Raw genomic sequence first — 72089 nt, 5'->3', positions numbered from 1 at the left:
TGCTACCGTTTTTTGGTGTAACTGTGGAGTACTTATGGCCTGATGCGATCGATAGTAATCGGCCACTTTGACCTCCAATAACTCATGCTCTATTAAAGTTACATGCCTGTAATTTATACAAATTTAGGTTTACACTAATAGCTTTGTAAAGGCACGTCGATCGACAAAATCGGATGAAGCGTTTAGATTTTGGAAATTCGTTGCTGGGTGTTACTTGTATAATTTACTGTCAGATAGTAAACTAATAAAGATATTGAAAATCTGATTACACCATCAGAGTCGTCCTGCAGATAATAGTGATGTACATGTTTCTTTTTGAGGTATAATGATTCATCTGGCTACTATTAATTTCTATACAAACTGTGAAATGCCTGCCACGATGGTTTCACAAAGTCCGCCATCTTTGGCACTCTCAGCATACCAGTCTCTTTCATCGACACAGCGTCACCCTGGAATGCCCAGCCACGTGATCGAGCTGGACCCCTCTCGCTTCGGCCAACGTCCGGCGCCACGTGGTCGGCCTGCCGGGCGGTCCGCGCGGCCACACCAACTCCGAACTTAGAATATTTTCAGGGCGACACAATTCGCTCGTTACCTCACAACTTGACCGTCGGCCTCTCCCAGGAGCAATTCCCAAACTGCCAGTTAGTTCGAACTTCCGAATCACGTTCTTCAACCGACGTGCGAAAATAGGATGTCAGCGTATTCCTTTAATGCGCAATACTCACAAAGACCAGGAATACCATTGCTATTGCTTTGATAAAATGGCTTTACGGATAAAGCCCTGCTCACATCGTCCAGACCCAAGCAAACTGTCTGCATAGATTTTTGGACAACATGGCTGTGGAGATGAAGCAGCAATTAGTATGATTTATCAATCATTCAAAAACAGTCTTAATCACAGTCATTATTATTATTATTATTATTATACCGCCAGCCGGTTTCAACCCGACGTAGGGGTCATCTTATGGGCGTTTACACTGTGAAATTATAGATATCCGTCAGAAAGACTCCATTATACAACAGCTAAAATTACGTAAATTTAAAATATGTTACCCATTGGTCGACTGCTGGTGGTGTCACTCCTGTCTAGATAACGGCAGGAAACTATGCGAGTCTAACCCTTCGTATGGGCTTAAAGATCTTGCTCAGATCACGTAAATAGATGGCAAGGCCCCCAGCGGCGATCAGCGGCATTTAATACAGTTTATTATATGTAATTACTAGTCACCTTGGTTTAACATAAATTTAAGTGACAATAAATAACAGAAAACGGAACCATTCCATTTAAAAAGAGTTGCAATTATAGCGTTAACTATAAAATAATAACAAATGTTCCGTAATCAACTCGTAAAATTCGTAAAAGTATATTACATTATGTGCCATAATATAAAGTACAACAATTTGTGACACACAACCTCAAATAAGTGACAACATCTCTGTGGATGAACAGCCATGACATACCGCTACGACGGCAACGGACGCCGTGGCGTGGGCAAAGATAACTCCATACGAACACACCAGCTGCTACCATGACGACGGCGTCCTCGCTACACAGACTTTATAACCCATGGGAACAGCGTCCTCACCACAAGGAGTAGAGGGATCTGTAGTCCTTCCATATTAGCCGTTTTAGTAAATTAACTCAAATGTTTTCTACGTAAATGTACGAATAGATATATTATAACACAAGACGACACCAGTTTTTGTGTGTCACAAATTGTTTTACTTTATATTATGGCACATAATGTAATACACTTTTACGAGTTGACTACGGAACAGTTGTTATCATTTTATAATTAACACTATAACTGTAACTCTTTTTAACCGAAATGGTTCCGTTTTATGTTATTTACTGTCACTTAAATTTATCTTAAACCAAGGTGACTAGTTGTTGTTGTTGTGGTCTTCAGTCCTGAGACTGGTTTGATGCAGCTCTCCATGCTACTCTATCCTCTGCAAGCTTCTTCATCTCCCAGTACCTACTGCAACCTACATCCTTCTGAATCTGCTTAGTGTATTCATCTCTAGGTCTCCCTCTATGATTTTTACTCTCCACGCTGCCCTCCAATACTAAATTGGTGATCCCTCGATCTCTCAGAACATGTCCTACCAACCGATCCCTTCTTCTAGTCAAGTTGTGCCACAAGCTCCTCTTCTCCCCAATTCTATTCAAAACCTCCTCATTAATTATGTGATCTACCCTTCTAATAAACTGTATTAAATGCCTCTGGGGGTGTTGCCGTCTATTCACGTGATCTCAGCACGCTATTTAAGCCCACACGAAGGGTTAGTCTCGCATAGTTTCCTGCCGTTATGTAGACAGGAGTGACACCACCAGCAGTCGACCAATGGGTAACATATTTTAAATTTACGTAATTTTAGCTGTTGTATAATGGAATCTTTCTGACGGATGTCTATAATTTCACAGTGTAAACGCGCAGAAGACGACCCCTATGTCGGGTTGAAACTGGTTGGCGGTATAATAATAATAATAAATGTGATTAAGACTGTTTTTGAATAATTGAAAGTGTCAGCAACTGTGATACTTGTTTTTAAACTTACGTTGCCCAACTACACTCCTGGAAATTGAAATAAGAACACCGTGAATTCATTGTCCCAGGAAAGGGAAACTTTATTGACACATTCCTGGGGTCAGATACATCACATGATCACACTGACAGAACCACAGGCACATAGACACAGGCAACAGAGCATGCACAATGTCGGCACTAGTACAGTGTATATCCACCTTTCGCAGCAATGCACGCTGCTATTCTCCCATGGAGACGATCGTAGAGATGCTGGATGTAGTCCTGTGGAACGGCTTGCCATGCCATTTCCACCTGGCGCCTCAGTTGGACCAGCGCTCGTGCTGGACGTGCAGACCGCGCGAGACGACGCTTCATCCAGTCCCAAGCATTCTCAATGGGGGACAGATCCGGAGATCTTGCTGGCCAGGGTAGTTGACTTACACCTTCTAGAGCACGTTGGGTGGCACGGGATACATGCGGACGTGCATTGTCCTGTTGGAACAGCAAGTTCCCTTGCCGGTCTAGGAATGGTAGAACGATGGGTTCGATGACGGTTTGGATGTACCGTGCACTATTCAGTGTCCCCTCGACGATCACCAGTGGTGTACGGCCAGTGTAGGAGATCGCTCCCCACACCATGATGCCGGGTGTTGGCCCTGTGTGCCTCGGTCGTATGCAGTCCTGATTGTGGCGCTCACCTGCACGGCGCCAAACACGCATACGACCATCATTGGCACCAAGGCAGAAGCGACTCTCATCGCTGAAGACGACACGTCTCCATTCGTCCCTCCATTCACGCCTGTCGCGACACCACTGGAGGCGGGCTGCACGATGTTGGGGCGTGAGCGGAAGACGGCCTAACGGTGTGCGGAACCGTAGCCCAGCTTCATGGAGACGGTTGCGAATGGTCCTCGCCGATACCCCAGGAGCAACAGTGTCCCTAATTTGCTGGGAAGTGGCGGTGCGGTCCCCTACGGCACTGCGTAGGATCCTACGGTCTTGGCGTGCATCCGTGCGTCGCTGCGGTCCGGTCCCAGGTCGACGGGCACGTGCACCTTCCGCCGACCACTGGCGACAACATCGATGTACTGTGGAGACCTCACGCCCCACGTGTTGAGCAATTCGGCGGTACGTCCACCCGGCCTCCCGCATGCCCACTATATGCCCTCGCTCAAAGTCCGTCAACTGCACATACGGTTCACGTCCACGCTGTCGCGGCATGCTACCAGTGTTAAAGACTGCGATGGAGCTCCGTATGCCACGGCAAACTGGCTGACACTGACGGCGGCGGTGCACAAATGCTGCGCAGCTAGCGCCATTCGACGGCCAACACCGCGGTTCCTGGTGTGTCCGCTGTGCCGTGCGTGTGATCATTGCTTGTACAGCCCTCTCGCAGTGTCCGGAGCAAGTATGGTGGGTCTGACACACCGGTGTCAATGTGTTCTTTTTTCGATTTCCATAAGTGTAGAATAGTACCTGTGGCTACCGGTAAGTCGTGATACTAAGACTAGTAACAACGCAAATCCTGAAGCGCACACTCTGAACATTGTTTTCTGTCCACATTGTCACTAGTCGCGAAAGTTTAATTACAACCACCCTGCAAATTATAACGGTGCGTGCCCCTCGTGTTTATTGCAACATCCATACTCTACGCCGATGATTACCGAAAACTTTGCCAATTGGTAAGTAGATCAGACCCATGGAAAAACATTTAGACATAAACTGAAATGAAATTTTATACTGCAAAATATTTTCAGTGTCAGAATTTGACCTGTCCATAATGAACTGTAATAAACCTATATGAAGTGCAAAAACTTAGGAAATTAAGGCGATGGGGCCTGGATAAATTTAAATCATTACTGCTTGTGCAGAGTTTAAAACGAGCATTAGGAAACGATTGACTGAAAGAGCAGAATGAAATACAATAGATAATGAAAAATACTTGGATAACATACGAGATATTGAATTCATTTGACGAAAGGAAGGAAATATAAAAATGTGGGAAATAAAGCAAGCAAAAGGGAATACAGACGTCTAAAAATGATGTTGACAGAAAACGCAAAATAGCGTAGCAGGAATGCACAGATGATAAATGTAGAACTGAAGTAGCTTGCCTGGCCATGGTAAAGATAGATGCCGTGTACAGGAAAATTAAAGTAACTTTGAAGGAACAACTGTATGAATTTCAAGAGCGTAGATGGCAAATCAGTTCTAACTAAAGAAGGAAAGGTGAAAGATGGGACAAGAGCTATACAAAGGACAATATCATGGAAGGGGAGCGGAAGTGGATGTGTATGAGATGGGAGATAATATCGCTGCCATAAGAATGTGACAGACTGCGGACTGAGGGACTTAAGTCAAAACACGGCACCTAGAGTAGACAATATTCTCTTGGAATTATTGAGACCGTTGGCAGAGTTCATACTATGGCAATATAGTCCACGCAACGGACAAAACAAAACTGCTTCAAAAATATTCGTGAGACTGACACGGAATTTACCCCTGTCCATCACAGAGAAGGCGTGATGTTGGTACGGCAATTAGTTGCTGCCACACATCTGCGCATGGGGTTGTTTCTCATTTTCTGTCCCGAGTAATTGGCTGTGTCATTATGTTTGAGTGAGTGACAGGAGCAAACGTGTTTAGTGACCAGTCGAATGCAACACAAAATGGTGGTCAAGATATAACAGGGAATGTTCATTGTCTTGTATTCAGCGATTCATAATCCGTGGAGAACGTGTGGAGAACTCTTTCTGCAAGAGTTTAAGGGGTAGCTCTCTTTGAACGTATAAAAAATAGTTAACATTCGCGATTTTTTAAGCAAAACAAAAAATAATTATAAATCTGACGATATAGTTTTATTCCTTACACTTTTGTCTTTAATAAATCATTTTTTTGTCCACATCAGGCGCCACCTGTAACTGCTGCACCGGGTGGAAGGACTGTTGCAGCCGGAACATTGGTCGTCGGCGGGAATTCCCGAAGCCCTGCTAATGGACCTGTAAGAAAATAAATTTTCTATGTGTGATTTTCAATACATTTTCTGTCAGCATACATAGAATAAATTATTTCTGAAAATATTTCTGGGGGAAGTCAGCGATCATAATGTAAAATTTGAAATTAATTATAAAACAGTCTATATCACAAACGTATGTTTATGGAAATATGGGCCGGCCGGAGTGGTCGAGCGGTTCTAGGCGCTACAGTCTGGAACCGCGCGACCACTACGGTCGCAGGTTCAAATCCTACCTCAGGCATGGCTGTGTGTGATGTCCTTAGGTTAGTTAGGTTTAAGTAGTTCTAAGTTCTAGGGGACTGATGACCTCAGAAGTTAAGTCCCATAGTGCTCAGAGCCCTTTGAACCATTTTTGGAAATATGACCGATTTGGAGGACGATAGTCAATTGCTCTCTGTATAGCCATTGTCCGTTAGTGTTTTGAAGATCTGAAGATATCATGTACTGATCGAAACCAGTCATCTTTTAATACACATACTTTTGCAATCTATAATGTTTTATAATTAATTTCAAATACATACGGTAATTGAAAAATATCAGCTACTAATAAAATGGTAATGTGCTGAAACAAATGAACTTGTAACAATATTATTTCCTATAAGTGATTTTCAACTTATTTTCTATCAGTATACATAGAACAGATTATTTTTTTAAAACCTAAGTGGAGATAGTCAGCGATCACAATGTAAAATTCGAAATTAATTATAAAACAATCTAGATCGCAAAGACAGGTTTATTGAAAAGTGGCCTATTCCGATGACAATAGTCAACTGCTCATTCACCGATTCATTCTCCATGCACAGCCGGTATCAGTCAGTATGGCTGAAGGTCTGAAGATGATCATGTGGTGATCGAAATTAGTCGCCTTTAAATAAACGCACCTTTAAAATCCAGATTATTTTATAATTAATTTCAAATGCATAGGGCAACTGAAAAAATCAAGTCCCAATAAAATGGTGACGACCTAAACAAATGTCATTTTCTTCGTCCAAAATATCGAAAACTTGACCGAAAATAGACTCTTCAAGATATCGCGAAATGCCTATTACGCTGATCGAGAATTCAATTTAAAATGCCGGCATCAAATTCCGACCAAAATAGCGTGCACCGTTCTCAAGTTCCGTTTTCCATCAATTTGAAAAACACGGTTCTGGGCTACATTTTTGTTGCTAGGTTAAACATACCTCTAGTCAACTATCCTTTGAGCTCACAACAAATCTTCCAGATTCAAAAGGAGGTCCGCCTTCATGCTCTTCGTGGCCGTGGTGGTCCTGTGGGCCTCTTCGGCAGCTTCTGTGATCCACTGCTCTGCTCGCGCGATACGCTCTTCGTCCACTTTTGGGCAGAAGCTGTAACAGCCTGGTCCGACCTCAAGTTCGACCACTTTCACAATTTCCATAATGCCTCTTAGACTGTCGTTGAAATTATTTGCTGTCACTCTGGCTGAGATGTCGACTATTTTCTACTGCCCTGGATGGTTTTCGGAGACACTTTTCCACAAACCGCTTCTAACTCCATAAACGAGCGTCTGGAGAACTTGGGATGAACACTATGGTAAAATAGGCATCGCAGAGAAATTTTAAGCAAAATTGTTTTTTCATTTATGGACATTTACAAGACTGCAAGTGCTTTGCTAAAACTTCCATCAAAGAGTGCAATGCGAGAGTTAGTGGCAAAATAACCCGAAATGGACTGTGTAGCGGACTTGGGCTGCAGAAAACATTGCATCTGGTCCAATTTGACTCGAAATTACGTTGCCAACGCAGTACATGAGACAGGCGAAGAAACGTCAGACTTCAATTAACTATTTCAATACTTTCATAAGTTGTAACGCCGGAAATGCATATCCTCCTATTTCCATCTATTGTACTATAAATTTTTTCCTTATTTTGTTACCTGAATATATGACATTTCTGTGCCTTTATATATTGTAATTGTTTTACTATTTGTATATATATTTATGCATCTATGTCGATGTATAATTGGTTTGTTTTGTAAATATTATTTGTATTTTACGCTGGGTCTTGCCTAGCGAAAACTATGCTGTCGAACGAATACATCGATAGGTCGTGTGGAGAACGAAGGTGTTTAGGATCTTTGGTATAGTGTTAACTCTGTCGCGTGGAGCGCGGGCAGAGGGAGTCTGGCTGGGGTGGTGCAGTGGAGCAGGTGTGTTGTGTGACGCTCCCGCGAGTTGCCGCGCTTTCGGGGTTTGGCAGCATGTAATTGCGCTCGACTTGCTATGATAGTTTCTGACTCGGTGTCGCGGACGGGAAGCATTAGCTGGCGCACATCAAGAGCCCGTTTCGCCTGGTGACCGTGTCGAGAAGAAGGCGCGCCAACATCCAGCTTCTGCAACAGCGACGGCCGACAATGAGTGACTGTCGCCACCTCCTCGATCGACGACTTCAAACCTTCAATCAACCAACAAGGAAGACTGGTAGCACGTAAAGTTTTAGAACTGTATGGCAGACCTCAGCTTTTCAAACTGTTAAATTTTTCTCACTAAATTACAGCAACTTAGCACGAACCTTTGTAGCTCATTGTCCCAATTACATTACCAAGCCGGGTCCCTTCCTTTTCCGAAATGAACCCGAGTGTCGTTGAAATTCAAACGCCAGCATTAAAGTAATATCATTCGATTTCACTGCTTTAATTTCAAAGTTCAGTTAAGGTATTCATAGCTGGCTACAATATTTAGATTACACAAGCACAAATTAAGAGTGCGAGTTTTGTTACTGTATTTTAGCTTACCTGTGACTGCAGCTCAGCTTCGTACATACTAAATTTTACTATTGTTAATTGTTCAGAATCATTTAATTCAAGTTCGAAGTTAAATCTCTTATTTCTAAATTGCGTAGATTCAAGTAGCTTTTGAAATGATTGGTGAGATAGCCCAAGACTAACCGTATTTTACTGAATTTCGATGTGCTTCAGAAACAAACCTCACTATTAATTTCAGTCACTAAATTAACTTTCAATTTTCCGGTTTTATTAATTCTTTTGCTAAATTAAGTCAGAGTGTATGGAAATTTATTACTTCTGACAAACTTTCAGTTTTCACACTACACGTGTCAACCTTCAGTTGCCACGCTTCTAGTGCTAATTATATGTGTAATAACCTTTCTTTTTCAGTTACTATAGTAATTGTCCATAGGACAGGCGACCGTAATTTCCCCCAAATCTCAAATATCTAATTACCGCTAGTTAATTGTTAACGTAACGGCCGCACATTTACTTTCTTTATTAACTTTACCCCTTTTCAAAATTAATTTCCACGAGTTTCATTTGCGTTTTTCCTTTCATTTAGATGTAACCCTTTCCTCTCTCTTTACCGACAGAGCCGGCCGCGGTGGTCTCGCGGTTCTAGGCGCTCAGTCCGGAGCCGCGCGACTGCTACGGTCGCAGGTTCGAATCCTGCCTCGGGCATGGATGTGTGTGATGTCCTTAGGTTAGTTAGGTTTAAGTAGTTCTAAGTTCTAGGGGACTGACGACCACAGATGTTAAGTCCCATAGTGCTCAGAGCCATTTGAACCATTTTACCGACAGATTAACTTCGGTGACGATTGCTTTTCCCAAATTTCCATTAGGTACCCGCGGTTTAATTTTTCACTGTCATTAAGGTCGATAAGTGAGGGGGAGGTTACAAAGTTATGATTATACACACATCAAAAAAGTTTTGCATCACCTCGGTTCCGAGAGTTCCAGAACCTGTACAGAAAACTGGAAAAGAGGTCAACATCATTTCCGTCCTTTTTATTGCTCATGAAAGCGACACATTGCATGTTGTACCACCATTCAGCGAGACCTTCAGAGGTGGTGGTCCACATTGCTGTACACACCGGTACCTCTCATATCCAGAAGCATGTCCTCTTGCATTGATGCATGCCTGTATTCGTCGTGGCATACAATCGACAAGTTCATCAAGGCACTGTCGGTTCAGATTCTCCCACTCCTCAATGGCGATTTGGCGAAGATCCGTCATAGTGGTTGGTAGGTCACATCGTCCATAAACAGCCCTTTACAATCTATCCCAGGTATGTCGGATAGAGGTCATGTCTGGAGAACATGCAGGCCGCTCTAGTCGAGCGATGTCGTTATCCTGAAACAGTCAGTCACAAGAAGTGCGCGATGGGGGCGCGAATTGTCGCCCATGAAGACGAATGCCTCGCCAATATACTGGCGATATGATTACACTATCGGTCGGAGGATGGGATTCACGTATCGTACAGCCGTTACGGCGCCTTCCATGACCACCAGTGGCTTATGTCGGCCCCACATAATGCTACCCCAAAACAGCAGGGAACCTTCACCTTGCTGCACCTCGCTGGACAGTGTGTATAAGGCGTTCAGCCTGACCAGGTTGCCCCTACACACATCTCTTGACAATTGTCTGGTTGAAGGCATATGTGACACTCACCGGTGAAGAGAACGTGATGCCAATCGGTCCATTCGTCATGTTGTTGGGCCCATCTGTACCGCGCTACATGGTGTCGTGGTTGCATAGATGGACGTCGGGAGTGAAGTTGCGCATCAAGCAGCCTATTGCGCACAGGTTGAGTCGCAACACGACGTCCTGTGGCTGCACGAAAAGCATTATTCAACATGGTGGCGTTGCTGTCAGGGTTCCTCCGAGACATACTCCGTAGGTAGCGGTCTTCCACTGCAGTAGTAGCCCTCGGGCTGCCTGAGCCAGACACGTCATCGACAGTTCCTGTCTCTGTATCTCCTCCATGTCTGAACAACATCGCTTTGCTTCACTCCTAGATGCCTGGACACTTCCCTTGTTGAGAGCCCTTCCTGGCACAAAGTAACAATCGAACGTGATCGAACTGTGGTATTGACCGTCTACGCATGGGTGAACTACAGACAACACGAGCCGTGTGTCTCCTTCCTGGTGGAATGACTGGAACTGATCGGCTGTCGGACCCCTCCGTCTAATAGGCGCTGCTCATACATGGTTGTTTACATCTTTGGGCGCGCTTAGTGACATCTCTAAACAGTCAAATGGACTGTGTCTGTGATACAATATCCACAGACAATGTCTATCTTCAGGAGTTCTGGGAACCTTGACGATGCCAAATTGCCGGCCGAAGTGGCCGTGCGGTTAAAGGCGCTGCAGTCTGGAACCGCGAGACCGCTACGGTCGCAGGTTCGAGTCCTGCCTCGGGCATGGATGTTTGTGGTGTCCTTGGGTTAGTTAGGTTTAACTAGTTCTAAGTTCTAGGGGACTAATGACCTCAGCAGTTGAGTCCCATAGTGCTCAGAGCCATTTGATGCCAAATTTTTTTGATGTGTGTAAGATACTGTCGTGAATTATGCTGCACAAAAGAACTGAAGGGTCACTTCTTTTAAAGTGTGGCTCTCCCTCTGTAACGGTGCGACAGCCTGGCGCCCTGTGACGCTGTCCTCGGGCTTGGCGAAGCTTCAAACAGCAGTGTGGCGACACATGCGGAAAGGACGCCAGATCTCAGAGGTTCACGTGACGCGTAAAGTGCGTTAATGACGTCACACTGGCACCAAACTTCTTCCACCATGGACCTTTCTCTCATCGCATCGGCGATGGACGTCAGAACCGCGACCCCCAGCGTCGAAATCACGCGGTTTTCTTATGGTTGGCCAAGGAAACCGTTTCAGACGCACCGCCGTCCAGTATCGACACGAAAAGTTTTCAGGAGGTGCCAAAAAGAGCATCAATAAAACCACCCTTTTCATTGGGGAGGCTCATTCACACACATTTCACGGTCTAGATCGACAGTTTGCAGTGCTGTGCTCAACAGAACCAAGTTTTTGGCTACCTTGACATTGCTGACTTGGTCTGGGCGATGCAACCCATCTGTAACAACACTGTGAGGCTGCAATACCATTGAACACGATCTGACGCCCTTGAAATGATTACTCTGGTATACACGATCGAGCCATTAGAAACCGTTCGTAGGCATCTGGCTAAATTTCAATGTGATCTGAAGCAGCAAAGAGTGTTTATGCTTTTCCAGCCCACCTGTTTCGTGATCACGAGGGGTGGGAAGGTGCGATATTGACAGACGCACGAATAAATTGCCAAAGGGTCAGTCTGAAACCCCTAGTTCGCCAACAAGCTCAGCGCCACTTGATAAGGTAAATCAAGTAAATAAAATTACCTTCATTAAACCAATTACACAAGATAGAGTTAAGCTACCCCCCTTTATAGAACATGTTAAAATGTACCTGTACAGAGGCAACTCTTGAATGACTCCTAGGGGTCTGGGGGCGTGAAAGCCCTTCGACACCCCTCAGTTCAGCATGCTCTTATATAGGCGCTGGAGCAGTGGTGTAACGTCACTCAGCTAGAGAGTCTCGAAGGGGTTGCCTGCCGGCTGGCACCTAGCTATCGGTCAAGGTCAATCTCTGTACAGGTACATTTTCAAAGCGCTCAACAAAGGGGTGCAGGCGGCACCGAAGGTGTTGCCAAACTGGACGGTCTTAGTGGGACACTCCACTGTTCTATTCCTGCATGTGTCAGTGTCGCAGTTCCCCCCCCCCCTTCCCCTCCCACTCCCCAAAATCAGGCCACAGCACAGCAGGAGATGGCAGGGCTGAAAAAGCATTAATCAGCTTTGCTGCTTCGTATCAAGTTAAAATTTCGTCTAATGGTTTTGAACGGTCGCTAATGGTTGCTCACTGTATAACAAAGCAAAGATTGTGATGACGGTGTCCTCCAGAGGGGTCAGATCGCGTTCAGTGGAGTTGCAGCGCCACAGAGATGGGGTTAGTCATTCGGGTGATGTCGTGATGTCGTCATTGTCAAAAGTCGTGAAGAACCTCATTCTGTTCACATCGCACTGCAAGCTGTCGTTTTCGACGGCGAAATGTGCGTAAACGAACCCAACAGGAAAAAAAAAGATTTCATTGACCCCCTTTATGCCACCTCCTGAGGCCCTTTCCTGAAGATACTGAGCGTCGATGTGTGTGAAATGGTTTCCTAGGCCACCCGTAAGTAAACCTCGTGATTTCAGCGATGAGTGTCGCAGTTCTGACTTCCATCGCAGAGGCGACAAGAGAAGGGTTTAGATCTTTTTTTTTTTCTTTGTTTTTTTGGAGGGGGTGTGGGGAAGTGACGATCTGACCGTCGCGTGACGGAAGTCACGGTGGCGTTGTGCAGAATGTGATGAAGGTTGGTGCCAACGCGACGTCATTAACGCACTTCACACATCACGTGATCCTCTGAGCTCTGACCTTCTTTTCGCGAGTGTCGACGCTTTTCTGTTTCAAGCGCCACCGACCTGGACGGTGCAGTCGCAGGGCGCCACGCTTTTCTACCATTACACAGGCACCTCCGAGATAAATTTCAGATTTCTGCGTCGCAGTGGGGGAGGGGCGGGGGAATGAAATGATTTGAAAAAAAAGTGTTCTTTTAATTCTTTTGCGCAGTGTACTTACAGAAGGATGGTAGAAGCCGACTCAGGGAAGATCAGTTTGGGTTATGGACAAATGAAGGAAGACACTAGGTAATACTGACCTTACGAGTTATCTCAGAAGACTGACTGAAGAGAGGTAACCCTACATTTACAGTATTCGTAGATTTGGAGAAAGCTTTCGACAATGCTGAGTGGACTACAGTCTTCGCACTGTTCCCACTGTTGAAGAGCGATTCGGGGATGCCGACTGCATCTTTCAGCACGATCTAGTACCTGTTCGTAATGCACGGCCTGTGGCGGAGTGGTTACACGACAATAACATCCTTGTAATGGACTGGCCTGCACGAAGTCCTGACCTGAATCCTATAGAACACCTTTGGGGTGTTTTGGAACGCCGACTTCGTGCCAGGCCTCACCGACCGACATCGATACCTCTCCTCACTGCAGCACTCAGTGAAGAATGGGCTGCCATTCCCCGAGAAAAGTTCCAGCACCTGATTGAACGTATGCCTGCGAGAGAGGAAGCTGTCATCAAGGCTAAGGGTGGGCCAACACCATATTGAATTATAGCATCACCGATGGAGAACGCCACGAACTTGTAAGTCATTTTCAGCCGGGTGTCCGGGTACTTTGGATCACATAATGTATATACTATTAGGCTCAGCCAAGACGTGGGTAAACAGCACGCATGCCTTGACTACAGACCGCTGGGTGCTACAACTTGGAGCTCAAGATCATGAAGCCAAGTCCTAGCAGACTCAGATGGTTCCATGACGCAATCATTTGGAAGGCCTAAAACCTAACTAACCAACCGCAAGCTTATCAATGGGCGCTTTACAGATTTCAATGAATTAATTTTCCAGATTCTTAACTATTATATAAAAATCGCATTTGATTTTTGTGTGAACTAACACGAATTAGTATCAAATACCTTGCCACACGCTTCCTAAAACAAGTGATAATTCGTATTTTGTATTGCGGTAACAAGGGTCGAGAGTCCTAAGCCACAAAAAATGGAAAGGAAAGCCTGAATGTTCAGAGTTTAATGTCCCGTCAACATCAAAGCCATGGAGTACTAGGCAATTTGGACAAGTATCAACAATAAACTGATCTCAAAGTATTGAAGGGAATCACGGAAAACCTAAGTCGGAGTGACGGCGAAGGATCCTGAATACGGGTCCGGTGTCTTACCGAGGAACCATCTCGCCAGGTAGCAAAAGCAACTTTGACTGTGCTGAGAGTAGAACTTGGATACTCCGCATGGTCTTGACACACGCTATAGATGCGAACCGAATTTATAGAGGTCAAAACAAACATAAGCAATTACAACTGTGAACGGTAATGCATGAAACTAAGAGAGTATCTCTTACTGTTAGTGGAACATTCTGTTAGTCACCAGACAGTATGCTGCTGCGGCCGCTATTGCGATCGCACTTAGGTCTTTATAGCCAACGTTATTCGCGGTACTCAGCAGACTTAAGCGCACCTAGCGCAGTGCTTATAAAACTTTTTCATCGGCGACTCCTTTCGAACAGGAGCATAACTTACTGTTATAAATTAGTACTAGCAGCGTCCACAAACAACCAATATACTGTTTTATATGCGTGTGATAGAGCATAGCTGGCTATCGAGGAGATAGTACACGTAAGGGTAACTATTTCAGTGCACATAATCTGCTGTAAAACATACAGTTTGGTTTTAGAAGTGAGTTAACAGCCGAAAACGCTATTTTTTTTTCTGTCTAAGGCAGCGGGCGAACTAAACAAAAATTTGCGAACATTAGGCGTCTTCTTTGATTTAACTGAGGTGTTTCTTTTGCTCTCAAAATATTACTGCAGAAGTTGGATCATTATGGAATAAGGAAAGTAGTTCAAAGTTGATTTTCCTCATACTTTAGCTGTGAGAATATTCTTCACAGTAATGAAACGGCAGTAAAGTGGCTTCTGAGTGGGGCACTGTCAAATGAGGGGGGGGGGGGGGGGCTCAGGAGTCAGTGCTTGGACCAATATTGTTTCTCGTGTACAGGATGCAGCAGCTAAGGCAGGTCAACCAAAATACACCCAGAATTAATGAATATATCGATAAGCTATGTTTGGCGAGTTATAGGGGACAATATAGCGGCTTTCTTGAGGTTCGCAAGTAATTTTTATCTTTTATAGTCGCCATATGTTTTTTATTTCCTAAAGGAACTATATACTTTTTATCTGTGACATTCGAAATAATCTTGTAAGAGAACTTCAGCGACAGAGCATGTATGGGACTTGATCAAATAATGTCAAGATAACAGCCCCGCGAAACACTGTCCCATCGTTGGAAGAAGAGGTTCCACAACTGTCTGCCCTATTATACCAAATGTAAACAAACATGCAACTCACGTATCGTTATTGTGTTTACCTGTGAGCTTGAAGCTCATCAGTTTGTTTTCTACTGTTGATTGGTCAGATAACTTGCTCATAAAGTTATTGGGATAATGACAATGTGTACGAAAGTCGAAAAAATAAATGTCGTTATGGCGGTTGTCGCCAAACTATTTGAGCAGCAGCGTGGTTGTATGCCGAAGAGTACACAGATCGCGCCAAGCACTCTGTCTTCACGAAAATTATGAAAAAAAGTTCTAGAAACTGAAAGTTTGGGCAATAAAATACGCCAAGGAAGAAGAAGAGCAACTGATGAAAGAAATGAAACTAACAATTTAGCAGCAGCAACACACAACGCAAATGTCACTAAGAGACATCTCAGAAGTATGAGGGGGGGTCAATCAAGCGAGTGCTCTGCAAAAACTACAGTCCGGCGCATTTCTTGCTCTAAACATTTCCCAGCATCTGCAGCCTCGTCGTAATGACTTTCAAAAGTGGTGACAGTTATCCGACAGTTATGTACGGAAAATGTGCAAAGTGATGCGGCATATCTCTGCAAAAGTTTGTTTAAACAAGAAACAAAAGAAATGAATCAAAACAACACTCTTGGTCTATGAATGTTTGGTGCGTGTTTGCAACATCCACATCATTGGTCCCTGTTTTATGTATGTGAATCTAAATACGCCCAAACATATCGAGTTCCTACAGTATGTTGCTGCGGCAGTTACTGGAAGACAAGGCAATCAGTACGCTACCGAAATGACGGCTGTCCCTCTCATTGTGCACATGTAATGACAGACTCTCTTAAGAGACAGACAATCTTAAGAGAGCATTTGGAGAGTATTGAACGGCCGTTCAGGAAACGGAAAATGGTCTGCACACACACCAGACACAACATTTATATACGTTTATGTGTGGCGAAAATTAAAACAAGGGGTTCTGTAGGAAACATCGGCGCCTCCCGAAGGCATGAAACACCTCATAATACGGGCCTGTGTTGTTAACTCCACATGAAAATCAACGTGCAGTATTGTTTTTCCGCAATCAAGTTTAAGCGTGTAGCAGTGGTCAACATCGACGTTTTGAGCACTTGGTATGACAGGCGTGATAATAAACACATGAACCGTGCCTGAATTACGTGTTTGCTTACGTGTGGAATCTCTTGTGCTGATGGCGGAATAGTGCTTGGCAGCGCTGTTATCTTGATACAATTTGATCAAGTCCCATACGTGTAATGTCGTGCGAGCTCACAAGATCTATCTTTAGTAAGGCTCATTTAAGGGTGATGTGTTAACACTTAAAAATATTAGCACAATGTGAATCGGAAGGGCGACAGAAAATGAGTGTCTGGCAGGTGCAGAGATCAACCTTCCATGAGGTGTATGTATTACACCCCACAAAATGGACGTCGTTGACATTCAAGAAATGTTCGAAACAAACCATTAACTTGCGCCATCAACACCGAATGAAATACGGCGCGCCACAGTTATCACAAAGGTTCGCACTATAAAGATCGAAGGCGAACGAGTCACAAACCGTGGAGGTCGTTCAGCTAGGTGATAATGACGAAGTCCCATACTCCGAGAAGCGTAGGGGACGACGCGGGACAGCCGCACAGCCGTACTAGGCAAACTCCTAGTGGAGGTGGTTTGCCATTGCCTTCCTCCGACCGTAATGGGGATGAATGACGATGATGAAGACGACACAACACCCAGTCATCTCGAGGGAGGGAAAGTATCCACTCTTAAAGAGCGCGTATAAAACCATATCGGTGCAACGCGGTGCAAGAATGCCGGAATGTGATGGCAAGCAACAGAATGCGAAACAGCCTGTCGTGGATCAACGTGTAGCTACAGGTAGTGCGATAATGTGTTTTACAGGCACCGAAAAAAATAAACATCCAGAGGTGGAATTTGTGCAGCGGTTCCAGGTGGTATGAATCGCAATGGCACACACTTTTCATGAGGGATTGTTTGCTCTTAAAAATGATTGACCATTGCAGTGCACATACCATAGTTGTACACTACTGGCCATTAAAATTGCTACACCAACAAGAAATGCAGATGATAAAGGGGTATTCATTGGACAAATATATTATACTAGAACTGACATGTGATTATATTTTCACGTAATTTGGCTGCATAGATCCTGAGAAATCAGTACCCAGAACAACCACCTCTGGCCGTAATAACGGCCTTGATACGCCTGGGCATTGAGTCAAACAGAGCTAGGATGGCGTGTACAGGTACAGCTGCCCATGCAGCTTCAACACCATACCACAGTTCATCGAGAGTAGTGACTAGCGTATTGTGACGAGCCAGTTGCTCGGCCACCATTCACCAGACGTTTTCAGTTGGTGAGAGATCTGGATAATGTGCTGGCCAGGGCAGCAATCGAACATTTTCTGTATCCAGAAGGGCCCGTACAGGACCTGCAACATGCGGCCGTGCATTATCCTGCTGAAATGTAGGGTTTCGCAGGGATCGAATGAAGGGTAGAGCCACGGGTCCTAACACATCTGAAATGTAACGTCCACTGTTCAAAGTGCCGTCGATGCGAACAAGAGGTGACCGAGACGTGTAACGAAAGGCACCCCATACCATCGCGCCGGATGATACGCCAGTATGGCGATGACGAATACACGCTTCCAAAGTGCGTTCACCGTGATGTCGCCAAACACGGATGCGACCATCATGATGCTGTAAACTGAACCTGGATTCATCCGAAAAAATGACCTTTTTGCCATTCGTGCACCCAGGACCGTCGTCGAGTACACCATCGCAGGCTCTCCTGTCTGTGATGCAGCGTCAAGGGTAACCGCAGCCATGGTCTCCGAGCTGTTGGTGGAGATGGTTGTTGTCTTGCAAACGTCCCCATCTGTTGACTCAGGGATCGAGACGTGGCTGCACGATCGGTTACAGCCATGCGGATAAGATGCCTGTCATCTCGACTGCTAGTGATACGAGGCCGTTGGGATCCAGCACGGCGTTCCGTATTACCTCGTGAACCCACCGATTCCATATTCTGCTAACAGTCATTGGATCTCGACCAACGCGATAGGCTATAATCCGACCTTTATCAAAGTCGGAAACGTGATGGTACGCATTTCTCCTCCTTACACGAGTCATCACAACAACGTTTCGCAGGCAATGCCGGTCAACTGCTGTTTGTGTATGAGAAATCGGTTGGAAACTTTCCTCATGTCAGCACGTTGTAGGTGTCGCCACCGGCGCCAACCTTGTGTGAATACTCTGAAAAGCTGATCATTTGCGTATCACAGCATCTTCTTCCTGTCGGTTAAATTTCGCGTTTGTAGCACATCTTCGTGGTGTAGCAATTTTTTTGGCCAATAATGTAGTTCTCTTACGCCAGTTTTCCCACCCTTGCTTGCTGAAACTTTTCGCAGCATAATACATAGTTTTACAGCCAATTTACCATCCAGATTAACAGTCGGCATAATTACAGACAAATGCCTTAAGGCATTGAAGTTATTTGATCTGGATGCTGCTCTCATGGTACCTTCCAGGTAATGCATTTCCTCTTCAGATCGACTTTGAAAACAAATTCCTTACTCAACGATGGTGTAAGGTTGTTCATGTTATCTACAAATTTACAGGTCGATTCCGGAATATGTTACACATCGTGAAGTTGAGGCTTTGTTTGAAATTTCGTTATCTTACGTCTTCCAGTCCTGTAGAATTCTTTGAAGCCATGCAGACATGCACTGCTTCTCTTGAAATCGCTGTAACCTGCGTCGCCTGCTGTTTGATGTGCATATCGTATCAGGTCACTATCATGCATATCGTGTAAATTATATCGAGTATCCTTGAAGCGCGAAAAACACTCGTTTCCGTAACAAGTGCGCCTTGTCCTCCTTTGAATATCCGCAGTTTTTCTTCTGCAGTACACGGTCATATTGCTATGGACTTATTTGAAATCTGTTCATAGTTGTTTTTTTTTTTTTTACTGTGCTGGGGATGATCTTTCATGTACATAATTGTGTTCAGCACTTGGGCAACGATTGTGCGACGATTTTCTTTACGGCGTTTTACTGGAGACATTATTTGTGGCTCCCTGTTCAGCTAGGATGATAAACTACATGGCTCGACTCCTGGTTGGATGTCACCGCCAATTCTTAAGCTCATATCGTCGTCATTACACTTCCCACGTACATTGTCAGCACAGTTGAGCGTACACTATATCACACATTCTACTGATTCATCTTGCAGAAATGCTAATATTTCATCTGCCACTTCTTTGTCACCCTGCGAAATCCGTTGGGTTCCTTTCTGACGAAATGTCAAAAATGGTTCAAATGGCTCTGAGCACTATGGGACTTAACACCTGAGGTCTTCAGTCCCCTAGAACTTAGAACTACTTAAACGTAACTAACCTAAGGACATCACACACATCCATGGCCGAGGCAGAATTCGAACCTGCAACCATAGCGGTCGCACGGTTCCAGACTGAAGCGCCTAGAACCGCTCGGCCACAACGGCCGGCACGAAATGTCAACTTCGGCAACTATTGTTGTAGGTATAATGCCATGTTTACTTTGTTTATCATCGCCATTGTTCTGTTTTATATCAGCATCACAAGCATTGTAGCACTGTTGTGTGTTACTCGTCAGCTAAGTAGCTGAACTACGCTGTGTAGCCTCTTGCTGTATTCACCATTGGATACCTCCAGCCCCGTCCCCTGTTGCCATTAGCAGCCAATATTGCGGTTGCTTCAAAGGCCACAGAAAAAAGAATATAGTTCCATTAGTGGCGTACTTCAGCAACTACAAGCGATAAGAATTACTTGCCAACGTCAAGACACTTGCCATATCATTCGCTATAACTTGGCGGAAACCGTACTTCCATATATGGATGGCTGCACTGATTCAGTTAGGAATGGCATCATGAAGCCTTTGTATTGTCTCCTCCAAGACCCTACAGTTCGGCAAAAACCGTTGGTGCTACCTGTACACCTTTGTTGAGTACTTTAAAACTGTACTCACACGGAGACAACCTTTGACTGAATCCTCAGCGCCTGTGGGCAGGCAACCCCTTCGACAGCCGTCAGATTATGCATACCGACATACAGGCACAAGGGCAGCAGTACAGTGTCACTCAGCTGCAGAGTACCGAAGGGGATACCTGCCTGCAGGCACCTAGAAACTGGTCAAGCATTCTGTGCAGGTACTTTCTTAAAGTGCTCAACATTTGTGTGGGTCGCACTGAGGGTGTTGTCAACCTGGTGGGGCTCTGTTGTTTTATTCATGCACATGTCTATTTGTCGATCGCATCACATCCATCCCCCCCTCCCCCCATACACACACGCACACACACACACACACACACACACACACACACACACACACACACCACTGACCACGCCACATAACGGTGTGAAACACCAAGGCTCAAAAATCATAAATACCCTTTGCTGCTTCGGATCACATTCAAGTTTAGTCGAGTGGTTTTGAACTATCCCTATCAGCTCCATCCAGTATAACTTAGCAAAAATTGTGGCAGCTACACACCCCAACCTGTGATGAAGTTTGGCACCTGTGTGACATTTATTTATTTATTTATTTATTGTTCCGTGGGACCAAATTAAGGAGAAGTCTCCATGGTCATGGAACGAGTCAATACATCAAATTATAACACGATATTAGAAACAGATAAAATGAAATTCAGGTGACAAGTCGTAAGTTTAAATAAAGAAAATCAACAATGTAACGCTGGTATTTGCTTAATTTTTTAGCTCTTCCAGGAGCTCCTCGACAGAATAGGAGCCATGAGGAAACTCTTCAGTTTAGACTTAAAAGAGTTTGAACTCTTGAACTCTTGATACCTATGTATAACGGTTCTTTCGTTAAACATCTACATCATACTCCGCAGGTCACCCAGTGGCGTGTAGCGAAGGGTATTGCTGATATCACGAACTGATCCGCCCTACCCTTTCCGACTCGTGAATAGCGCTTGGGAAGAATGATTGTCGGTAAGTTTCAATATTGGCTCTAATTTCTCGAATTTTCTCTTCATGACGAGATGTATGTGAGAGGAAGTAATATGTTGTAGTTTAATAAGCGTTGGCACGGTGCTCAGTGAAACGTTTTTCGAAAAGCGATAAATGCTGTATCTTGTTGATTGCCTTGACTCACGCACATCATGATATCGCACGAGAAAAAGGCCAGTTTCGCTATGCATGACTTATATTTTCTGGCCCCATTTTATCCTCATTCCTCATGTAGCACAAATGCTACATCAAACTTGTTTTGTAGTTCAGCCAATTAACTAAACTTTTTGTGTCTGGTTGCAATTTATACTTTACACCCCGTGCCTTCTGTGCATCACTTGTAGTCGTTTCCGACAGCTCACAGTTGCTGTCAGTGTGCGGCTGAAGAAAGATGTTCATGGCGGAGTCAGCATGGTTTCGAGAAGTAAAGGTAATTTCTCGCTACTTTCAGTAATTTTGAACTGGAATGTGCTTACAATATTCTGTAATATGGTAATATACCCGGACTATGGAGTACTGGTTATTCATTTCCTCACACCAACACGGCAATGCATTTTTTCGACGTAGCACTGTGTTCACATTCGCCAGTGACCTATACTTTCACATTCACAAGGCGGAATGCAGGGAGAAAAGAGAGTGAACAAGAAAATGAGGAATGTGATGATGAAGAATACACATTTCCAAAGAGGAAACGCTACGTAACACCAAAGCCTGCGCCGGCACCAACAACAATGATATTCCATACCATGCATCTGTGTGGCATGATGAATAAAACCCAGAAAAGTCATTTCATATGTGGATTGTCTGGATGTAAGGGTTTAACATTTTTGAGCCTGGCACTAAATGCAAAATATATGAGTGACAAAAATTGAAGTGTTTTGCCAAAATTTCCAGTAAAGACTGCAACGCAAAATTTAGTGGCAAAAAACCCGAAATGGGCTGTGCAGCGAAGGAAAACCGTAACTAGTCCAAAAGAGTTTGAACACCAGAATACATTGCATTCGGGCCACTTTGACTTGAAATTATTTTGCAACACAGTATATGAGAAACGCGAAATACCGTCAGACTTCACTTAAAAATTTCAAGAGTTTGTATTATAAAATACAATATCAAATTTCAATGCGCAGAACAATTAAAGGGTATTTTTTTTTTCATTTGGCTCGAGGTATGTACAACCTTCCTCTGCAACGGCGACGTTTCAAATGGCGACGCGTCGACACATGCGAAAAAGAGGGCCAGCACTCAGAGGTTGGTGTGACGTCATAAGCGAGAGACTGCGTGTGAGATCGCTCTCTAAGTTTTCATATATTTTTAGGTTTCAGATACATATTTTAACGGTTTTGTGATAATATTTACTATATAAGTGACTTATTAGTGGTTTCTTCATTCACCTCTGCATTTCTTGTGTTCTGGCCTGATATTTGTGAGTGTTTCGTATCGAGCAACTTAACCTTTTACCCGTGTTTACATTCCGCGCTGACCAGTTGCAGCTGTAGCGGCGCATCGAAAGCTAGGTACTAATTAATTGTTTGTGTATAGTAGTTTATTTAGGAACTTTAGTAGTCTTCAACCGGTGTTCTTGGTGTTTTCCGGTGAAATAATTTCAGAAGAACCTTTTGGGAACTGTTTTCAGCTTCGCTACTGTGTCATTAGACGTTTGGTTCTCTTTCTGTATTAGTCTTTTGATATATTCACATTTGATGTTTATTAATACTGTTAATAATAGTAGTTAATTCCCTTGTAGAGTAAGTTTGTGATTATTGTAGTCAGGTTTTTAACATCTTCTTATTGTAGTAACGGAACTTAGAAAAAGTAAAATTTTACCATGAGTGAGAAGTGTGGGCTTTGCCGTAGGTTCGTGAGTAGTGGATTGCGGTGTGAGACTTGTTCGAAGTATTTTCACTGGGGGGAATGCAGTGGGGAAGCCAGTGGGCATTCTGGTGAGATCCTCTCCTGGAACTGCAGGTTATGTAGCAAGAGTAAGTTGATAGAGGAGCAGGAGCGTAAGATCTGTGCCCTTCAGGTGCAGTTGAAAAACGCACAGGAGCAGCTAGATAGGATGAGGAGGGAGAAGGGGGTTGGGGAATGGGAGCTGGCTGTTGGCAAGAGATCTGTTAGGAGAAGAAGATTTTCAGATAGTTTTACTATTGGTGTTTACAATAGATATGACCAACTGTCAGAGTCTAGTGGAGAGGAATCTTTAGTAGTTGTAGATGTAGGAAGTATGCAGCAGACCTCAGTAGTTACGGTGGCTAGAACAGTTGCAAAGTCGAAGAGGAAGAAGGAGGATCTGCTGTTAGGTAGTTCTCATGGCAGAAGTGTAGGCCAGCAGTTGCAGGAAGTGCTTGGGAGTGAGTACCAGGTCACCAGCATTGTGAAACCTAATGCAGGGTTGGCTCAGGTGACTGTTAACATAGGGGGGTTATGTAGGGATTTTACTAAAGAGGATCAGATAGTGATTGTGGGTGGGGCTGGTAATAGTATTGATAGGAATGGGGAGTATGACATAGATGGTGGCCTGGAAAAGATAGCCACTCACACTGGCAACACGAATGTGCATTTCGTGGAACTGTTTCAGCGTCACGATCGGCCTCATCTTAATACAGCCGCCAGGCGTAATAACATGAGACTTGGGGGTGCGCTGATGACAGAAGGCATGGGTCACATTTCAGTGGTGTCGGTGGAGTCTATCAGCAGGACGGGTTTCACTAGACATGGCCTGCACCTCAACAGGTATGGGAAGGGGAGGTTGGCAAAGCTTATAGGTGACAGCATAGGTGGGGGTGGTGGGATCACTCATGGGAAAATTCCTGCAGTAGTGGGTGTTAGAGCTGTACCTTTTTTAGATTGAAGTCAGCTGATAGGTATTCCTGCTTAAGGGAAGTCTCTCTAACAAACGAACCACTTTTGACAAAGCTTAGGTATCCGAGTAATGAGGGAATTAGTATATTTCATCAAAATATACAAGGTATTAGAGATAAAGTTAGTGAACTGCTTATAGATGTTGACTCTGAAATTATTGGTATATCTGAACACTTCTTAAATAAGGAGATAATTCAAGGGCTTCCTTTACCAGGATACAGGTTGGCTGACAGCTTTTCGAGGAGCTCTTTGCGGTGAGGGGAAGTAGCCATGTATGTGAAAAACGGCATACCATTTGAGTCAATTGATGTTTCAAAGTACTGCACTGAAAAGGTGTTTGAATGTTGTGCAGGTGTGGTTAAATTTAACGGAGCTAAACTTCTAACTGTTGTTATTTATAGATCCCCAGACTCCGATTTCACAACATTTTTGCTAAAGCTAGAGGAGGTTCTTGGTTCATTTTATAGGAAATACAAAAAGTTAGTTATATTTCGTGACTTCAATATTAATTGTATAAGTGATTGTGCAAGGAAGAGGATGCTGGTAGACCTCCTTAATTCATATAATCTTATGCAAACCGTATTCTTTCCAACGAGAGTGCAAGGGAACAGTAGAACAACCATAGACAACATTTTTGTTCATTCCTCATTACTAGAAGGGCATTCTGTTAGCAAAAAGGTGAATGGCCTTTCAGATCATGATGCACAAATTTTAACTGTAAAAGATTTTTGTGCTGCAACACGTGTTAAATATAGTCATCAGCTGTTTAGGAAAGCTGATCCAGTTGCTGTAGAGACCTTTGTAAACCTTATCAAGGAACAAGAGTGGCAAGATGTTTATAGCGCTGATACAGTAGACGATAAATATAATGCTTTTCTCAAGACTTTTCTCGTGCTCTTTGAAAGTTGCTTTCCGTTAGAACGTTCAAAACAGGGTACTAGCACAAACAGGCAGCCTGGGTGGCTGACTAAAGGGATAAGAATATCTTGTAGAACAAGAAACCTAGTCCCAACAGGGAATCATATAGCGCTCTTAGAAAAAAGTGTTCCGAGACTTACCTGAAATGCTCCTCCATGATACTGACAAGAGGGAGATTGAGTTAATAATTAAATTACTAAAGACCAAGAACTCTCATGGATATGACGGGGTATCTAGCAGAATACTGAAGTATTGTTCTATGTATGTTAGCCCTGTACTTAGCCATATCTGTAACTTTTCTTTTAGGAGTGGCGATTTCCTGACCGCTTAAAGTATTCGGTAGTGAAGCCACTTTATAAAAAGGGAGACATTGACAATGTTGACAATTTTGGACCTATTTCTATGCCATCGGTGTTTGCTAAAGTTATCGAGAAGGTTGTATATACAAGGTTACTGGAGCATTTAAATTCACATAATTTGCTGTCAAATGTTCAGTTTGGTTTTAGAAATGGTTTAACAACTGAAAATGCTATATTCTCTTTTCTCTGTGTTGTTTTGGACGGATTAAATAAAAGGTTGCGAACGCTAGGTGTTTTCTTTGATTTAACGAAGGCTTTTGACTGTGTTGACCACAAAATATTACTGCAGAAGTTGGACCATTATGGAGTAAGGGGAGTAGCTTACAATTGGTTCGCCTCTTACTTTAAGAACAGAAAGCAGAAGGTAATTCTCCGCAATATTGAGATTGGTAGTGATGTTCAGTCCCAATGGGGCACTTAAGTGGGGCGTTCCCCAAGGATCGGTGCTGGGGCCACTGCTGTTTCTTATTTATATAAATGATATGCCTTCTAGTATTACAGGTGATTCAAAAATATTTCTGTTTGCTGATGACACCAGCTTGGTAGTGGAGGATCTTGTGTGTAATATTGAAACAGTATCAAATAATGTAGTTCATGAAATAAGTTCGTGGCTTGTGGAAAATAATTTGATGCTAAATCACAGTAAGACTCCGTTTTTACAGTTTCTAACTCACAGTTCAACAAGAACCGATATTTTGATCAGACAGAATGGGCATTTTATAAGCGAGACGGAACAGTTCAAGTTCCTAGGCGTTCAGATAGATAGTAAGCTGTTGTGGAAAGCCCATGTTCAGGATCTTGTTCAGAAACTAAATACTGCTTTATTTAGCATTAGAACAGTATCTGAAATAAGTGACAGTTCAACACGAAAAGTAGTCTACTTCGCATATTTTCATTCGCTTATGTCGTATGGTATTATTTTTTGGGGTAATTCTTCTGATTCAAAAAGGGTATTTCTGTCTCAAAAACGGGCTGTTCGAGCTATATGTGGTGTAAGTTCGAGAACCTCTTGTCGACCCCTATTCAATAGTCTGGGAATTCTGACATTGCCCTCACAGTATGTATTTTCTTTAATGTCGTTTGTTGTTAGCAATATTAGCTTATTCCCAAGAGTTAGCAGCTTTCACTCAGTTAATACTAGACAGAAATCCAATCTGCACGTGGAATGCACTTCCTTGACTCTTGTGCAGAAAGGAGTGCAGTATTCTGCTGCATCCATTTTCAATAAGCTACCACAAGAACTCAAAAAACTTAGCAGTAGCCCAAACTCTTTTAAGTCTAAACTGAAGAGTTTCCCCATGGCTCCTATTCTGTCGAGGAGCTCCTGGAAGAGCTAAAAAATTAAGAGAGAGGATGCAGCATGTTACCCTGTACTGAGTCTGACAGATGTAGCTCCTTAGGTGTACTCCAGGGAGGTCTGTTGGAAGACTTCGTGTTATCTATTAATGACCTAGTAGCCTTAGACTTTTGTAGATGTTGTCTATAATAAAGTACTGTCCTAAAAAGACTGAACAAATATTCAGTTACATCTTGGTAACTCTTCGACGTTTAGGAAACATTGGCGTCTTGGTTTATATGTTCTGAAATGTGAAACCGTCCACTTAACAAAGCGCAAGAAAGTAGCACCCAATGATTGTAAAATTGGTGAGTCAGAGTTGGAATGAGTGAACTCATATCAATACCTTGCTGTAACAATTTGTGAGGGTGTGAAATGGTTGTTGTTGTTGTGGTTTTCAGTCCTGAATCTGGTTTGATGCAGCTCTCCATGCTACTGTACCCTGTGCAAGCTTCTTCATCTCCCAGTACCTACTGCAACCTACATCCTTCTGAATCTGTTTAGTGTATTCATCTCTTGGCCTCCCTCTGCGATTTTTACCCTCCGCGCTGCCCTCTAATACTAAATTGGTGATCCCTTGATGTCTCAGAATATGTCCTACCAATCGATCCGTTCCAGTCATGTTGTGCCGCAAATTTCTCTTCTCCCCAGTTCTATTCAGTACTTCCTCATTAGTTATGTAATGAAATGGTATGAGCAAGTAATTTCAACTGTAGGTAAAGCAGGTAGCAGCCTTGAGTTAATTAGTAGGATTCAGAGAAAATGTTGTTAGTCTGTAAAAGAGACTGGTTACAAAACGCTGATCTTATGCCTCCCATCTTAGAATATTACTCAGGTGTGTGGGAGCTATACAAATACGACTAACAGGAGAAACTGAACGTATACATGAAGGTCAGAACGAATGATCTCAGCTTTGTTGGACACATAGGACAATTTTTTTTTTTTTTTTGAGTCATCAGTCTTCTGATTAGTTTGATGTCGCCTGCCAAGAATTCCTTTCCTGTGCCAGTCACTTCTCATCAGAGTAGCTCTTCCAGTCTAAGTCCTAAATTATTTGCTGGATGTATTCCAATCTTTTCCCTCCTCTACACTTTTTGCCCTCTACAGCTCCCTCTAGCATCATGAAAGTTATTCCCTGACGTCTTAACAGATGTCGCATCATCCTGTCCCTTCTCCTTGTCAGTGTTTTCCACATATTCCTTTCCTCTCCGATTTTGTTCAGAACCTCCTCATCCCTTACCTTATCAGTCCACTCAATTTTCAACATTCGTCTGTAGTGCCAACCATTGCGTCAAAGTCTATTTCCAAGAACTGTTGTCAAGTGAGGAGCCTAGGAGTATACTACACTCCTGGAAATTGAAATAAGAACACCGTGAAGTCATTGTCCCAGGAAGGGGAAACTTTATTGACACATTCCTGGGGTCAGATACATCACATGATCACACTGACAGAACCACAGGCACATAGACACAGGCAACAGAGCATGCACAATGTCGGCACTAGTACAGTGTATATCCACCTTTCGCAGCAATGCAGGCTGCTATTCTCCCATGGAGACGATCGTAGAGATGCTGGATGTAGTCCTGTGGAACGGCTTGCCATGCCATTTCCACCTGGCGCCTCAGTTGGACCAGCGTTCGTGCTGGACGTGCAGACCGCGTGAGACGACGCTTCATCCAGTCCCAAACATGCTCAATGGGGGACAGATCCGGAGATGTTGCTGGCCAGGGTAGTTGACTTACACCTTCTAGAGCACGTTGGGTGGCACGGGATACATGCGGACGTGCATTGTCCTGTTGGAACAGCAAGTTCCCTTGCCGGTCTAGGAATGGTAGAACGATGGGTTCGATGACGGTTTGGATGTACCGTGCACTATTCAGTGTCCCCTCGACGATCACCAGTGGTGTACGGCCAGTGTAGGAGATCGCTCCCCACACCATGATGCCGGGTGTTGGCCCTGTGTGCCTCGGTCGTATGCAGTCCTGATTGTGGCGCTCACCTGCACGGCGCCAAACACGCATACGACCATCATTGGCACCAAGGCAGAAGCGACTCTCATCGCTGAAGACGACACGTCTCCATTCGTCCCTCCATTCACGCCTGTCGCGACACCACTGGAGGCGGGCTGCACGATGTTGGGGCGTGAGCGGAAGACGGCCTAACGGTGTGCGGGACCGTAGCCCAGCTTCATGGAGACGGTTGCGAATGGTCCTCGCCGATACCCCAGGAGCAACAGTGTCCCTAATTTGCTGGGAAGTGGCGGTGCGGTCCCCTACGGCACTGCGTAGGATCCTACGGTCTTGGCGTGCATCCGTGCGTCGCTGCGGTCCGGTCCCAGGTCGACGGGCACGTGCACCTTCCGCCGACCACTGGCGACAACATCGATGTACTGTGGAGACCTCACGCCCCACGTGTTGAGCAATTCGGCGGTACGTCCACCCGGCCTCCCGCATGCCCACTATACGCCCTCGCTCAAAGTCCGTCAACTGCACATACGGTTCACGTCCACGCTGTCGCGGCATGCTACCAGTGTTAAAGACTGCGATGGAGCTCCGTATGCCACGGCAAACTGGCTGACACTGACGGCGGCGGTGCACAAATGCTGCGCAGCTAGCGCCATTCGACGGCCAACACCGCGGTTCCTGGTGTGTCCGCTGTGCCGTGCGTGTGATCATTGCTTGTACAGCCCTCTCGCAGTGTCCGGAGCAAGTATGGTGGGTCTGACACACCGGTGTCAATGTGTTCTTTTTTCCATTTCCAGGAGTGTACATTCTCCTAGGTATCTCTCCAGTAGGGACCGCAAAGACAAATTTAGAATAATTATAGTACGCACAGAGGCATTAGCCGTTATTTTTCTCGCGCTCCATATGCGAATGGAAATGGTGGAAACCGTAGTACGTTGCACTGTGGGAAGTACCCTCTGCCACACCTTTTCGAGCAGTTTGCAGAGTATGGACCATGATCCCAACGACCCTCTTTGCTGAACCCTTGATCGATTGAACTGTTACGTATTTAAGAAAAAAAATGTGCTTAACCAAGGTAAATAATTCTTTAAATAACTGTGGTTATAATGGTGGATTGAGACACAAACAATGGAAACGACTAAAAAGAAGGCAATAAAATTTGAATGAAATAAATGATATTTTACTGAAGGATGAGAAAAGATAACTTCACATCTAACGTGCGGATATTAATGCTATTATGACGTAACTCGGAACGCGACTTGATGACCATCAATCTGTGTTCTGTAGATTTGAGCGATGTTTAGATTTAACGTCCAACATTGCTGAAAATGTCGACTGAGGCAAACAAATGTTAACGTTCGTATACAATGAATGATTGATGTATTATTTTATGTGCTTGGACGGATGGCGGCTGTAGAGAGGACAAAGGCACCTGCTGTGGGGTGACGTTTGCTTCTCTTTGCAAAGGGAAGGCGAACAGCTAGGCAAGCGTAATGCACCCCGTGTCTCCCTGTTTCTACACGCCAAGCAGAACTCGGCAACAGGAAACAAACCGGCTACTCGCTAAATCTGCTGAGAAATGGCAGTCGATTCCATCGTTCACTTACAGGTATGTGGATTTTATTCCAGAATATGACAGTGGCTAGGACAAGCGCACAGCATAAAAAAGGGAGCACAAGAAAAGTGGATTCACAAACTAGCATGATAAGCAGTCAGATGTGTGGGATATAACATGACTGTATTCTTCAACAGACTAACCCTTCAGGTAAATAACTCCGTCCGAACAGGCCTCGGAAGGCCCAACGGTACCGACCGGCCTCCGTGTCATCCTCATCGCACAGGGGTCACTGGATGTGGATGTGGAGGGGCATGTGGTCGCCACACCGCACTCACGGCCGTATGTCAGTTTACGGGACCGGAGCCGCTACTTCTCAGTCAAGTAGCTCCTCAGTTTCCCTCACAAGGGCTGAGTGCTCACCGCTTGCCAACAGCGCTCGGCAGACCGGATGGTGACCCATCCAAGTGCTAGCCCAGCACTACAGCGCTTCACTTCGGTGATCTGACGGGAACCGGTGCTACGACTGCGGCAAGGCCGCTGGCTGCTCAGATAAATACTCACACGGAATGTAGTAGCGTTTGCTGGACGATACAACTACTGCATCTTAAGGAATAATGAGAATCGTTTAACTGAAACTTTAATCATTAATTGAAAAGATGGTCCGTCCTTACATCTAGCAATGTAGTTAACACAGCACTCATTGTGTCTGACCATTGCCTACCTCTGATATGAGGAACACTTGGATACACAGCTAGCCAAATTCTCAACGCCTAAGTATTCGTAAATGAACTGAAATCCCGACATAAGTTCTTTACCAGACCTGACGGTGAAGTCAGGAGAGTAGGTGGCAACATCTAGCGCTGCAGCGGTTACAGCAGTGCTGAATCACTAATAAACCCACGACACGGTTGATAAAGTTCAAATTTCGTAAATCATGATTTAATTCAGAGAGGAATGCTTGACTTCCTCTCGGGGCCAACACTTGATAAGTACAGGGTGATTCTAAAGTCACTATACATTTTGTACTTAAAGAAATTTTATTAAGCAATATGTAACGGCACTGCATCTTATGTTACAATAGGACATAATTTCAGTACATTTCAATGTGACCTAGGCACACCCCCCAGCGCTCCACTGTAGACCGAAAAACCTGCGCAAGCATATCTGGTGTAATCTCAGCAGCTGCGGGTCGAATCCGCTGTGTTAAGTGCTGCGGATCTTCACCTGGTATACCTTCGACTTGATAAATCCCCAAGCAAAAAAGTCTAAGGGTGCCAAGTCGGGAGAGCGCGGTGCCCACATCCGTGGAGAGGCACGACCAATCCGTCTGCCGTGAAATGCTTCATTCAGATACTCCCGAACAACGAGGGCAAAATGGGGTGGTACAACAGTATCCATAATCCCATCAGATATCAACTGTGAGTACAAAAACTGTTCCAACATATCTAGGTATGTGGTTCCAGTAACGGTTTGTTCTGCGAAGAAGAATGGCCCGTACACTGTTGACCTCGTTATCCCTAACCACACGTTCACTTTTGCTGTGTCCCGTTGCCACTCCTGCAGCATACTTGGTTGTTCGTCTGCCCAGATACTCCAGTTGTGTCTGTTCACATGTCCACAAGTATGAAATGCAGCTTCATCACTGAACAAGACATCTTGCATCAAATTATAATTTTCCACAGCTTGTAGCAGGTCATGACACACAGCTTGTCTGGCTGCGTAGTGCTCCGCTTCAAGCTTATGTACGACCGGGATATGGTACGCACGTCTGTGCAGCTTGTAACGAAGAACTCTCCATACAGTGGTTTGAGTAGTACCAAACTCCCAACTGAGTCTGCTGGTAGATGCGGAAAGGCTACGTGTGATCGCATGCTGCACACTTTGCACGGTGTCTGGCGTTATGGCCGGCCTCCCTGGACGTTCTTCATCTGCGACACTACCAGTACGCTGGAATTTATTGACTAGGGTCTCGATAGCAAGCCTGGTGGGGCCTGTTTTCCGGAATCGACGGGCAAAGTCTGCCCGCACCTGTTCATACGTCATACCAAGAAGACGAGCACGAAAACAACAGCGATTCGTTGTTCTTTGGTTAGCATTCTGTCGTAGTACCTGCAATAAACAAATATTCCGTTACTGTATCACTGAAATGTACAGTGACTTACTATATCACTGAAATGTGGAGTGACTTACTATATCACTGAAATGTACAGGGTGAAAAGTATTTAAACCGACAAACTCTGGGAGCTTGTAGGGGACATCGAAACAAATACTTTTCCCTAATGTCATTTTTTCCTACGAGGATTATTTAAACCGTTGGAGGCCGTATTAAGCTCTTCAGTTGGTACAGGCCGTATTACGATCTTCAGTAGTTAGAGGGCCTGTTACGCTCTTCAGCTGTAGGCAACTGCTGTCCACCAGTGTAGTAGTGCATTGTCTCTGTTTACTAATGGAGCAATACACCTGGAGTGAGTACACTGATATGGTTGGTGCGTACTACGTAGCGCACCACAGCGGACGAGCTGCACAGCGGGTTTATCAACAACAATATCCTAATCGCCGTATCCCGCATCATACGACATTTGATGCTGTGTACCAACGTCTGCGTGATACCGGGTCATTTAGCAGATTACCTGGACAGGGATGCCGTCGCACGGTAAGAACGCTGTAATTTGAGGAAGCTGTCTTGCAGCATGTGGAGCGGGATCCTTTATTCAGCACTTGTGAAATTGCACGTAACGTGGGGACGAATCGGACGAATGTAAGAACAGTCCTTCGAGAGCACTTGTTACGTCCATTTCACTTACAGCGTGTTCACAACCTGGGCACAGTTGATTATCCACCCAGAGCACAGTTTTCGCAGTGGTGCCTGGAACAGTGTGAAATGCATCCTACATTTCCATCCTCTGTGTTGTTTACCGATGAAGCAACGTTCGGCCGTGACGGAGTCTTCAACATGCACAATTCGCATGTTTGGAGTGAGGATAACCCACATGTCACAGTTATTAGCGCTCATAAAGTGCGGTTCTTCGTTAATGTGTGGGTCGGTGTTGTTGGGGACTGTTTAACTGGGCCGTATCTGCTACCTAGTTGTTGTCTCCTGGTCATAAAAAAATGGAAAAGTGTTTCTTGGTTTAATTAATTTACCGCCAGAGAAATCTTCCTCTACATCTACATCTACATTTATACTCCGCAAGCCACCCAACGGTGTGTGGTGGAGGGCACTTTACGTGCCACTGTCATTACCTCCCTTTCCTGTTCCAGTTGCGTATGGTTCGCGGGAAGAACGACTGTCTGAAAGCCTCCGTGGGCGCTCTAATCTCTCTAATTTTACATTCGTGATCTCCTCGGGAGGTATAAGTAGGGGGAAGCAATATATTCGATACCTCATCCAGAAACGCACCCTCTCGAAACCTGGCGAGCAAGCTACACCGCGATGCAGAGCGCCTCTCTTGCAGAGTCTGCCACTTGAGTTTATTAAACATCTCCGTAACGCTAGCACGGTTACCAAATAACCCTGTGATGAAACGCGCCGCTCTTCTTTGGATCTTCTCTATCTCCTCCGTCAACCCGATCTGGTACGGATCCCACACTGATGAGCAATACTCAAGTATAGGTCGAACGAGTGTTTTGTAAGCCACCTCCTTTGTTGATGGACTACATTTGCTAAGGACTCTCCCAATGAATCTCAACCTGGTACCCGCTTACCAACAATTAATTTTATATGATCATTCCAGTTCAAATCGTTCCGCACGCATACTCCCAGATATTTTACAGAAGTAACTGCTACCAGTGTTTGTTCCGCTATCATATAATCATACAATAAAGGATCCTTCTTTCTATGTATTCGCAATACATTACATTTGTCTATGTTAAGGGATAGTTGCCACTCCCTGCACCAAGTGCCTATCCGCTGCAGATCTTCCTGCATTTCGCTACAATTTTCTAATGCTGCAACTTCTCTGTATACTACAGCATCATCCGCGAAAAGCCGCATGGAACTTCCGACACTATCTACTAGGTCATTTATATATATTGTGAAAATAAAACACTCCCCTGTGGCACGCCAGAGGTTACTTTAACGTCTGCAGACGTCTCTCCATTGATAACAACATGCTGTGTTCTGTTTGCTAAAAACTCTTCAATCCAGCCACACAGCTGGTCTGATATTCTGTAGGCTCTTACTTTGTTTATCAGGCGACAGTGCGGAACTGTATCGAATGCCTTCCTGAAGTCAAGGAAAATGGCATCTACCTGGGAGCCTGTATCTAATATTTTCTGGGTCTCATGAACAAATACCGCGAGTTGGTTCTCACACGATCGCTGTTTCCGGAATCCATGTTGATTCCTACATAGTAGATTCTGGGTTTCCAAAAACGACATGATACTCGAGCAAAAAACATGTTCTAAAATTCTATAACAGATCGACGTCAGAGATATAGGTCTATAGTTTTGCGCATCTGCTCGACGACCCTTCTTGAAGACTGGGACTACCTGTGCTCTTTTCCAATCATTTGGAACCCTCCGTTCCTCTAGAGACTTTCGGTACACGGCTGTTAGAAGGGGGGCAAGTTCTTTCGCGTACTCTGTGTAGAATCGAATTGGTATCCCGTCAGGTCCAGTGGACTTTCCTCTGTTGAGTGATTCCAGTTGCTTTTCTATTCCTTGGACACTTATTTCGATGTCAGCCATTTTTTCGTTTGTGCGAGGATTTAGAGAAGGAACTGCAGTGCGGTCTTCCTCTGTGAAACAGCTTTGGAAAAAGGTGTTTAGTATTTCAGCTTTACGCGTGTCATCCTCTGTTTCAATGCCATCATCATCCCGGAGTGTCTGGATATGCTGTTTCGAGCCACTTACTGATTTAACGTAAGACCAGAACTTCCTAGGATTTTCTGTCAAGTCGGTACATAGAATTTTACTTTCGAATTCACTGAATGGTTCACACATAGCCCTCCTTACGCTAACTTTGACATCGTTTAGCTTCTGTTTGTCTGAGAGGTTTTGGCTGCGTTTAAACTTGGAGTGAAGCTCTCTTTGCTTTCGCAGTAGTTTCCTAACTTCGTTGTACCACGGTGGGTTTTTCCCGTCCCTCACAGTTTTACTCGGCACGTGCCTATCTAAAACGCATTTTACGATTGCCTTGAACTTTTTCCATAAACACTCAACATTGTCAGTGTCGGAACAGAAATTTTCGTTTTGATCTGTTAGGTAGTCTGAAATCTGCCTTCTATTACTCTTGCTAAACAGATAAACCTTCCTCCCTTTTTTTATATTCCTATTAACTTCCATATTCAGGGATGCTGCAACGGCCTTATGATCACTGATTCCCTGTTCTGCACTTACAGAGTCGAAAAGTTCGGGTCTGTTTGTTATCAGTAGGTCCAAGATGTTATCTCCACGAGTCGGTTCTCTGTTTAATTGCTCGAAGTAATTTTCGGATAGTGCACTCAGTATAATGTCACTCGATGTTCTGTCGCTACCACCCGTGCTAAACATCTGAGTGTCCCAGTCTATATCTGGTAAATTGAAATCTCCACCTAAGACTATCACATGCTGAGGAAATTTATGTGAAATGTATTCCAAATTTTGTCTCAGTTGTTCTGCCACTAACGCTGCTGAGTCGGGAGGTCGGTAAAAGGAGCCAATTATTAAACCGGGTTAAATACTCCTCATAGGAAAAAATGACATTAGGGAAAAATATTTGTTTTGGTGTCCCCTACAACCTCCCAGAGTTTGTCGGTTTAAATACTTTTCACCCTGTATAGTAACTTACTATACCATTGAAATGTATAGTGACTTTAGAATCAGTCTATATATACGCCAGTCTGTCTGGGAAAAGCACACCAAGACAGACGCCCGAGGCTAGCGGCCCTTGTGCTAATGGTTTGTCCTTTTTGGATCTCTACAGGACATGCGTCTGTCACCACCTAGATCTAAATCGATCAAAGCTTAGGCAACAGGGTAAGAGTGAGGCGAAGTGCGCTCATAGCTCTACAAGCTCGGTTTCCTAGAAACAGAAGACTGCGGGCAGTCGGCACGCCACCAGGCTTCTAGCGCTGATTCCGCCAGCACCTACACCCGTGGCGGAGCAACGGCTACTTCTCATTAACACTCGTCTTCTGGCTATTAATTAATGAATAAACAATTAATGCCACGAAACGGAAATTTCGGGTACAGTGACTCCTGTAGCTGGGGATGCTTTTGATACTTCTCCTTGTTCATTTCAACGAAATTAGGCATGCAAAATTCAGCTCTAAAGTTTCTTTGAACTGAAACTATTAGCATATAAAAATTTAAATTATATGGCTCGCTCCCTTTAATTTTTATTAATTAAATGGTGCTATTATTTAAGGGAAAGCTCTCGACATTTAAGGTGCTACGGTAGCAAATGACAGAAGAACTGTCAGTGCTAAAATCAACTGATTAACAGCAAACCAAATGCTCTTCAAGCGTTTTCTTGAAAATTCAAGTTCTATATTTGAGCCACGGGACACTTCTGCAAATTCTTCCTGACATTTAGCTACAGACGTTTCATATTTTCCATTCCTACTGCAAACGGATGAAACTTCTGGTCATCAATAAAGTCGTCAGTACATGGAAACATTGCGGGTGCACAGACACATTTAAACAATTTTTCTGCCTGCTCTCAATATACGGACGGAAAAGGGAAAAAGCCCCGATAACGGGCGCACCTTTTGGGACGCACCTTTTGCCATGCGCTTCACAGTTGTTTGCAGAGTGTGGATGTTGTGCCTCACGCCACTACCCCTGCCACGTAGGCCACCATTCCATCACTGTGATGTGCCAGTGTAGCCTACATCTAGGTAAGGCCAAGAGCAGCGAGCACTTCAGCGGTTGTCCTCAGAGGTCGGCAGCGGTGGCTGCACCATGACGCCATGTTTTACTCACCAGCAACAATCGGACGAGACGACGTCATCACCCCAGTTGGAAAGACACTGAGCGGCAGCCCCAGACCTACGATATTTCCGAACTGGGGCAAAAACTTGATGGTGGCACCTTGCACCCCCCACATTGGAGCGTTTGAGATGCACTCCGTCTTCAGGCCACAAGTGACCCATCGGGACCGTCCGACTGCCCTGTCATCCTCAGCTGAGGATGCGGATAGGAGGGGCGTGTGGTCAGCACACCGCTCTCCCTGTCGTTACGATGGTTTTCTTTGACCGGAGCCGCTACCATCGGTCGAGTAGCTCTTCAATTGGCATCACGAAGCTGAGTGCACCCCGAAAAATGGCAACAGCGCATGGCGGCCCGGATGGTCACCCATCCAAGTACCGGCCAAGCCCGACAGCGCTTAACTTCGGCGATCTGACGGGAATCGGTGTATCCACTGCGGCAAGGCCGTTGACGAGCATTTGAGAAAGTACGTCAAAAATTTTTAAAAAAAATCAATGTTTCAGAAATATGTTCATTTTGTACGGCACGTCTTTCGGAAGTTTGATATATACAACATATTTGTTCCAGAAAATGTAAGACATGTTATTTGGTTGGTTGATTTGGGAGAGGGGGCCAAACAACGAGGTCATTGCTCCCATTGGATTAGGAAAGGATGCGGAAGGAAGTCGGCCGTGTCCTATCAAAGGAACCATCCTGTCATTTACCCGAAGCGATTTAGGGAAATAACGGAAAATCTAAATCAGGAAGGCCAGACACAGGTTTGAAATGTCGTTCTTTCGAACGTGAATCCAGTGTGCTAACAACTGCGCCACCTCGCTCGGTGTTATTTGGTCTTAAGTGTGCCAAAGTGCACTGCCACGCACCTTCACACAATATTTTACTCTATTTCCCTCTGTGGAATTCAAATGTGTATATTTACTAATAAGCCATCAAACCTACATTCAGGACAATGGAAATGAAAATGTCCTGTGACGATCTGACATCCTACCCCCTATTTAAAAAGAAAAAAAAAGCTCACAATTAACACTGGGTGGGATTATTTGTGACCTGGAGAATAAGAACTCTTCAGAGAATTTGCACTTTGTTGCTTATTGGCTAATAGCTTTCTCTTTTGTGTGACATAAAATTAAATATACGAAACACAAAACCAGTGAAGAGACTAGCAAGACAGTACAAATTTCTTCAATTCTTATAAGTCCCACAATTTTTTTCTCTTTAATCTTGCTACAGCTTTACACATCGTGCTTTCCTTTCTGCGAAAGAATCTATTCCTCTGAAAAAGTTGTTAATAAGAATAGTACCCAAGAGTGGTGTGTATTTGATTACGTCTATTTTGTTAATGTCTGCTAGATAAAACGACATAGGCCTTTATAATATTGTAGCAATTGTACAACATAGGAAATAAGCGAGACTGTTTTGGCAGAAATGGCCATATTTATATACACTCCTGGAAATTGAAATAAGAACACCGTGAATTCATTGTCCCAGGAAGGGGAAACTTTATTGACACATTCCTGGGGTCAGATACATCACATGATCACACTGACAGAACCACAGGCACATAGACACAGGCAACAGAGCATGCACAATGTCGGCACTAGTACAGTGTATATCCACCTTTCGCAGCAATGCAGGCTGCTATTCTCCCATGGAGACGATCGTAGAGATGCTGGATGTAGTCCTGTGGAACGGCTTGCCATGCCATTTCCACCTGACGCCTCAGTTGGACCAGCGTTCGTGCTGGACGTGAAGACCGCGTGAGACGACGCTTCATCCAGTCCCAAACATGCTCAATGGGGGACAGATCCGGAGATCTTGCTGGCCAGGGTAGTTGACTTACACCTTCTAGAGCACGTTGGGTGGCACGGGATACATGCGGACGTGCATTGTCCTGTTGGAACAGCAAGTTCCCTTGCCGGTCTAGGAATGGTAGAACGATGGGTTCGATGACGGTTTGGATGTACCGTGCACTATTCAGTGTCCCCTCGACGATCACCAGTGGTGTACGGCCAGTGTAGGAGATCGCTCCCCACACCATGATGCCGGGTGTTGGCCCTGTGTGCCTCGGTCGTCTGCAGTCCTGATTGTGGCGCTCACCTGCACGGCGCCAAACACGCATACGACCATCATTGGCACCAAGGCAGAAGCGACTCTCATCGCTGAAGACGACACGTCTCCATTCGTCCCTCCATTCACGCCTGTCGCGACACCACTGGAGGCGGGCTGCACGATGTTGGGGCGTGAGCGGAAGACGGCCTAACGGTGTGCGGGACCGTAGCGCAGCTTCATGGAGACGGTTGCGAATGGTCCTCGCCGATACCCCAGGAGCAACAGTGTCCCTAATTTGCTGGGAAGTGGCGGTGCGGTCCCCTACGGCACTGCGTAGGATCCTACGGTCTTGGCGTGCATCCGTGCGTCGCTGCGGTCCGGTCCCAGGTCGACGGGCACGTGCACCTTCCGCCGACCACTGGCGACAACATCGATGTACTGTGGAGACCTCACGCCCCACGTGTTGAGCAATTCGGCGGTACGTCCACCCGGCCTCCCGCATGCCCACTATACGCCCTCGCTCAAAGTCCGTCAACTGCACATACGGTTCACGTCCACGCTGTCGCGGCATGCTACCAGTGTTAAAGACTGCGATGGAGCTCCGTATGCCACGGCAAACTGGCTGACACTGACGGCGGCGGCGCACAAATGCTGCGCAGCTAGCGCCATTCGACGGCCAACACCGCGGTTCCTGGTGTGTCCGCTGTGCCGTGCGTGTGATCATTGCTTGTACAGCCCTCTCGCAGTGTCCGGAGCAGGTATGGTGGGTCTGACACACCGGTGTCAATGTGTTCTTTTTTCCATTTCCAGGAGTGTATGTAATCTTTCTTACGTGGTACTACCGATAGTCGTTTATTTTCACTTGTAACGGTAACACCGCTTACCTTTAACGGCAATTGATGCTAACATCACACCTCTGCGAGGAATTTTCGATAAGTAGTGACCGTGAGATAACCTAATGGAAACAGAACAATCAAACTGGGATTCGTTTCCGAAACACTCCAGCGGAGTATAACTTATAGTAAAGAAGTGGGTCCGGGAACAGACGTTCTCCCAGAACGAAAGCAAGTTGTAACATTACATACTAATATCGATCGCCAACCTAATCAGGCATTCTTGTGTCAAGCAAAATGATAAAGCAGAAGGCAGTGCTAAGGCTAACCTAACCTTCCATGACACACACACTAAACTCTTTCCTTGTATATGTTCACACTACGACATAGTAATCTAACCTTGTACATAAATGTGCTACTAACTAGTAAGTAAGTTAAACAAACAAATGGTCAGTGAGATAGCAAACAGTAACATATGCTTCTCAACAACACGTACCTTAAATGTACTAGATGCAGCAGTTTACAGAACCAATCACCAACACACATGAAACTAGTAGCAATACTAAACAGGGAACAGCATGAAATGATTCTGATTTATATCAGCGGGTCTGTTAATGATCATACTCTATGACTTCATTGCTTAGTACAGGGTCTCTATGCCTGTGCACTAACCAAACTGCATTAGAATAGCCAACGCAGTAAATATTTCTTTCCTAAACTCTGTTTGAACGAACTAAACGGAATGCAAATCTAACTACACTGGCTCTGAAGGAGGCTTTGCATTGCTTCATTAACTAACTAGTCTAGTACGTGAGGGCCTTTGAACTTTTATCGTTTGAAGAACTACGATCATTAATAAAATTACACCAGTGTGCATGAGAAATAGTAAGTATTCTTATCATTAACTACTAATTAAGTAAAGCACAACAAACTATAATTCTTTAAATAACAGATGTGCTTGATAAGCAGTTTTTTGACCTACTCAAAAATATAATTGGCCTTGCAAGTACAAACGCCTCATTAAATTCAAGTTCACGGCCGGGTGGACGTACCGCCGAAATGCTCAACACGTGGGGCGTGAGGTCTCCACAGTACATCGATGTTGTCGCCAGTGGTCGGCGGAAGGTGCACGTGCCCGTCGACCTGGGACCGGACCGCAGCGACGCACGGATGCACGCCAAGACCGTAGGATCCTACGCAGTGCCGTAGGGGACCGCACCGCCACTTCCCAGCAAATTAGGGACACTGTTGCTCCTGGGGTATCGGCGAGGACCATTCGCAACCGTCTCCATGAAGCTGGGCTACGGTCCCGCACACCGTTAGGCCGTCTTCCGCTCACGCCCCAACATCGTGCAGCCCGCCTCCAGTGGTGTCGCGACAGGCGTGAATGGAGGGACGAATGGAGACGTGTCGTCTTCAGCGATGAGAGTCGCTTCTGCCTTGGTGCCAATGATGGTCGTATGCGTGTTTGGCGCCGTGCAGGTGAGCGCCACAATCAGGACTGCATACGACCGAGGCACACAGGGCCAACACCCGGCATCATGGTGTGGGGAGCGATCTCCTACACTAGCCGTACACCACTGGTGATCGTCGAGGGGACACTGAATAGTGCACGGTACATCCAAACCGTCATCGAACCCATCGTTCTACCATTCCTAGACCGGCAAGGGAACTTGCTGTTCCAACAGGACAATGCACGTCCGCATGTATCCCGTGCCACCCAACGTACTCTAGAAGGTGTAAGTCAACTACCCTGGCCAGCAAGATCTCCGGATCTGTCCCCCATTGAGCATGTTTGGGACTGGATGAAGCGTCGTCTCACGCGGTCTGCACGTCCAGCACGAACGCTGGTCCAACTGAGGCGCCAGGTGGAAATGGCATGGCAAGCCGTTCCACAGGACTACATCCAGCATCTCTACGATCGTCTCCATGGGAGAATAGCAGCCTGCATTGCTGCGAAAGGTGGATATACACTGTACTAGTGCCGACATTGTGCATGCTCTGTTGCCTGTGTCTATGTGCCTGTGGTTCTGTCAGTGTGATCATGTGATGTATCTGACCCCAGGAATGTGTCAATAAAGTTTCCCCTTCCTGGGACAATGAATTCACGGTGTTCTTATTTCAATTTCCAGGAGTGTATATACATGGTCAAAGAATTTCGATGACAGATAGAACACTGTACATAAGGAGCGCTACGAATTGACACAGAAATATTGATACTGATAAAAAATAAGTGAAAATAGGTGTTACACACTCTGGTAGTCTGAATTCATGGATTTCGCTAGTAATTATAACAACGCTATCATTCGCACATCCCATCAACTACACCATTTGGGTTTATTTCGCTGAGCTCGTATAGCCCCGCCCACTTTTGTCTCCGGGAAAGTGTTTACGTGTTTACTTCTTGGTGCGACGAGGATTCCCTTGGCAGAGACATCACGTACACTATCCCAGCATTCAAAAATCAGTTTATGTTTCGTTCACAAATCAACTCAGAATGTGTTCAAAAATGTTCAAAAACCAATGGGGATGCGTTTCAAAATCATGCGAATAATCGATAGACCAACGTGCGCTGGATGCTAGACGCTTTGTGAAACAATGTTTTCTTCTTGAAGAATATGAACTCGGCGCCAGTGAAAATGCTGCCCAGGGCAGATACCCCAGTTCGCTCCCACCTGCCCCCCCCCCCCCCTCCCCTAGACACGGGCCTGGTGAGGCGGTAATGCGTTACTGTCAGCAGTAACAACCGATCGAGCAGAACAGGGGTGTCAGCCTGCACGGTTTTATGACCGGCAGCCCAGTGAATCCAGTGAGTCTGTGGCAGTTCTTCACCGGGCATCAGTGGAGTTCAGCGAGAGTTCGCCAGCTGTGTAGTCCAGAGTTCGCACTTAGCAGCAGTCTGAAGACAGTAGCTGTTTGGAATGACTGTAAACAGTCCATGCAGATAGAAAGCACCACAGCCCTTGGTTCTCAGCCTGGACAGATTCGTGTAAGTGTCCAACTTGAACTCGATGTTGTGGCTTACGAGCGTGTGGCAGTAAACTAATGTTCAAGTACATTGTTGTAGTGATGTTTTAGAACCCGATCACGACATAGGTGTCCGCAAACACACACATTGTTGCAGTCACGTTGTTATCAACCAGCTGTACATGGTTATCAACCGGCTGTACATCAGATGTAAAAGTAGGTTTCCATAGTAATATTTTTAATTGCTTCATTTCTTCATAAAATCGTGTTCTTTATGTTTCAGCCTTCTTTACTGGAGAACATACTGTTAGTGAAATTTCTTCCAGAAATTCAACTTAACTGTAATAAGTACACATCTACTACCTAAAGCGACATACGAAAATCTGTGCCAGTCCAAAAGTCTCGTATTCTTTCCAACTGTGCTGCCAATGCAGTTAGGAAATTTCCGCCGCCTCAAGAAACCTTTCTCAATTTTCTTTCACATTTCCTCCATTCGTTCAGGCAAATACAGTGGTTATAAAACAATGTGCAGTTCTTGACACATGTTTGACTATGCTGTAGACAGTTATTCTTCCCACTCAAAATGAAAAAATTGATGACGTGATGTGTCACCAGCGTCCAGATGTCTAGAACGAAACGTGGTGTACCTTAGTAAGAAATACGTGGTATGAAATAAAATAAGTAATTTGCATGTGGCTTGACTGGCAGGTGATATTGTACAAGAAGAAGAACGTACAAGACTCAAAATATCCAGAACTCATAAAGGGAGGCACAGGTCCAGGCAACTAGTATAAGAATTGCGCAGGTCCAGGCCGGTTGGAGTTTCTTTCTGACACACTGTCACCACATTCCACATCATCAAATGTTGGAGAGTCTGTGGAACCATTGCCTGGCGATACGGACCAAGAGGAAGAAGCAGCAAGTGAATCTGCAGTGTCAGCGAAAACATCCAAACGAAAAGAAATAAACGGAGATGTGGCTGTAGTCATAAAAGAAGCTCGACCATAAAGACAATTTATTTTTGAGTTACGGTCACTCATTCAACCCATCCTGAACTCGAATATAGCTGATGATGGCAGTAGCCGAAACGAGGTAATAGATAAAAAAAAGTACTGAGCTATCTAGGTGGCTTTATCCACAAAACTTAGTATTGTGTCACGTGATTTCAATCTTATTTAGCACCAGTGACAAGATTGAAGCAATGTGACACGATAGTATGTATTAAAGCTCTTTCATACGTTGTTATGATAATGGGCTATACCTGAATTGTGCAAATAAGTTAATATCTGAGAACAAGTGAACTGCTTTCAGTTACGACCGAATAAAGCGGTGAGAAACCACATTCTCAAGTATACACGTAATGGTCGGAGGTTTCCTGCGTCGCTTTATGACGCAACTGATGCTTATGCTTGTTGATCGGGCAATATTTCGTATACTTACACCATTCTAAACACGATTTAATTTCTTCCACAGCTGACTGTCATCTCGTTATGAACGCTATAAATAACCATCGTTACTTAAATGACATCACACCGGTCTTTAGACCAACAAAGAAATTAAGTCAAGTACTCCGATCTGTGAAGGATAAACGCCCTCCTCTGTCGACATGTGGTGTATACAAAATTCCGTGTACGTGTGGTAAAGATTATATTGGAACTATCAAGAGGAACGTAAATGCACGGCTAAAAGACGATAAAAGTCTTTGCCGACTAGGAAAAATAGAGAAATCAGCTGTAGCAGAGCATGCTCTTCAGTCAGCTCTGAAACAGAAATTTTCTCTACAACGTTAAATTATTATCCAAGACTATGTAGAGAAACCATTGAAATTTATAAGAATCAGGATAATTTTAATAGGAAAGAGAAGGCAATGGAACGTAGCGACATATGGACAGTAGTTCTGCAAAATCGCTAGACAATTTTATCTTTGACAAGACGACAATCGATAGTTAAGTTTTATCTCTGACAAGGATTATCTCTGCTCATCACGTGTTACTTCGACCACGCCCCGTTTTCTACAGTATATAGGTCGCTCTCGGGCGTCCGACCAGTTCACCCCTTGGTTGCTCATCTCCTCTCCCATCCCCGCCCCCTGCCCCGTCTTCACCGTTGTGTCCCCCCTACCCTCCATCTCTACACCTCCATCTCCTTTCCCAAGGTGGCTTCCGTCAACTCCCCCTCCCGGATGATGCCCTCTCTCCCTCCATTTATCCTTCCTATCAACTCTGATCCTCACTCCCCCTCCTTTCCTCTGTCCTTTCCCTGGGATCCCTCTTCCCCCTCCCCTTCCGTCCTGTTTTCTCCCCACTAAACCTCTCCCTACCTCCCTTCCCCCCCAGTCCTTTTGTATTCCCCTCCTCTGCCTACCCCACTCCCTGTCGCGTCTGCCCCCCACCCCTCTTATGGGTCCGCATCCTCCATCAGCTCCTTTCCCGGTTCCCCCCTTCGCTTTTACTCTCCTTTCCCCCCCTTTTTTTGTCCCATCTTCTGTCCAGTTTCCCCCCACCTGCTCTCGACTGTGGTGTCACATTTGCCAACTTTTTATTGCAGTGTTCCAGTGATTATTCAGTGCTGTTTGTCTTTTTCGTGTTGCGAACAGAAACCATGCTGTCGCTAGGTGTGCATTTTCTGTCTTTTGCGAACAGAATCCAGACTGTCGCCGTGTTTTTTTTTTTTTTCCCTGTCTGCTTCGTATGTATTTTTATTAGCATCATCATCCCTCTGTTGTTGTTTTAAGTTCCACGATTTCTTTGCGCCTTGTTACTCTTTAAGTCTCCCATTTTATCGCCTGTTTTTTATTATTTGTTTCTCTTGATCTTTGTCACAAACTCTGTAGGCTGAAGAGCGGCATATTAAGCTGCTGCCAGCCCGCCCCCTTCGGGGGGAATTGAAATTCAATAAAGAAAAAAAAAAAAAGTCCGACCGGTCAGTCGGCAAGACTCGGCGGAGGAACTCCTCTGAGAACGTCCAACGCAGTCCTGGACGAAATGTCAGGAACAGAAGAGTTTCTTGGACAACGACTTCACATCCCAAAAGGTTTACCAGCAGCTATGATATTCGGTTATTTGAATATCATTTCCGTTTTAGCTCTGGTGAAGAGATGTTGTAGCCGGCCGCTGGTGGCCGAGCGGTTCTGGCGCTACAGTCTGGAACCGCGCGACCGCTACGGTCGCAGGTTCGAATCCTGCCTCGGGCATGGATGTGTGTGTTGTCCTTAGGTTAGTTAGGTTTAAGTAGTTCTAAGTTCTAGGGGACTTATGACCTCAGCAGTTGAGTCCCATAGTGCTCAGAGCCATTTGAACCATTTTGAAGAGATGTTGTAAAGAAGGCTTGCCACTCAAATTTTAAAAAAAAAATTTGATATCAACTTCTGAAGTGTTCGACACGTCCAAGATCAGTAAAGAACCGTGCAGACTAATGTAAAGGCTTAATAATCCCTTGAAGATAGTTCTTGAGACATTCCTTTGCCTCGATATATTATGGATCCGCTCTTTTTTAAGTGAAAAAAATTGGGTCGGACAAATAAAATAAAACCAGAACGATAAACAGACATGCGATCTAATGTCGTGACAGCCTCTTCGTGTCTTTTGGAAGCTTGAGGCCGTGGTCGCGTGCGTCGACATGTCCTGGTGTGTATGTAACCCCACAGCTGCGACGTGCTGAGACTATTCTGATGGTGCCCATTACTGTTGCCAAACTTCACAATTTTTTAGCAATGACGTATACCGATAGCTGTATGCCGATGACTCAAACTATATGAAACTTCTAACAAGACAAATGTACTAATCAATTCTCTTTAAGGTCATACAGCGCATAACAAGTGTGTTTCTGTCTCTCTGATGCTGCACTTAATTTCTTTCTTGTATACCGATGATAAGCAGTAAGAAGAATTTCATAATTCCAAAGAAAGCAGACGCTGACAGGTGTGGAAAGTACCAAATTATCGGTTTCATAAGTCACGGCTGCAACATACTAACACGAATCCTTTACACAAGAATGGAAAAACTGGTAGAAGCCAACCTCAGGGAAGATCAGTTTGGATTCTGAAGAAATGTAGGAACTCGCAAGGCAATACTGACCCTACGACTTCTCATAGAAGATAGGTCAAGGAAAGCCAAACCTACGTTTCTAGCATTTGTAGACTTAGAGAAAGCTTTTGACAATGTTGAATGGAATGTTGTTGTTGTTGTGGTCTTCAGTCCTGAGGCTGGTTTGATGCAGCTCTCCATGCTACTCTATCCTGTGCAAGCTTCTTCATCTCCCAGTACCTACTGCAACCTACATCCTCCTGAATCTGCTTAGTGTACTGATCTCTTGGTCTCCCTCTACGATTTTTACCCTCCACGCTGCCCTCCAATGCTAAATTTGTGATCCCTTGATGCCTCAAAACATGTCCTACCAACCGATCCCTTCTTCTAGTCAAGCTGTGCCACAAACTTCTCTTCTCCCCAATCCTATTCAGTACCTCCTCATTAGTTATGTGATCTACCCACCTTATCTTCAGCATTCTTCTGTAGCACCACATTTCGAAAGCTTCTATTCTCTTCTTGTTCAAACCGGTTATCGTCCATGTTTCACTTCCATACATGGCTACACTCCATACAAATACTTTCAGAAACGACTTCCTGACACTTAAATCTATACTCGATGTTAACAAATTTCTCTTCTTCAGAAACGATTTCCTTGCCATTGCCAGTCTACATTTTATATCCTCTGTACTTCGACCATCATCAGTTATTTTGCTCCCTAAATAGCAAAACTCCTTTACTGCTTTAAGTGTCTCATTTCCTAATCTAATCCCCTCAACATCACCCGATTTAATTTGACTACATTCCATTATGGAATATCCTCTTTCAAATTCTGAAAGTGGCAGGAGTAAAATACAGGGAGCGAAAGCCTATTATTTACAATTTGTACAGGAACCAGATGGCAGTATAACAGTCGTGGGGCACAAAAGGAACCAGTGGTCGAGAAGGGAGTGAGATAGGGTAGTAGCCTATCCCCGGTGTTATTCAATCTGTATACTGAGCAAGCGGTAAAGGAAACTCTTCGGTTTGAAATAAGTAATTACTATGATTTAGCAGCCTGATAGAGACAAAGTTCAGCTCATAAGTACGGTTTTTCTTTTTAATAGTGATTTATTTACGCACTTTACGTCAAAAATAATAATTTTGCATAATGAATGACACAATTAAATATTGCTCACACTGAAGCTAAGACTTTACCGTTGTTTACAAAACTCCATGCAAGTTTAATTTCCAAGGGATGGTTCTTGAATTTAGCACCACATTGAACAGTCTGACTCAACGAACGCAAATGCAATTAAAATGACAACAGAATTCATTGTTGTGGTAAGTGTGTTAAATCTGTAGGTATTTTCAAAACAAACGTATCCTCTGCTATACACTGAAATAAGAATTACTATTCAGATTCTATGTGTTACGATTAGTTTAATAATTAGTTCATTGCAATATTTCTTTCACTGTTCTGAACTTTACTGACCAGCAGTTATTTGAATGATAGGTGTTGGACTTTCATTCACGTTCATTTTTACGTGGGGTAGCGTCGTCACTGAACAATGAGCGGGTATAGAATGACGTTAAGGCCCTGTTTCACAGATATCAAAATTAAAGTTGGCAGTTCATTTATATTGATTCAAAGGACAAATAAACTGAGCCACTAGGTGGTTTACAGTTTTATCTGCGTTTCCTATCTGGCGGAGTACAATTCGATCTGTTTCTGCTAAAATGTGGAAGTTTTATCTGCTATAGTAAGACGGCAGAGGACAGTTTTCGAGTACAAGAGACACTGATACTTTATGAACTCTTTCAATAACATACTGCAAGTTTTCACGTGCATTTCTGTCTGTGATGCACTTACGAATCGCTGGTTGTATCTCACTCGACGCAAAAACTTCCCAAGTCTGAGATGTTTTACAATCCTAGGAATATGGCTACACTATCTTTACCATAGGAATGACTCATTACAAAAATTTTGCTTAGGCGGTAGTTGATGACTAGGAGGCACTGTCCAGTACAAGAATCTGCGTCGTGTGATTTCAGATTGAGATTTATTAGCTGATACTAGTTGAAAATGAGGTATGTCACGTCTCTTTATGCCTAGTCAGCAATGAAGATCAGTCCTGATTTCGAGTCTCGCTCAGGCACGAAACCTTTGCCTGGTTTGCATCAGCTACAGGTTCAGAATTTGAAACCATCTCCAGAAGTTTATCACCTCTTTCAAAGTTCAAACATATGCACAGCTAGCTGCTCATGAATTGTAATGTCAGTTTCTGTTAGATAACAAGGGTGATAAGTGACTTTCGGACTGCTCATAGATCCAAGTGCCGTCATTAATACAGTGTAACTACAAGTGATCCGTTGTCGATGGTGAGTTTTTTATGGAGCACTTGATGATGTTAATCGCGATTTTTTTAACTGGTTAGTTTATCCCAATTACGGTTCATAGATGCTTTGAGGGAGGGAGGGAGGAAGATTGAGTTAGTCCCGTCGACATCGAGGTCATTAGAGACGGATGGAGAATGAAATTGGCTGTACGTTTTGAAAGGCATTTGCCTAGAGCAATTTAGCGAAATCACGGAAAACCTAAATCTGGATGGCTGGACGCGAGTATGAATCATTGCCCTCCAGATGCGAGTCCATTGTGCTAACCACTGCGTCACCGCACTCGGTAGATGCTTGGCAAAACCTTTTAGAAGGCAAGAACACTTCGAATGATCATTGAACTTTAAGAGTCCAGATATTGCTGAAAAATATCTTAATCACCAAAAATTTAGTACTGGATTATGGAATGATTTATGTAGTTGTGTTATGGGCATTAGTTGTCTCAGATAAAAATGAGAGTAATAACGTTTTAGAATTGTCACTAATTGTAATAAACTTGAGTTTACACGCGTTAACGGTTGCCTCATATCTCATAATAATGTGTTCCCTCATATTTTTAAGTTTGGAAGGTAGGAGACGAGATACTGGCAGAAGTAAAGCTGTGAGTACCGGGCGTGAGTCGTGCTTCGGTAGCTCAGTTGGTAGAGCACTTGCCCGCGAAAGGCAAAGGTCCCGAGTTCGAGTCTCGGTCGGGCACACAGTTTTAATCTGCCAGGAAGTTTCATATCAGCGCACACTCCGCTGCAGAGTGAAAATCTCATTCTGGATCGTGGTATTAACTTAAGTGGGTGTAAGTTGCAGTAGTTACTGTGACATGAAGAGGCTTGCACACGACAGAGTAGCATATAGAGATGTGTCAAGCCAGTCTTCGGACTTAAGACCACAACAACAAGATAAGCAACAACAATTTACATCTGGAGTTATTGCCATACACAGTTATGTTCTTTAGCAGCCAATTGTGGTACGCGTAATGTACGAGGTCTGTTCAGAAAATTCCGGAGCTTTGTTCAGAAAGTTTTCCCTCTCTTACTTTTTACTTATTGTGTGTGATTTCCTCCGAAATACTCTCCGCCACAATTGATAAACCGCTCCTAACGCCGTTTCCACTTCCGGAAGGAGTGTTGGCACACCTTCTGCTGGATCGCGCAAAGCGCTGTCTGCGAATTTTCTTTTATCCCGTCTACCGTTGCCAATATTCGTCCTTTTGAGCATCTCAGCATCATAACCGTAGACCCATGTCTCAACACCGGTTATGATTCTCTCAAGGAATATCTCGTTCACATATTCGCGATCCAAAAGCTCTTCACAGACTGCGAGGCTAAGGTATTTCTGGTCTTGGTCCGTGGGACTAACTTGGTGGGACAGCGGTGCATTTCAAGACGCTGTGTCAGGATTTCATTTTTCTGAAATCTCTCGGACAGTGAGTCTTCGAGTAACACGCACAGTTTCGTTGACGTTTCTGACATGAGCGTCGAAGGCGTCCTGAACTAGGATCGTCTTTAACTTCCACACGGCCATTTTTAAATCGTGTGAGCCATTCGTAACACCGAGTGCGGCTTAAGCACTCAACACGGTAGGCTTCCTGCATCATTTGGCGTGTCTCTGTAGAGGTTTTCTGGAGTTTCACGCAAAATTTAATGCAGACGCGTTCCTCCTCTAACTGCCACCTCGAAATTCGCAAACTGTGCGGCGCAACGTTCTACTCAGTACAGCTCTGAACAACGACTAACAGACAACCAACAACGAAACTTCCGGCAATTACACACTGAACACAGGGATGCTAACCGCATTTCGCTCCAACACGCCATTGGTGCGAAATTGCAAATGTTACGTAATTTTTCGAACAGTCCTCGTACAGTCAAACGACTGTACCGAAACGTCCTTAGAGAACCTGCAAAGAAGGTGCGTTATGTGGAATGCATACCAGTCGGCGTAACGAGTTCAGGTCGTTCGGATACTTTTGAGCATGACAGTACATCTCGGAAAATGGGTATTACAGCAAAATAAAGGAAATTCGAGCTAATTCGGAGGCTTATCAACGCCGTTTATCACGTGAGTCATTCACAGTTGGAATAGGAAAGCTGATATGTCATAGAGACACCAGGATAACTGTGAGGTGGTGTGTGATGTATCAATGCAGATGTCGACTGTAAACAAATACTAAGCTAATTATTTATACGCTATAGTTGTTTAGGATGCAACTATGTGAAAATAATGAAAACATACATTGACGCGTTTCCAAAGTCGGGCTGTCTTCAGCCGATTGTCCATTCCAAAGTCATTAAGCAGACTTACCCTGACATGGGAAAGAGCATTCAATAAACAAAACCACTAGGACAAAAAGCCCTAATCCTGCATAGTAGTCGTGAAGTAAAATAATTAGGATTCTCGTCTTACATTTACATTCATCCACTTGCTTTCTTTCAGGTAGCTCACGATGCCGTTCGAGCATCGCACCATTCTTCAGCAATGCTTCTGGCCGCACCAGCTTGCTGTTCTTCCAGTTGGCCTATTAGGGCCTTGCAAAAAGAAATGCGTCGAAGGCTGTGAGGCGAAAACCGCTTAAGAAATCGTAATCCCACTGCCTACGGAAGAAGGCGTGATAGCTATGAGAGTGCTGTGGCCTCAACTCGCCGCTATAGGGACACTGCCGCACACACACGCGATGACAGAGCGAGTACGTGTTGGCGTCGACCGTCCACTGCAATCAGTCGAGCTCAAAACGCAGAAATGGGGGCTTCAAAAGAAGAGCAAAGGCATGTCGTGCGTTTTATTGCGGAGTAAGGAGTACCGGGAACTGAAATTCATTGAAGAATGGTGCTAGTGTGCGGAGAGTATTGAATTTCCGTTGCTATTCTGACGCTCTATCCGACCTCTGAGGCAATGGCTGGCTCTGTAACTCGCCACCCCATTCCACCTGCTGGACCGTGGTATCAGTAGCGTGGCGTGGCGTTCCAGACCGTGCGCCATCGGCCAACGATATTCCTCCTTCATTCAGTCGCTTGTGTCACGCCCTGACGTTGCATCAGACATGCAGTGCTCTTCGTACTCCTGTACCATTCTTTGATGAACTTCCCTCCCTCGCACTCCTTTCGACGTCAGGAAACGCACAACAGCCCTTTGTTCTTATTCTGAAGCCTCCATTTCACCGTTTACATCACGACTGAGTGCAGTCGCCAGTCGACGCGTGCATTGCTAGCGCAATTGTTACTTGCGTGTGCACTCATGTCCCTCTAGCGGCGAATTTGGGACCTCAGAGCTCTATAGCGATCACAACTTATTCAGCAGGCAGTGACATTACGATCCCTTAAGGGGTTTTCATCTTACAGTCTCCGACGCGTTTTTGTTATGACCATAACACACTGAAGAGCCTAAGAAACTGGTACACCTGCCTAACATCGTGTAGGGCCGCGCGAGCAAGCGGAAGTGCCGCAACACGACGTGGCGTGGACTCGACTAATGTCTGAAGTAGCGCTGGAGGGAACTGACACTACGAATCCTGCACGGCTGTCCATAAACCTGTAAGAGTGCGAGGGGGTGGAGATCAATTCTGAACAGCACTTGCAAGGCATCCCAGATGTGCTCAATAATGTTCATGTCTGGGGAGTTTGGCAGCCAGAGGAAGTGTTTAAACTCATAAGAGTGTTCCTGGACACATTCTGTAGCAATTCTGGATGTTTGCGGATGTCGAATTGTCCTGTTGGAATTGCCCAAGTCCGCCGGAATGCACAATGGACATGAATGGATGCAGGTGATCAGATGGTATACTTACGTACATGTCACGTGTCAGAGTCGTATCTGGACGTATCAGGGGTCTCATATCACCCCAACTGCATACACCCCACACCATTACAGAGCCTCCACCAACTCGAACAGTCCCCTGCTGAAATGCAGGGTCCATGGATTCATGACGTTGTCTCCGTACCCGTACACGTCCATCTGCTCGATACAATTTGAAACGAGGCTCGCCTGGCCAGGCAACATGTTCCCAGTCATCAACAGTCCAATGTTAGATCCAGATGAGGAGTAAAGCTTTGTGTCGCGCAGTCATCCAGAGTACACGAGTGGGCCTTCGGCCCAGGAAACCCATATAGATAACGTTTCGTTGAATGGTTCCCACGCCGACACTTGTTGATGGCCCACCTTTGAAATCTGCAGCAATTTGCGGAAGGATTGTACTTCCGTGAAGTTGAACGATTCTCTTCAGTCGTCGTTGGTCCCCGTTGTTGCAGGATATTTTTATGGTTGCGGCGATGTCGGAGATTTGATGTTTCACCGGATTCCTGATATTCACGGTGTAAGTAGGCTGTTTAAGTTTTTATATTGGTAACGCCACGTACCGCTCTGTATGTGATGTGTGCTTTCTGTGGCTGGTTTGCATTGCTGTTGGAATATCTGCCATTGTAGTGTTGGGCAGCTGGATGTGAACAGTGCGCAAGCGTTGCGCAGTTGGAGGTGAGCCGCCAGCAGTGGTGGATGTGGGGAGAGAAATGGCGGAGTTTTGAAATTTGTCATGAACTGCTATATATATTATGACTATTAAGGTAAATACATCATTTGTTCTCTATCAAAATCTTTCATTTGCTAACTATGCCTATCAGTAGTTAGTGCCTTCAGTAGTTTGAATCTTTTATTTAGGTGGCACTAGTGGCGCTCGCTGTATTGCAGTAGTTCGAGTAACCAAGATTTTTGTGAGGTAAGCGATTTGTGAAACGCATAGGTTAATGTTAGTCAGGGCCATTTTTTTGTAGGGATTTTTGAAAGTCAGATTGCGTTGCGCTAAAAATATTGTGTGTCAGTTTAAGCACAGTCATGTACAATTTTTCAAAAGGGGACTTTTCATACCTGATATTCACGGTACTCTCGTGAAATGGTCGTACGGGAAAATCCCCACTTCATCGCTATCTCGGAGATACTGTGTCCCATGGCTCGTGCGCCGACTATAACACCACGTTCAAACTCACCTAAATCTTGATAACGTGCCATTGTAGCAGCAGTAACCTATCTAACAACTGCGCCAGACACTTGTTTTCTTATATAGGCGTTGCCGACCGCAACGCCGTATTCTGCCTGTTTATATATCTCAGTATCTGAATAGGCATGCCTGTACCGTTTCTTTGGCACTTCAATGTATAACTAAGTAGCAACACCAGAAGATAGGAACGATTTGTAGAATGAGCTCCAGAGAACTGATGAACTGTCCAGGTTCTGGCAGTTGGCCCTGAACGTAAGAAAATGTAACATACTGCGCGTACATAGGGAAAAAGATCCACTAATGTACAGCTACACTATTGATGACAAACCGCTTGAAATACTATCTACTGAAAAATATTTGGCAGTAACTATCCAGAGCAACCTTAAGTGAAATGACCACATGAAACAAATAGTGGAAAAAGCAGATGCCAGACTCAGCTTCATAGTGGCCCAGGTCTTTAGGGAGTTTATTTGCATTTCTGTAATTTGTACATATTTTTGATGTCTCAAACGCTACGTGACAACTCTGAATTTGCTGATTATTCGGGCGCAGTCTTTGGTCAGAGTAGCTGTGTCTCTGTAAGATGTGTTTGTTTTGTCGTCGCTGCTTGGCAGCGAGAAGCGCAGGAGCTCTGTTATTAGAGGAATAGTGAGACGGACGGCGGCCGGAGGACTCGCCGCAATGTAGACGGAAAGTTAAGTGCATGTGTGTTTAAGTAAAATGATTTATGTTTGAATATTTTGAAACAGGGGAGAAAGGTCTGATTAGTCATTTAGAATGAAATGAGACGTACTGAGATTAGAAAATGAGTCTGAAGAGGATTGAAGACAATAATTTTATTTAGTCGCACTGCAGTCGTGCGAATTTTAGCATCATTGTTGAATAAGACATCCATATCAGGGAACTTAAGATTTTTCATTTCAGATTGAGTAATTTTCACTGCAAGATAGTTTTCATATTTGTTAATGATTTGTGTAACGTTTGTGAGAGCAAGAATTTGGTATGAATGTTGCCTCTGTAGTGTCGCAAGTTGTTCCAAGCGAACGTTTGTTTTAGGATAGCTAGCCGCATGTTACTTTGGGGGCTCACATCTGCTGGCCTAACCGCGAGACACATGTGCATCTGTCACTACCTGCCGTGGGAAAGATATTCAATGTTCCTTACTGGACGCGTACGTTCACCACCTATGAAAACCTAAATAAATTATACTAAATATTATTCATCATTTTCGAAATCGGTGCACTACCTTTTGACATTCAAGAGAAGATTGTATCCAAATTTCAGCTTTATAACTACCATAGTTTCAGAGATAGAAAATATTGCCAAAAAAGTCAAAAACCGACACTTGACGAAAATAACCGATAGTTTAAATGTGGTCAGAATAGTACCGTTTCTTTGGCTATAATAACAAATAAACATTATTATGTGGAAATTTCGGTCATTATTTTCCAGGCGCCAATCCATTATCTTACCGGCAGATAATTTTTTTAATTACAAATTTTCTACATAACTTTATTTCATTACTAGAGTTGCGCGGCCTCAGTAATTGTAGATATTACATGTTGTTTTTTACCAACGCTGCTTTTACATCATCTTTTAAGTATCTTCGTTGCCGAGTGAAGGGACATGGAGCAAAGGCCGTTCAGAGGTAGGTGAAGTACTAATTTGCTGCCTGCACACAGATTACGCCTGCAAACCCAGCCACCCCGCACCTTTTGTCAATGTTAATGACTGGTGTAACATGAATTGCATACAAGTAATAATATACCAGATAATTTAAATACAATTTGTTAAAGGAACGTCTCACCTAAGAGCACGGCCCATATCGTCGGTCCAAGTCATTTTTATTTAAAGGAGTATCTCACTCAAGGATGTGTATAAAATAATCGTAATTTACTTTTTCTCTTGAGCATTGCACTACGCTCTCAGCAACCATAGTTAGAAATTTGCAAATGGCGCACGGAGAGCAGCAAATGCCACGTTTCCATCCAATTACATTACGATGTAAGATATTTTAATTTCAGGATCAGTTTGCTAGAAGAATTATCAACGCACAAGGACCATTTCGTGGACAGCATTATTAGGCACATTTTGTTTAATTAAAGAGATTGATAGTAAAGTTCAGGATTTAATCAGTTTGCACATTTTTTTATAAAGATCATAAAACAGGGCCGAATTCATGTTGTATTCTCGCTGGCAGATGTATTTGTTTTCTCTAGCAGTTGGAAACGCACAGTCAAATGGTGCAAATGGCTCTGAGCACTATGGGACTCAACTGCTGTGGTCATTAGTCCCCTACAACTTAGAACTACTTAAACCTAACTATCCTAAGGACATCACACACATCCATGCCCGAGGCAGGATTCGAACCTGCGACCGTAGCGGGCTTGCGGTTCCAGACTGCAGCGCCTTTAACCGCACGGCCACTTCGGCCGGCTATATGTACATATTCCAGGCCACTGATGATGCCTTGCAGAAAATAAAGGCGAAACGCGTATGACACTAAAATTGTGTTTTATTCGGTTGCTGTCAGACGGTCCATAAGTAAAAATTATCAATACACCGTAATATTACACGCAACTGAGGAAGACAGGACTACAAAAGTTGAACAACAGCAAAGTTACAAGCAACTAAGCAAGCCAATACGAGTTGACAAACAAATAAAAGGAAAAGAATTATTAAAGGAAACTTTCAACGGGAAAATGTAACTCTTCCACGAAGGGAGTGGCTTATAAGGCACTTGTTCGGTCGATTCTTACGTATTGTTCATCTATCTGGGCTCCCTACCAGGTAGGACTGATAGAGGAGAGAAGATTCAACGAAGAGCGGCGCGTTTCGTCACGGGATCGTCTAGCTGGCGCGAGAGCGTTCTGGGGATGCTGAACAAGCTCCACTGGCAGACGTTACAGGACAGGCGTTGTGAATCACCGAAAGATTTACGGTTGAAAGTTTGGGAGAGCGTTTTCCGGGAAAACATACTACTTCCCTCCACATACGTCTCGTGCAAAAATTCGAGAAATTAAAGCCAGTACATTCTTCCCACGCGCTGTTCGTGAGTGGAACAGTGTTGGAGGGCTCAGTTGGTGGTACAAAAGTACCCTCCGCCACACACCATCAGGTGGCTCGCGTAGTATGGTGTAGATGTAGATGAATATATTTGCACAGCAACTTGCACCGCGAGTCTAGTTTACAGAGGCACGTGAAAAAACCGAGTCACTGACATACAAACCCAATTAGAAGATAACAACACGTGATTAATGGTACCTCTGGAAAATGTTTGACACGATCAGTTTACGCTGGGATCACAAAAGCTCCATGAAACACTTCAGGAATCCGCAGTGGTTGTCTCTGTTTTCTACATCAAGCGCATTATTAATTCTGTCCTCGCTCATTCGTATTTCGAGTCCTTCAGTCAAGTCACGCTTTCTTCCGTTTCCTTCAACGTACACTTCCAAGTCCTCCTCCACATCCGGACGACGGCTGGATTTATATCTTCAGATCTGGCTGGAGGTCGACACCACAGGGAAAAATAATTACAAAAATGGTTCAAGTGGCTCTGAGCACTATGCGACTTAACTTCTGAGGTCATCAGTCGCCTAGAACTTAGAACTAATTAAACCTAACTAACCTAAGGACATCACACACATCCATGCCCGAGGCAGGATTCGAACCTGCGACCGTAGCGGTTGCTCGGCTCCAGACTGTAGCGCCTAAAACCGCACGGCCACTCCGGCCGGCAAATAATTACAGGAGGACAGAATCGAAGCGATGTTATTGACATAGAAAGAGAACATATTGACCCAGGATTGTATCCTTTGGCACCGCTGAGCGAACATGCTTACAGAACGAGTTTTCTTCCTCGCAGACAAGATGCTGAGCTCTATTTCTGTTTCTCAAATAGCTTTCGAACCGCTGCAGTGCCTTATCTGAAGACTTTAGATGTCGCGTTTTCTTGAGCAGTACGTCAAAGTTGACGATAACAGAAGCCTTCCTGGAGTCTGCTAGGCTCAACATGGCCTCCTTGAAGCTACGATTAACAGATTACACAAGTGTGGCCGCTTTGTAAATCAAGCGGGCGTTCAGAGGGACGATTGGCACATAACACTTGTCACCGGCTTGGCAATCAAAAAGCTAACACGCTAGCGGCCCATTTTCCTCGCGTGAGCGTTATGTGCACAATAGGTTTGTCTGCCTCCAGGGCCGCGACGCAAGCTGCAGGTGTTGCGTGCCGAATGTGTCGCGTGTCGCCAGCCATTGGGAGATGAGCAGGCCTTGCGAGACCAGCACAACGGAGCCGGTGCGCGTAATAGACGGGTCTGAATTCTTACCTCGAGTGGATGGCGCCTCTTGGACCACATTCCGTTTGCACGAGGCACGACAGGTCACCGCTGTTAAACGTGGAGGAAGATTAGTTTTAACGTTCCTTCGGCGACAGGGTCATCGGAGAGGGATGGTGAAGGGAGGGGGGATTCAAACTGCATAGTCCCCGTATTCACCTTAAGCGATTTTCGGGATTGTCGGAAATCATATTGACTGATATTTGAGCCGCTCTTCCCCCAAATACGAATTCGTGTCTCACCACCGCAACATGACACTCGATCACGATTTCCAAAGCAGATGCTGAGGTATTACATAAACTCTGCCACATGCCTTTGCATCGAGATTAACTGTCTCTGTTCCAGGTATTCCAGCTAAAGAGCCGCTACATTGGTAGCAACCAATAAAAATTTCGTAACCACACAATTTTGTGATACTTTGGATATAGTGATCTATTGGCAGTTCCATTTCGTCCTTCACTCTAACACGAAGTGTATTTACACACGTTCGCGTCAATCATTTCTGTGAAATGTGTGTGAAATTTTACGGGACTTAACAGCTAAGGTCATCAGTCCCTAAGATTACACACTACTTATCCTTCTTGTGTTGGCTAAAGAGCCAACACCGTGTTACGAATGGAGGCCGAAATGCACGCGTTTTAGCTCAAGCAGGCTGGCGTGAGGAGGGAAGAACTATACTGATGTGAGGTCTGGTACATGACAAGGAATGAGAATTCTGAAAGCGGACATAATTAGTTTGATACTTAACTTTAATCCATTAATGATGAACGTCGCTCTTGATGGTACATGATTCACAATATTATCTGTTCAGAATACATTCATAATAACTGAATATGGCGCCTTGCTAGGTCGTAGCAAATGACGTAGCTGAAGGATATGCTAACTATCGTCTCGGCAAATGAGAACGTATTTTGTCAGTGAACCATCACTAGCGAAGTCGGCTGTACAACTGGGTCGAGTGCTAGGGAGTCTCTCTAGACTAGACCTGCCGTGTGGCGGCGCTCGGTCTGCAATCACTGATAGTGGCGACACGTGGGTCCGACGTATACTAACGGACCACGGCCGATTTAAAGGCTACCACCTAGCAAGTGTGGTGTCTGGCGGTGACACCACATTCCTCCCCCGCAAATCGGCGTACGGTTGTGTTATAAGGCTTCCGCCCGCCGTGGGGAGGACCCCGTGTTGACGTATGCGACGAGGTGGGGAGCCTAACAACAGGCGAGGCTGTGCCACCCGCACCCTGCCATTCGGACCGAGGGGAGCTAGGAAACGCCTGAAAACCTGCTCCAGGGTGCACGCCAACATGCGGTGTATGCGCCCGTAGAGAGACAGGAGGGGCCGAAGGGTCGACCTCCATCGGGGCGGGGCACCTGACGGGCGGAGACGACATATGGTCTGGAGCGGGCAAGAGTTCCATGTCGGAGGACAGCTGGTCACGGGGAGCGATCGGCGGCGCGTGACCCAGGGAGGCGCTCGGCGGTTGCAGCGACGCGTCCACTGCGGGCGTCGCCGGCGGGAGAACAGGCGGGGGCGGCGGCGGCGGCGGCGGCGGCGCGTCGCCATGGGGCAAAATGGAAGGCAGCGTCGGTAACACCTGGGGCTGAGGCGAGCCAGTAGATAGGTCCCCGGGGCGCTGGCCAGATGGCACCGTCGCTGAAAGCAGACGGGGAGCGGCAGATCCCGTGCGACGACAGAGGCGCAGCTGATTGAGATGCTGGCGCACCTCACCAGAGGCCCCCAAAACCAGATACATAGCATGTCCGAGGCAGCGAAGAGTGCGCCCTTGGAGGCAACGCCGTGAACCTCGATAGTGGCGGTAGTAGACCATGTCGCCTGGGGCAAAAGCAGGTGTCTGCCGCTGCACAGGAACCGGATGCAGCGGATGTAGCAAAGACATCAAGGTTCGATGATGGCGACAGTGGAGCAACTCAGCCGGCGAGCGACCATCTCGGGGCTGAGAGCGATACGGGGACAAAAAGGGCAATGCGACTCTTGCAACTTCAACATCTGTGAATTGAAAGTCCTGACCAATCGTTCAGCGGCACCGTTTGACTGTGGCGAAAACGGCGCGGTCGTCAGATGTTGAATATCATTGGCCTTGCAGAATGACTGAAATTATGTGGACATGAATTGTGGGCCATTGTCGGAAACTATTGTCTGTGGAAGACCTTCAATGCAAAAGATAGCAGATAACGCTTGGATGGTGGCAGATGATGTCGTGGAAGACATCCGGACAACAAAAGGAAAATTACTGAATGAATCCATCACAACCAACCATCGAGCGTTCCAGAATGGACCAGCAAAATCGACGTGTAAGCATTCACAAGGGAAAGTGGCTTTTGGCCATGCAAAGAATTTCCACGGTGGTGCTGATTGTTGTTCGGCACACACCATGCAAGAAGAGCACATATTCGTAATCGCGGCATCGATTCCGAACCAAGTACAGTGCTGACGAGCAAATTGTTTCGTTCTCACTATACTCCAATGTCCTTGGTGGAGAACCTTTAAGAGAGAGGACTGTAACGAACGTGGTACCACGACCCTGGACTGATCATTATCAGAACGGAACAGCTAAACACCACGTCGAACAAAAAGTCTCTCCTTGTGAGCAAAACATCGGCGAACTAACGGGTCCCCGATCCATGACTTTGACAAGGGCCATTACATAGCAACAAAACGCAGAACAGTAGCAAGGACAGGGTCGGCAGTTGTGGCTGTAGCTACAAGACGAAAATCAATCGGAAACGATTCGACAACGTCAACAGTTTCCGAATCAATGAACATGCAAGCAAGTTCGGAGGAATCGAATGCTCTATCCTCAGCAACAGGCAAACGGGACAACGCATCGGCGTTTCCGTGCTTAGCAGTGGACCGATACAAGATATCGTAGCGGTACTGCGAGAGGAAAATAGATCAGCGAATGAATTTCTGCGCTGTACGTGGAGGTACAGGCTTGTTCGGATGAAAAACGATGTCAAAGGTTTGTGGTCTGTGATTGTGGTGAAGTGACGACCATACACGAATTCATGAAACTTAGTAACACCAAATACGAGAGCCAATGCTACTTTCTCGATCTGTGAATAATTTCTTTGCGCAGACGAGAGCAATTTGGACGCAAAGGCAATAGGGCGATCGTGCGAACCATCTTTGTGCGCAAGCACAGCACCGATCCCGAAATCCGATGCATCCACCATCAACAAAAGGGGTTTCTGGGGCTCGAATGGCGTAAGGCAAGTATTGGAAAGCAACGCCGATTTCAACTGGCGAAAGGCGCGTTCGCATTTCGTCGTCCAGACGAACGGAACACCTTTACGGCGTAAGCGATGAAGCGGAGCTGAAATGGAAGAGGCATGGGGAACATATCGGTGGTAATAATTAATTTTTCCCAGCACACTCTGTAGCTGCTTCAAATTCTGCGGCGAAGGCAAGTCCTGCATGGCACAGAGGTGCTCGGGACTGGGATGTATGCCTTGGGCATTGATTACATGTCCCAGATAGGGTAAGTCACGAGCAAAAAACACACATTTGTCCTTCCGAAAGCGAAGACCATTTTGTCGCAAGACCTGAAATAATGTTCTGAGATTGGCTAAATGTTCTTCTTCCGTCTTTCCGGAGATCACAATATCGTCCAGATATTTTGCTGCAGTAGGGACTGACACACAAACGGTTTGTAGGTATTGCTGAAACAATGCAGGGGCAGATGCACACCCAAATGGCAGTCGTTTGAATTGATACAAACCAAGATGTGTGTTAATCACCAAAACGCACTGGGATTCTTCGTCCACCGGTATCTGCAAGTACGCATCTGCTAGGTCCAACTTCGAAAAATATTTGCCCGGGCACAGTTTGTCAAAAAGATCTTCCGGGTGGGGTAAAGGAAAAGTTGCAATCACTAGTTGTGGATTCACTGTTGCCGTGAAGTCCACACAAAGTCTCAATTTTCCCGAAGGTTTTGGCAAAATGACTAAGTGTGATGCCCAGAGAGAAGCCTGCACACGTTCAATTACACCTTGTGATTCCAAATCGTGTAATGTTTTTGCAGCCTCATCACACAATGCGTGGGGAACATTGCGCGCTGTGAAAAATTTCGGTTGCGCGATTACCTTCAGTTCCAAATTTGCTTTATAGTTCTTAGTGCAACCGAGGCCCGGTGCAAAAATGTCTGCAAATTCTTCACATAGACGAGAAACACTGTCTGAAGGCACAGACTGGTTCACTGATAGGACCTGATTTACTATAGACAAGTTAAACAACTGAAATACATCGAAACCAAACAAGTTCACTGCAGAAGAAGAACGGAGGACTCCAAGTGACACAAGTTTTGTTTCTCCTTTGTATGTTGCAAGAAGGCTGCACTGTCCTAACACAGGGATCTTTTGACCTGAATAGCTATTTAACTTAACAGTTGCGGCACGCAACAGAGGTGTGCCCAGCAGTTTGTAAGTGTCCTGATTGGTCAGTGGAACTGCAGCTCCGGTATCGACCTGGAATGGCATCACTTTGCTGTTAATGTCCAAGTCTAAAAAAGCTTATCGTCCTGCTGACGAAAAGAGCGACTGTCTAGTGCAACGTGAACTGACACTGGCACAAAATCACTTGCGACTTGACGGGAGTTCCAGCGATGTCGACGCACAGTATTTGTGGGACGAACACAGTCACTGTTAGAGAGACTGGCACTGGGCAGAGTGGAATGAACTACATGAATTTCCATGGGCGAAGTTTCGCGAGCCTGAGTATCCCTGGTTCGATTCCGATCCCGGCGCGAAGCAAAGGGCCTGGAATGGTTTTGAGTTTCCGATCCGAGCTTTTTCTGTCAAACACTCTGAACATTTCCTTTTTTATTAGAGTAAAAGCAAATAGCTTGGCGTGACGGGCAATTCTCACACGAATGTTTAGTAGCGCACCACAGGCATGATTTGAGCACTGCATTTGCTTGCCGGCGCGGCCCACGTGGCTGAGAGCCTGGCGGCAGCGGCGCGGCCGGGCGCGAGGGCTGTTTACTGCTCCGTGCAGCTCGCCTGGCGGGCCGGTTAACCTGACACATGGCTGGCGAAGTTTCAAATGATTCCTGAGCAAAGTCAAGTGTGTCCTGCCAATCCAATATTAGTCCAGTCAAATAGTAGATATACCTTGCAAAAGGTGGGGTAGAAGAGTTTATTTTTTCAGCTCGTTCATATGGTTGGAAAGATTAGAAAACCGAGTTTTGCCAACAAAATTTCGCATGGGAAAACTTTCTGCAGTCAAAAAACTTCGAAAATTTCGGACTTTTTTCAGTTTTTTCAAAATATCTCAGTTTTATTTGCTGCTATCGCTTTAACGTCTATTTTCTTTTTTAAAGATCACAAAATTCTCTACAAATTTGATTCTTGCCATTTTTTTTCTACTCCCAATATCTAAGGCGCTACAGCACCTCAAAAAATACCAATTTTTCAAATTTTGAGCATAGTGGCAAGATACCTTATTTTTTAACACTATTTTTTCAGTCTCTGTTTGTGTAGTATAAATACATTATACATCCTGTTATAAGTAGGAATTTACCACCTCACTTTCAGGTATTCAATTTCTTTGTATACAACATGAGGATTGCTGGGCACCCAACTATTGTGATTCTTACATCACTACCTGAAGTTCACTATGGGCCACCTCAGCCCTGGTATTTGTAAAACTATAAATATAAAAATACATCATAAAGAGACATAAACACACACACACACACACACACACACACACACATACACATGCACGCAAAATAAATTGTTTCAGGAAACTGAGCTATTATTAGCTGCAATAGGCAACCTAATTAGGTAGGTAATTATTCTTGTGTATAAAAGCCACACAGTTGACGTTAAAAATAAGTAGCTTTATTACAATTAAAATGCATTGTCAGTTACTAATAAATGTTGACAGTTCTGGGTGTGTAATACTTGTAATATTGCACTTAAGCGCACTTGAGACAGATATGAGCATCACTTCCAACGTTTTGATGGGCCAGGTTCCTCAGTGTCACAAGAAATACCTTGAGTTACGGATTCAGGGTCTGTACATAGAGTTGATCCCAGATTGACCTCTTCTTTAAACAGCGAGTCAGCCTCAGCAAGTTCGTTGGTTTCGTCAGCGGTTCCCTCAACATCCTCCATAACATCTTCTTCACTGTCTTCAAATAAAAATTTTGGCACGTTTTCACAGTTGACCCCAATACATTTCTTGCAAATGGAAGAACATTTCAAACCCACTTTTCTGCAGGAGCACGCTCCGCCACAGTTCAGCTTGCATGAGGATGAAACAATGTGAAGAAGTGCTTCAGGTGCTGGATCTTGGCTCATCATAACGGGTATTGGACCATGGTCACAGTGATTCCAGCCCCATTTCTCAGAAGGTTCCCAGTTTCCCATCCAACTTTGGACTTATTGGTAAGTCCGCAACGAATGATGTTGTGCAACATATTGTGTAGGTGCAAGATTCAGTTTGCTTTTTGTGGCAGACTTGACGAATAGCTGGTACCGCAAATGGTCTAGTGTGTGGGAACTGCTGACACCTCCACTATACAATGCGATTGTAACCCGTTCTCCTGCTGTTATTATTTCTTCACGGGTAGCATGTGGTTTATTGAACGTGCAAAGCGCTGAGGTTAGGTGTTCATTTTTCGCAACAATATTGCAGCACTTAATTTTTCCTTGGCCAAAAGGCGTGAGTGAACAGAATATATTCACTGTCAAACTTGTAAGATGCAGTGAAAAACCACTTGTCTTCTGCATTTCCTCTTCCTGGCTTTAAGAAAAATAAGTTTTCAATGCCTTGCCCCAAACCGGTCATGAGCACAAGCCGGTCAACATCTTCTCCTACAATGACAACACTTCCAAAATCTTTGGTTCTTTAAATGGCAGATGTTACAATTATAACGTCAGCATCTTCTTGTGCCTGGTGCACTTCAATGCTACACTCCAGAAATTCCATTTTAAGAAGTGTGATCAAACGCATCTTCTTTCGTTCGTTGTACAAGAACTTGTCCTGAGGGACTTGGTTCACCATCTCTGATTCAACCACAATGTCAACCGAAGAATGTTGTTTGGACCTACGAATCCTCTCAGCACTCTTTGTGCTACATTTGTCTCCCTCACATGGATACCCATCAAATACAATAGCAAATTGAGATCCAAAATGACGTTGCAGGTAAGAAACATAGCTTTGGGCTATAGACTTGAAGCAAACATTTCGAGTCCAAGTCACTTTATGGATAAGGTACCCTCCATCAATGACAAAGAATTTACTCGGTCCACCTGACTTAACATCTTCCACTGGAACGAAGACATTGTACAATGAAGATTTTGTTCCTTTTCGCATGGCTTTTTCTGAGAATAGGGACAATGGGTAAGGAGCAAGTTCATATTTCAGAAAGGCTTTTAACTCTTCTTCACTTTGTTTCATTAAACAAATCCTTTGGAAAAGAGTTAAAGGATCAACAGGAGTAATTTTAGTGCTCCCAGCTGTTACAGAATTGAACGCAGAGAGTCACAACTTTATCTTTTCTTCGGAACTTTACATCGTGGAAATTGTCATCAACTATTCTTTGCTCGAAATTTGAAAAATTGGTATTTTTTCACGCGCTGTAGCGCCTGAGATACTGGGACTAGAAATATATGGCTAGAATCAAATTTGTAGAGAATTTTGTGCTCTTTAAAAAAGAAAATAGACGTCAAAACGATAGGAGCAAATGAAACTGAGATATTTTGAAAAAACTGAAAAAAGTCCGAAATTTTCGAAGTTTTTTGACTGCAGAAAGTTTTCCCAAGAGAAATTTTGTTGGCAAAACACGGTTTTCTAACCTTTCCAACAATATGAACGAGTTCAAAAAATAAAATCTTCTACCCCACCTTTTGCAAGGTACAGGCTTTTTTTCTGACAGTTTCACTGGACTATATGTCCATCACTTGTTGAAGGGAGGGATTGACTAGTTCCAAAATCTGTTCCCTTATACGAACATCAGAAACGTTCTGTGCAGTTGCATCACGTACCATAGTATCTGAATATGGGAGTCCACATTGACACTCAATAGCACAATCCCTAGTAAGGCCTTGCAAGGTTGCAACCCACTACCGATTAGTCTGACTTGCCGTACGTTTTGTACGAAAGAAGGTATACCGTTTCGCCACTACATTGACTGATTGTTTGAAATATGCATCTAATGCAGACAAAATTTCTTCGTAGGACAGAGTTGCTACGTCGCGACGGGGAAATAATTTGACTATCACACGGTAGGTTTGCACACCGATGGACGACAAAAGAAAAGGCTGCTGCTCGTTACCTTGAATTCTGTAGGCGGCGAGATGGAATCCAAATTGGCGTGTCCACTCTGTCCAGCTTTCTAGTGCAGCATCAAAAGGTCTGAAGGTCGGCGGAACGGCGTGTTGTGGCTGCGTTAGCGGTGGAGCGGCGGCTGCCGCATCAATTTGCATCGCACGTTGACCCTGGACGAGCTGTCCAAGGGCATCCAGTAATGCCCGCGTCTGCTGATTCTGTAAGCGATAAAATTCGGACAGTACATCTGGAGATTGTGGCGAAGCCATTACACAATGAAATCAGGTCAGTCGCAACGACAAACGTCAGTATAGTTAAGAACACCGTTTTTAATCGTCGCCAATGTTGTGTTGGCTGAAGAGCCAACACCGTTTTACGAATGGAGGCCGAAATGCACGCGTTTTAGCTCATGCAGGCTGGCGTCAGGAGGGAAGAACTATACTGACGTGAGGTCTGGAACATGACAAGGAATGAGAATTCAGAAAGCGGACATAATTAGTTTGATACTTAACTTTAATCCATTAATGACGAACGTCGCTCTTGACGGTACATGATTCACAATATCATCTGTTCAGAATACATTCATAGTAACTGAATATGGCGTCTTGCTAGGTCGTAGCAAATGACGTAGCTGAAGGCTATGCTAAACTGTCGTCTCTGCAAATGAGAGCGTATGTAGACAGTGAACCATCGCTAGCAAAGTCGGCTGTACAACTGGGGCGAGTGCTAGGGAGTCTCTCTAGACTATACCTGCCGTGTGGCGGCGCTCGGTCTGCAATCACTGATAGTGGCGACACGCGGGTCCGACGTATACTATAATAAGGGGAACCAGTCCGCATTCGCCGAGGCAGATGGAAAACCGCCTAAAAACCATCCACAGACTGACCGGCTCACCGGACCTCGACACAAATCCGGCGGGCGGATTCGTGCCGGGGACCTGCGTTTCTTCCCGCCCGGAAAGTCGTGCGTTAGACCAACATTTACTTAAGTGAAAACTACAAGGACAACATTTACAACAACAGTCAAAATGGCGACTGTGACGGAGATTGCGTCCTCTGCAGTTGACATAGATGGATTCGACAAGCACCGTCTGTTTTGCCAATTATATCTGTTTTTATGTTGCACTACTTCATGTTTGCACTGATTTCTTTTATTCAAATGATAAAGTCATTTCTGAAAGCACCTTACATCAAAATCTTAGGTTTCCAGGAACTAAGGAAAAAGTTTTGCAGGTGAGTATATGGAATGTGAAGGGATGGGCTCTACAGTGTTTAAAGAACAGAACGAAATGGATATTATGCCATTACCGCAGTTGCACTACGTTTTGCAATCTCTTTGAAAAAATAAGTCCAAAATCGTAGAATAAGGTCCTTTTCTTGAAGCAGTAATTCATTTGGATGGTCAACTTACGCTTTTAATAACTTTTTTTTTTTTTTTAATGGCTCTGAGCACTATGGTACTTAACTTCTGAGGTCATCAGTCCCCTAGAGCTTAGAACTACTTAAACCTAACTAACCTAAGGACACCACACACTTCCATGACCGAGGCAGGATTCGAACCTGCGATCGCAGCCGTCGCACGGTTCCAGACTGTAGCGCGTAGAACCGCACGGTCAGACCGGTTAGCCAGTACTCTTTTAATTTGTTTCTTTTTTACTCATACATTTTCACAGTATTGTAACTCTAATAGAAGAACATACAGAATGGTTTCAGTGATCATCATCATCGAAAGTACTGTTACGTACAGACCATTTCATCAAATCATCATATAAATACCTATATTCACGCGGAATATAACCAAGTACATGTTGCATGCCCTGTATTTTCTCGCAGTTTTTTCAAAATTGAAAACAATAGACATTTCCGGAAATAAGACTGTTGGCACTTTACGTTCCAGCTCAATACCTGACGCCATTTTACAGCTCACAACACCACTCAGTAATAACAACAACTGAACAACGAAAAGCGAAACGTAACGTATAGTGCATGATGTATTCCATAGATGGCATGCTAAGATGAGAACCAATGAAAGTGAATTATTCCAGGAGTAAAGTCTTTTCAAAAATTATTTCCCTGTAACGAAGCCGTAAAAACACATTTAAAATGTGTGGAATAAAGCCCCTGTCTTCCTCAAAGATGTACTTATATATACAAAATCTGGTTGCGTTCTTAACTCATTTTGTTAAAATTTGGAGTAAGGCCCTTTCAAAAATGAGTCTATCACGTCCAATCTGAATGTATGTAATCTTATTCGTGAATATATAGGTACTGTTATTGTAGTTATGTAACGCTAATGTAAAGTATTGTGATTTATGTAAATCAAGTACTACGCCCGTTGCAACTAATGTATGGAGAAGAAGACAGTGTGGAAAGATGGAGAGAGACATGAAAGTACGGTAAGTGAGGACCGGTTTTTTGTGATGAGGAACGAAGCAGTATTTTGAGACAACGTTGACACTCTAACGTGTGAAGAAGATGAAGAAAGAGATACTGTAATGAGAAGAAGTTAAAGTGAAGCGGTTGTGGAGAAATTATAGACGTAATGAAGAATACCTTCAGAGACTGAGTAATGGTGTCTTTTATGGAACGTACTGATGAGCTATTAGCTGAGGATCTAGTATATGAGGTCGTCAGATACTGTCTAAGGCAGATCAAGAAAAGAAGAGAATCAGATCTATTGACGGAAGAAGAAGCGATATTAATTTTCTGATGAAAGTTTCACGACGAGACGAGTAGAAAAGTAGAAGTCAGGAGTCTTTTCATAGCGACGGCAAATGTGGCGTGTTCCTAGAATTGAAGAGTTGCTGGACTCAGATATAAAATCAGTCTAGCACGAGATGAATGGGCTATGTTTCACAGAGTGTGATGTCACGTGGACTTCATAGTTCAGCGAGGCGGAAGGCTTATTTGGAGTAAAGTCGAGTTGTGACAAACTTATGAACTGTGGATTGGAAACTGAACGATTTATGGACTGTCGTTAGAAACAAACTATATACAAACTGTTCCACTTACCGTGCGACCATAGGGTGTGTGTGTGTGGTAGCTTATGTGCACTTCGCTTTATCATACATACGAATATATATTATGCGGGTATATTGTTACCGTAATCAATTTGTGTTTTGTATACTATCTTGTCAAAATCCTCGACAGAAGCTTTTCCTTGACGAGATAACAACATTTCTTGTCACTGAGTTGAGTACTGTACCAACAATTATAGTGGGAGCCTTTATTTGTAGATTTATAAAGTTTGACGCAGGGGGCGACACCATCTTGTCGCCATCTTGGTCGCGGAGTATTGTGGCGGTCAGTGATCACGTCACACAACTTCGTCTACCAGCAACTACTACTGTCTCAGGTAGGACAGTAGCAGAATTACACCTTTAGAATCTCCACAATCGAAACAGAAATAGGAAAACGTGTGTACAGTAACATAATACGACGCAAACTTCAATAGATGAGAGCTATTTACCGACTCAATGAAATATCAGATACAATTCTTTATAGTATAAGCTTGTGTAATTAAATCAAACCAACTGGCATTGCGCAAACTACAAGAAACAAATACACGTTATTTAGCAGTAACCGCAAAGCAATAATAATCTCTCTCACAGCTATTTCAAATACAACCCCTAGTTAAATACAATGAATTATGCTCAGGTCATGTGTAAAAACTCGCCAATTCGAAATATTCATAACAGATTAAGTACTTTGACTCCATTTTAGGTAATCAGCGCTGTTGCACCGATGTTTCGCGGTTCTGCTTAAACGTAACGACAGACACTGTCCACTAATTATGACGTATATCATTTACTTAAGTAATTACCATCACTGTACGTTATCCTCCTGTATTTACACTTCTGTTGTATGATATGAGAGGGTCGTGTGAGAGCGTATACTTGTTGTCAATCGGAAGAAGTGGAGTGGGGTGTATTGTGGATAACATACAACGTGATGAGATACAGAAGAATATTATTTTGTTATTCAGATGGTTCACAATAGCAAAGCCAATCTGAACGAAACAAGACCACAGATTGCACGAACCCTACACACAGTCTATATCAAAGATCGACCGTCAAGGGTTATACACAACATAGTGTCGTCAGAGAACCCCTCACCCCCCTGCCCTCCCCCCACCCCGCTCCCCTCCCAGCCAGCAGTGCGGAGCACTAGGCAAAAGTGATCTCCATGGGTTGATGAGGGTGCAATCAAGTGGAATCCTTGCGACAGTGTAGTGGTGGGCCATGTGTCATGGACTTCAAGCAGGATAGTGTAGTGGTGGGCCATGTGTCATGGACTTCAAGCAGGATAGTGTAGTGGTGGGCCATGTGTCATGGACTTCAAGCAGGATAGTGTAGTGGTGGGCCATGTGTCATGGACTTCAAGCAGGATAGTGTAGTGGTGGGCCATGTGTCATGGACTTCAAGCAGGATAGTGTAGTGGTGGGCCATGTGTCATGGACTTCAAGCAGGATAGTGTAGTGGTGGGCCATGTGTCATGGACTTCAAGCAGGATAGTGTAGTGGTGGGCCATGTGTCATGGACTTCAAGCAGGATAGTGTAGTGGTGGGCCACGTGTCATGGACTTCAAGCAGGATAGTGTAGTGGTGGGCCATGTGTCATGGACTTCAAGCAGGATGGCATCCGACCTAGATGTGATCAGACTCCAGTTGCACAGCTCCACTGTGCTAATCTTGCAGGTCTATGGGTGGGTGTCAGATCCGATCATAGTGGGTCTGTTGTGGAGAGTCAGTTGTCGCAGCCATTCCAACGGCGTCAGCTGGAGTGGAAGTGACCTCGTTGTCCACAGTGGCGGAGGGGTGTGATGTTCTGGCAACAGGCTCAATGTGATAGCTGCTGTGCCCACATCGTCACGCAGTTTGTAGGAACATGAGGAATGCCAGTTAGTGAGACCGTCCCCAGTGTCAAGTTCAGGATGTTGATCTTGAGCGACCAGGGATTTGCGACCAGTTTGATGCTAAGGTCATCAGCTTGGAAGTCTTTGGCGCCGAGTTGTA

General features: G+C 44.7%; 1 pseudogene; it reads right to left on the bottom strand.

The window, feature by feature from the left end:
* Positions 1–37553: 37553 nt before the first annotated feature.
* On the bottom strand, positions 37554–37671 carry LOC126254827 (5S ribosomal RNA; annotated as a pseudogene).
* Between the last annotated feature and the right edge of the window lie 34418 nt (positions 37672–72089).

The sequence above is a fragment of the Schistocerca nitens genome, chromosome 4, assembly GCF_023898315.1.
Source record: "Schistocerca nitens isolate TAMUIC-IGC-003100 chromosome 4, iqSchNite1.1, whole genome shotgun sequence".
Taxonomy (NCBI): domain Eukaryota; kingdom Metazoa; phylum Arthropoda; class Insecta; order Orthoptera; family Acrididae; genus Schistocerca; species Schistocerca nitens.
The sequence above is the reverse complement of the archived record's forward strand: the minus strand, read 5'-3'. Positions and strand labels throughout refer to the sequence as shown.